Here is a 71,657-nt window from a genome sequence, read left to right on the forward strand (position 1 = left end):
TCTCTTGGAAATGAAAGTAGTATTTAAAACAGAATGAGACCAGAGAAAACTCTAATTCAAAGAGATGCACACATATCAGTGTTCATAGCAGCACTATTTACAATAGCTAAGATGTGGAAGCAACCTAAATGTCCACTGACAGATGATAAAGAACTTATGGTATAAATATATACTGGAATGCTACTCAACCATAAAAAAGAATAAAATAATGCCATAAACAACATGGGTAGACCTGGAGATTGTGTACTAAGTAAAGTAAGCCAGAAAAAGAAAAATATATGCTATCACTTGTATGTGGAACCTGAAAAAAAAAAGGTCACAAATGAACTTATTTACAAAACAGAGACAGACACAGAAAACAAACTTATGTTTACCAGGCGGGGAGGGGGTAGGGAGGGATAAAGTGGGAGTTTAGGATTTGCAGATACTAACTACTATATATAAAATAGATAAACAACAAGGTCCTACTATATAGCACAGGGAACTGTATTCAATACCTTGTAACAGCCTATACTGAAAAAGAATATGAAAAGTAATATATATGTATAAATGAATCACTATGCTGTACACCAGAAATTAACACAACATTGTAAATAGACTGCTTCAATAAAAAAAACAGGATGAGAAATAGTTTACAATTTTTTAAAAGGAACTAGGTATAACTCTAAAGATATCATTAGATTCTAAGTTTCAGTAGAAATGTTTTGTTGAAATATAATCTTTTTTCTCCCATGGTCATGGAACCAACATCATAGAACCTTTAAGAGCTAGCCACTATTCCTGAAGATATTGGAAAATTGTATACGACCTTAGAATTATCTTTCATTGAATGGGGTCAGGGTAACATTTGGTCTGCTGAAAATGAGTGGAAGTTACTAATATATGTATTTCCATTCAACAAAGATACTATGTAGTAGGAAGGGAGAGTAAAGAGAATGATCCTTGGGTCTTAATATTTCTAAACCTTAGCAGATCCAGGATTAAACGGATACAGTGATAAATATAGAACTTAATTGGAGCCACTTAATGATTTCCCATTAAGGTTACTTCAATTCAATTACTATGAAATTCAATTACTATTTATTGAGTGACTAGAAGAAACAAAGTTTTGATCATGGGTTTCTTGGTATTCCTTAATTGTTCTCAATTAAAAGCTCTGTTCCAGTTCTGAACATAATTCATTCTTATACTTCTAAACCCCTGATCTAATCATGGCTCCTCTATTCTTATAGTAAAATTATACTCCGTTCTCTTTCAAAATTCTGCTTAAGCTTTATCTCCTTTAAAAGGCTTCCCAGACTAATACCAATGGATGCCTCCTATATTTATCTCCACAGACTCTTTAACACAAGCAGAAATGTTGACTCTTAAGAAGAGAAAGTATTGAACTGGCCCCTGTCCAGCTTCCAATCCCCCAATTTCCCACAGACACCCCAAATCAGTAGCTCCCAGTCCCTAATGAACATTAGAATGACCCGGGGACCTTTAAAGAAGTTCTTTTTAAGAAGTTTAAGAAAAACTTAATTTGGGAGCTTAATGCCAAGCTACTTAAATCATAATCTCTGAGAGTGAGGCTCTCAGAGTTTATTTTATTTTACTTTTTAAAATTTCCAGGTCATTTTAATATTGTCTAAGGTTGAGACCATGTCTTGCACAAAGCAGGACACTCACATGTTCAAGTTTGTGTATATTTAAGAATTTTTTTTAACACTTTGCCTTTGTGTGTAATCTCATAGAATTACTAGTTTTAAAATTAAAACTTGTCTTATAGGTCATCTCTTCCAATTTATTTTTTATTTTCAGAAATCTCCTGTAAAGAACCTGGCTTACTCAGTCTATGAATGGAGAACCAGTTGAAAAAATACCAAGATTTACCATGCTAAGGCGGAGGGTAAATCTCAGTGGTAGAGTGCATGTCTGGAATGCACGAAGTCCTGGGTTCAATTCCTAGTACCCCCCATTAAATAAACAAACAAACAAACAAACCTAATTACGTCCCTCCGCCAAAAAAAAAAAAGAAAAGATTTACTAAGCTAAAGATGTTTGGAAGACAACTATTTAGAAAGCAAATGCAGAGGTCTCTTTTATTTGGAATAGCAGACCCAAGTGAGCCCACATATCAGTCGACCAGTGAGGCTCTTGTGGACATGCCTGGGCTCTGATGCCATGGAATGTCAAGTCTGGATCCTGGGATGTTGGGCCTGTCTCAGGGCTTCCTCCCTGAGCTTGTTTCCTTATTTGCAAACATGTTGTGAGTAATGCTTCCAGGCTTGTTTTGAGGACTCAGTTGGATAAATATTTATATAAGTAGATGGTATATTGTTAAATTTTTTAAACAGTTGTAAAATTGTTAAGAGTCTTTCACTGACCTTAAAAAGATAAGGAGAAAAAGAACTATTTTTCTTTTGAATGGGCATTTATTTTTTTCTGTCAATTCTAACTTTTTTAAATATCTGACTCCCAGCATGATCTGGCTTAAATAGGCCATTTGGTTGAAAAAATGTATCCATTTCTAGAAAGCACCCTTGCTTTCTAGAACTCAGTCGGCTATTTTCTTTGAAGCATGAGATAGAAATATGCTCCATTGTTGTTCAAAAGGAACTTAGCATATTAGTAACCTATGAGAGAACTAATCTATAGTGTGTAAAATATATCCCTTTCAAAATTTGTTTAGAGGAAGAAAAGAATTAATTACTTGAAGTGAACAAATCTTTTTTATGAAGGTATGGTTATAAAAATCCAAAGTGAATACAGGACATGGTGATTTATCCATTACAAACGAGGAAAGAGAGCTAGAAATGCAGTAGACTAATGCTGTGTGTGTGTGTGTGTGTGTGTGTGTGTGTGTGTCCCCTGATGATCTTCTTTCAATTTGAGCTCGGAGGAAAGCAAATATCAAAGTACTTTTCTATCGTGCCCAGGAGGAGAGGTACCAGGGCAGCCTGTCAGAGGAAGAAAAACAAGAGAAGATAAGATCTTAGCTAGAGTAATGAGGGCAAGCACTTGCTTTTAACCTCAGAAGCAGGGGAAGTGGTAGAGTTTCAGTGCGTTGTTTGCAAACTCTGAAGTTCTGCCTGAGGCTGCAGCAATGCAGATGTCTCCCAAGACGTCTCTAATTATTAGTGACAATTTCAGCATTCAATTTATTGGGCTAAAAATCAGATGAAAAGAAGTGCCATTCCCTAATATTTTTAGGGAAAGAAATTCTTGGAAAAATTATTTCCCTGTTTACTAGTCTGAAACGCTTTAACCTGCTTGATGGCAGGCTGGGTTGTTTACAAAAACTGGAATAACGTAAGAAATTGAGTGATGATAATTGAGTCTAGTTCGAGAAAGTATCACATTGTACTTGGGGGTGGCATACCTTTAAATCTTAACTGTATATACTATGTACCTTAAATGTAAAACAGAACAATGACTTATGCTATTTACTTTGATCCAAAAAGTTGGATATAAAAATATGCGTCTTTTTTCACCTTTCTTAATTCTCTACTGTTTGGACCTAGGATATCTTAAATTATCACTCTATCTACATAGGGGCTATCTTCCAGCATATTCCAGAGAGCAAAACTGTGATCAATGGAGAGGAATTATAAGGCTGCAAGATTCACCTCAACATACAAGGGAACTTTCTGGGAATCAAAGATGTTCAATAATGTAGTAGGCTGTCTTAGCTCACTATCAGAGGAAGACTTCAAGTTAAGGCTAAATAATCAAGCAAGTCTGGAGTCAGTCTAAGGTTAAATGATCATCTGCTTCAGGACGTAATAGAAGGAATTCCAGGGCTCAACAGGAGGTGGGATTGCAAGGTTTCTTCCAAATATAAGATTATATGACTTTGGATGAAATAAATCTGACACAGAACACTTTGGTTTCTACCACCTTTCTGATTTTAGATGATAATTCCGTTCATCAAGTGTTTCTAACTTCAAAGTGAGAGAATAAAGAACATGGCCTATCTGAGAGCTGGCACCCCTCATCCTTAAACGACTTTGTGAGTAGTTTTAAAACCTGAAATATCACCCATCTTTATTATCTTGCATTCCTTTTACATATATTCCTGTGGTCTTCTCACAACTTACCTGCCAACATGATCTTCTGTTTCATGTTTTACCTATTCATTATGTGCAATTACACCCGATCACAGGGTACTTTCATGGAGGATTGATTTCCATTGCGGACTCAAGTGAAATTACAATCATTCCACCAATAACTTTTGTGACCTGGGCTCTGTATCCACTTCAGACATTGTATTGGCCTAAAAGGGTCTATTACTGGTGCTTTGGATTGAAAATACAGTGCATAGAACATAATTGATTTCTTTTAACCCATTGGAATCTATTTCAAAATGGATAGCAAAGTTTATTCCCTACCGAAAAAGAGGAGGCTGCCAATAAAATAGAGTCCTCCTGCCCAGGGCCCGGTTGTTACACATGTCGGGAGAACAGCTGGCTGGGGTGGGGGTGGGGGATATTAATAGACAGCCATTGTCCTTGCACCTGGCTGGGGATCACAGTCTGAGACATTGACCAGTGCAGCTGCAGAGGTTCTTGTCAGATTTTTCTGAGCCACAGAAATGAGAACAATAATCATTTTGGAAATATATGATATACTGACCTTCAGGAAATGCCTCCGATACTCAGGAAGGATAAATGAAGTATACAGCAAAATAAAATTACTTTGAACAGTCTCCAAACTAGTATTTAGTCTACTTTTCTATTTTCTTAAGCATAAAAGACATTGACTGTAAAGAAAAACAGAATAGAAATGGTATTTGAGTAAGAGGGAAATGTGGGACTAAACACTGATATTTGAATTCGTATAAATCCTGCGTGATTCACCTATTTCAAATAAAATAAGGATGTGGTCATGAAAAAAGAAAAAGGGTGAAAAAAGCTTATTTTGAGAGGAAATAAAATTAAACTTGTACGGATGACCTATCATACACCCCACATAAAAAGAGGCTACTGAATTCCTTCCACTTCCTTCCTTGCCTTCCTTTTGTTCCATTCACTTCTACTTCCCTTTTCTTTCCCTTTTCCTTCTCTCTCTTTTGCTTTCACAAAGATTTCCTAAACTATTTGCCAAATCTATGCAGCTGAGAAGAAAGTAGCCCTCAGAGAGCTGCTGCTGCACTTAGGGAGTCAGTGTCTTCGCGAATAATTCAAATATAAGTTAGAACAGGTCCACGGGGTAAGTGAATTGCAGAAAAGTGTGGCGAGTACTGAGCGGTGGGGGAGATCGAGGCCTGCTGCAAGTCAGGGGAGGACGCGGGGAAGAGGCCGCGGGAGTAGAAAGGAAGGCGGTCTGCTTGTGAGCGACTGCAGAGGCAGAATCCACAGGCTCTGGGCAGTGGATGGATAAAGTGGGAAGAGAAAGGTGGAGTCAAAGAGGGCTGCTGCCTTTCCATGATTTTTACTGGTTGGTCACAGAGTTGGGCAAACAGAGCGGATGGATGTGCTTGTCCTCTCATGGCCGCCCCTGTTCTTGCTCCTCACCAGCTAAGACGTAGGATCAAACACAACTATTGGCTTCCCCAAAGAAAATCCACCCCAAGGAAGTGTTCAGAGGCTGGTATTTTACGCGAGGTTTTGTGTGTGATATGTGTGTATATGGAGATGGGGCGGATGGTTCCAGGGCAAGATGGTTCCTTACATGAGGCAAGTCTCCTCCCACAAATCTCTTTTCTCCCCCAGATCTCCCCTCCTCCTCCTCCCAACTGATGTGCCTCTTGCTCCCCATCTTTCCTCTTCCCTCCGTTCATACCACCTTCAGCTTCCTTTCCTTCTTGGTTTCCTCCCCACCCCCCTTTCCACTCTCTTCTGCTTGGAAATCTCATGCCAACGCCTCCGCACCCATCCTTTAACTGTCTCCAAGTGTCCGTAGTACGCAGGATGACTTCATTTGTGTTCAGCAAATAAAAGATCCTTAAACCGAAAGATCCACCTCTTTACAGGCTGGCAGATAGATTGGAAATACTCTGTTTTTATTTCTGTCACACATAAAATGTTGTCAACCTTAGTATCTAAGGCACTGCTGGATGAAGATCTTAAATACCGGTTTGTAAACTCAGCAGCAAATCACAGGTACAGAGGTACAATCACAGAGAGAAAATGGAGAAGTCGATGCAGTTGGTCCCCAATGCCCTCTGATTGGTTGTGGGCAAGTAGGAGCTCTCAGATTTCTCATCTGTGCCAGTCATTCTCCTTTTGCACATTTGTATCTGCGGAGATTTAACGTTATCCTTCCTCATCTGGTGTTAGGCCCAATCACGCTGTTACGGAAGCCCTGCTACTCACGTGCACGGCTCACCTACTGATGAGGAAGCTTGTCATGGTGGAAAGAGTTGGAAGGTAAACTGCTTTGCTTACCTTTCACACCTGTTTGACTCCTGAGAAAAGATACTATCTTCATAAAACCTACCATAGAAGCATGTTACATTCTTCTGCTTTTCTTTCCCTTCAAGACAAATCTTGTCACCCCTTTTCATTGAATAGATTATAAATGTATGTAAGACTCCTTGACATCAGATGTGTGGATTCTTTTATGTTGACAACTTCCTTTTCTGTTTGCTCTTTCTTTTTCTATTATAAGGTGGAAATATAACTCCTGTTCGTATAATTTTTTTTTAAATGCAGTTTAACATGGAATCAGAACTAACCTCCCAAGAACTCCTCTTGTTCTGTGGATACTGGGTTTCTGAGGGAGCCTACCATAAACTTGATGTAACGCTAACCTCTCATCAATTCTTTGGGCACCCACCCCTCAAGTTGGTAGACTATTTTTTCTCAATTTATTATTCATTATATTTAATATTAAAGGTGAGCCGAGATACATTAACTACAAAGAAAATGAGAATCTTTCAATGAATGGTGTGTTTTGATTTTTTAATGTGAGTTTTCCTATGATGAGAATACCCTTTTAAACAATATTCCATCCATAATAAAATTTTGAGTTTTAAGAAGGTCAGGTATTTGCAATAAAATTTGCATATTTCCTTTGGAAATGGAAGTTCCCAGAATCTCTCCTCATTGATGACGTCTGCTCCAACCTTGAATAATGAAATTGCACAGAATTGTGTCCCCTCTGTTCTCCCATGGTGCTTTATGCATATTTCTACATCTGTATTTACCTTATAATGAAGTTTTCTGCTGGAGCACACCCCTGGAGAATTGCTTTTACTGAGCTGGACTTTGGTGATGAGCCGTCTGCTCCCACTGAGATGCTCTGTAAGGAAGAGCCCCACCCTTTCCCTATAAGGATATTATTGAGGATGTTCCTTAGAATGTCAGTAGTATTACATTTGTAGGATCCTTGATGGTTTGTTTGTTTAGCCTTATATCAGCTGTATTTTTCTTGAGCAATTAGTCTGCTTTTATCAGGAAGAACCTGTGGATTGTGTAACTGACCATGTTTCTTCTTTGACAGAGATTGCTGAAAAGCTTAGAGCCCAATTCCTGGTGGATCCTGAGCAAATACATGCAGGCCTTCATTGTATTTATTTTGTGTATTAGTCCACCTCTATTGTACCATCCCATTATTGCTTTTTCTTTGCCTTATCTTTCTCATTTTCTTCTGATAAATTTCATTTTCTTATGTTGGCCATTTTTTTCTCTGTAAATCCTTTTGAAGAAAGGCATGAGAATAAAAACACACTGCATCTTTCTCTCACCAGGCTATGAGCCCCCTGAGAGTGCACTGGGTTTGTTTCTTCATCACTGCACTTGGACCTGGCACAAAGCTTCATCATATGCTCAGTAAGTATTTTGGAAAACAAACGAAATGAAGTTGCCATTATAAGATAGAAAAGAATCATCTGGTAATTTGAACGATGTGTTTTCTTTTCTGTTTTCTGTTCTTCCTCATCAGTAGGTAAGACAAAGGGAAAAGACTGTGAATCAAATTGTCACCTATAGACAAGAAGTCAGAAGATACTCCATATGTGAGTCAAAGATAAATAGATGGACTAAATCCAAAGTTCCTTCTTTTTAACCTGTTCATGCTATGATCATGACACTTCTGCAACTTATGAATGAAAGGTGCTTGCTATTCATCTATTACAGAGCTTTGCATAAAATTGGTACCAGAAAAATATATGTTGCATTAAATCTACTTCACTGAATACTAGATTGGGAAGTAGAGTCACCCAGAATGTTGGACAGGAAATGTCCAGCTCTTCTTTTATCTCAGACTGAACTTAAAAATGTCTTGAGAAACCACTGAACCCAGGATTGTTGACTTAATCCAGACTATACAAAAGTCATCTAGCTCACTGGTCAGCATCTTTTAATGACAAAATGTCCAATGTTACCTAGAATGTTCAAACTTGGATTAATAGTAAATTAGTACCGTTCTTTAAAGGAAACAACCCAACATCATAAATATTGGGTTCTTTTTACACTTATGGGTGTTCCCAGAATAGAATGTGCTACCAGGTTATTTGTGGGTGTTGAAATTCATGGTATCAATCTAAACCGAAAGAGAAATTGATGAGATTGCCTTTCTTTAAGATCAAAGATTTTTGTCTATAGGTCCTGTGATTTCTTCCTTCAAAATGTCTGTCATGTCCATCCTTTCCTCTGGGTTCCCCTGTTGACCTCCTAATCCCAAACGCTCATAATCTCGTCCCCAAAATGATACAATAGGTTTTCTGCTGGCTTCCGAGTCACCACTTTTTCTATCATATCAGTCCTGAATGTAACTGTCAGATTATTCTGCCAGAAATACTGCTTTCATCATATGATTTTTTAATCTAGTAATTTGCAATGACTTCTTATACCTACACAAATCGCCTTCAAACTCTTGGGCAGAGAAAACATTGCTTCTCATATTCTTCTCCCTTTCTGGCTTCCAGCTGTGTACACCAGAGTGCGCTCTGTTGCAACCTTAGCATCCTGCGCGGGTCCCTGGCTTTGACTGTCCCTTTAAGGTACCCATATTTGCACACAACAGGAAGTAGGGTGTGGTTTGTTCTTGGATGAGACTAAAGTTGTGTGCCGAAAACAGTTTATCCTTGACCTAGAACTAGCACTACTTTTAGAAAAAAAAATCTTGTTTACAGTTAAAAAGTAGAAAGTTGAATAGCATTTGCGGTTAAACAGACGGCGTTTAAATAGCAACAGTGAATATAAACTTTAAATATTCCTGCGAATACAAATAATAAGAGCTACTATTTATTGAGAGCTTACTACGTGCGAGGCAGTACACAGACATTATCTATCTTAACTCTGAAACAGATACCATCATTATCCCTGTTTCACAAAGACGTTGCCCAAGGTCACACAGCTAGGAAGCCAAGACCGGAACCCAGGAAGTTTGGCTCCATTCATTGTTTCCTAACCACAAAACTAGAATCACTCTTAATAGAACCTAAATCTAGTGTCCACCCTGAAACCTGAGAAATGGCTGCTCTAGGAAATAACAGAGAATGTTTCGGGCTTATGTGCTAGAAGATACTCCCTCTGTCTGGAAGGAAATAACCTTTTTCTGCACAAAAGCCAGCCTAGGTAGCCCTTTCCCCACCCCTGCTTCCACTTTCGCCTGGCTCCTCTGGTTACTCTTTAGAGGCTTCATTTCACAAAGGAAACCCACAGGTTAGTGAGAGCAATGTTTTATTCCAAATCAGACCATTTGCCTCAGGACTATGGATTTGAGAGGGCTGTGGGATTACTTTGGAGTGGAGTCCCTGCTGTGATCCTCTGTGGGAACCTCTTGACTAAACCCAATTTGGCATTTTTAATGTCGTAAAAAATAGTACAAGCAGGAAAGACTGTAGAAGCAATGTCTTGGCATTTAAAGGAGAAGCTTCCAGTAGAAATGTGATCACAGACAGTATCCAGGTAGAGAGCCCTGATTAGGTGGCCAGCAGAACCCGGGAAAGCCCATGCCTGGAATTCAGACATAAAAAGACATTGTAGTAGGCTGTTGCCTCAATTGCCTGTTACAGTGTAACCAAGTCCTCCTGGCTCTCAGAGCCGATTGTCATACACACCTCTTTCTAGCTTTGAGTTCAGTGGCTTATGTTGGTAGCCTAAACTAGGCATGGCTGGAGATTTATACCTTGGGCAAGTGCAAATGCTACACATCAGGGCTCCTTCCCTCCCCCTAATCAGTGGTTCAACAAGAGCACAGCATTGTAACTACCCCCAACAGTTGCTTAAAACAATTCTGTGGATTGGCTGGGTGCATCTGGGCAATGTGCTCTGTATGGTGAAGCTATGGTGACTCACATGGCTGCATTCATCTGAGCAGGATTTCTCAACCTTGGAGGCTGGATAATTCCTTGCTGTGGGGACTGTCCTATGCATTCCAGGACTTCAGCAGCATCCTTGGCCTCTGCCTGCTAGATGCTGGAAGTGGCATCCAAATATGCCCCCTGGGGGAAAAACTGCTCAGGCTGAGAGCCATTGAGCTAGGAGCCTGGCTGTGGCTGGAACATCAAACATGGCTTCTTATCTTCCAGCTTTCCAGGATCCTTTGTTAAAGAAAAATGTATCCATAAAACTTGTTAAAGATGGTAAGGCAGACTTTATTCAGGGAGACCACTACAGTGGGGTTTGTAGTAGGGGAGAGAGATTGGGTTTAACTCTGAATACAACAAGAAAAAATAGGAATTTATAGCCAAGGAGCAGGGTGGGGGTCAGTGAATGGAAAATTACTGAAAGGAAACATCAGGAGTAGGGAGATTCTGGCTAAACCAACTTGATAGGATTCTTGCTGAAGGCAGGCCAGGGTGATAAGATACCAAGAGGGGGATATTTTTGATAAACTGATCTAGCAGGATTCTTACTAAAACTGGACTAAGCAGACCAAGGACAGAGCCCAAGGCTAAGGCCTAATGGACAAGAGGACTCTCAGGGATCTGATTCAAGTTTGGTCAAGGAAAGAGTCTTTGTCACCTTCTCCATATGGGCTCTCACCATTCCACAGTCAAGCTCAAGCTCCTTCACAGCATGGTGTCTGGCTTTAAGAGAGTGAGAGCAAAGTTAAGATGGAAACTGGAGCAGCATCACTTTCGCTACATTTTTAGTTGGTCAAGGCAAGTCACAAGGCCAGGTCAGATTCAAGGGGAGGGGAAATAGATGTTACCCTTTTTTTTAATTTTAATTTTTTATTGAAGTGTAGTTGACTTATGATGTTAGTTTCAGGTGTACAGCAAAGCGATTCAACTACACACACACATACACATTTTGAGATTCTTTTTCATTATAGCCTAGTACAAGAAATTGAATGTAGTTCCCTGTGCTATAGAGTAGGTCCTTGTTGTTTATCTGTTTTATATATAGTAGTATATATCTGTTAATCCCAAACTCCTAATTTATCCTTCCCCCCAACTTTCCCCTTTGGTAACTAAGCATAGTTTGTTGTCTATGTCTGTGTAGACTCTACCTCTTGAAGAGAGGAGCAGCAAACTTGTGGCCATCTTTAATCCATGCAGTACCATATTGACATTCAAGTACTCAGAATGAATATTCTGCAGAAAGAAAGGAAATCTTGAGAGGGAATTCTATTAAAGATCAATAAAAATTAACTCCAGAAACATACATAACAGTCCTTGCAACTGAACTAAAGGTGAAACTGATTATTCATGTGATGGCAAAGAAAAGAACTATTAGCATATACAGAGGGTACAGGCAATATGTTTTCAGATTCTGTAGTATTTATTATATGGAAGGTTCTGAACAAAATTTGGATGTTGCTTTTGGTTATAATATTGGCAAATATGTCTTCCCATTGAAAAAAGTAGTCCATAATAGGTTGTTGACTCTAATTTTTTTGTTCTTCAGTGGAACATAATAGCATAAATGACATTTCTGAAAAGGAAGCAGTATGGTGGATGTTCAACTGTTTTACGTTACTTAGAATTAGTACTTAATGCATTTGTATCATTATAACAGCTGGAGTTTATAGAATTTTAAAGAAATTTCCCAAGATGTTTCCTAAAGAACTGGTTGTTTACAAGAGAGACTCAGTGTCTACCTTTTCACTTGAATTTTCACCTTTGCATCAACTCACTTGAATGCTGTTGCTGGAAGTAGTTATTTTTGCTCTAAGGCACTATTTCCCAAAAAAGTATTTAGCAGAACTCTAGTTTCACAGGATGTTAATTGGTACTATATGTAAAGGAATTTGTATGCTGTATAAACTTGGGAAATTCTAAGTTAAGAGTAAGCAGGTTTCTTTACTGCTGGACTTCTTAGGGTCTTTACTAGTGAATGTTATGACTCATAAAATATAGAGTGTTTCCTAGACTTATTTAACCATAGAAATAGAGGCACATCGTACGTAACTAGTATTCCCCAGGATATCCTTGGTAGAAATTGTTCTAGGTGGAAACAGAGAAGGAAGAGGAATCTTGAGAAATAATTCTATTTAAGATCAATCAAAATTAACTCCAGAGACGGGCATAGCAGTAGCCTTAGCACTTAAAAAAATAGGTGTCCTTGAAACAGGCACTTGGATCCAGTAATGTACAATATTGAGTGTTCTAAACACCAATAGTATTTTGAATACAGATGACTGAAACAGTTTTAAAAAAACATCATTTTGCAAAAGTTATTTTAAATTCCTGAAATTTAGTTATCAAAGATTGGTTGAATAGTAATTTTAAAAGAAACAACCAGAAGTTCATACCTTTTCTCACTTTTTTGTCTTATTGATAAATAAAAATTGTTCATGTTTAAGGTGTACAGAGACCGAAGTTTGGATATATGTGTACATTATGAAATGATTACCACAATCCACCCTTCCTGTCTTATAAACTAAACTCAAAGGCCTCCTGAATTACACTTTGGATTGCAAGAATATGTTTAACATACTTGTGGGCAACTTCTAAGATGGTTTGCAATGATCCCCATCCCCTGGTATTCCCGTCCTTGCATAATCCTCTCTCCTTGAGTGTGGGCTGAACCTAATGTCTTGCTTCTGAGGAACATAGTACAGCAAAAATGATGGATGTTACTTCTGAGATTAGGTTGCAAAAGACTGGCTTGCATCTTGCTTACCCTCTCCTGCTCTCTCACTCGCTCACTCGGTTGAAGCCAGCCATCCCAAGTGAAGGCTTACATGACAAGGAATTGCAGAGGCCTCAGGCCAGCAGCCCTGAGGGGCTGAATCCTGCCAACAACCTCAGGAGTGAGTTTGGAAACAGACCCTCCCCCAGCAGAGTTTTGACTGGCCAGGACTGCGTCCCTGCTCACACCTGGACTGCAGCCTTATGGGGGACCCTGAGCCTGATGACCCAGCCAAGCTGTGCCTAGATTCCTGACCTAGAAACTGGGAGATAATACTTGTTTGTTGTTCTGAGCTGCTAAATTGTGGAGTAATTTGGTGGGCAGCAATAGATAACTCGTGCAGTATTGAAAGAGGTATTTAGAGAAGATCAACACTGTATATTATCTAAGTCAAACCTTGCAGACAGCCGAAGGAAAGACTAAAGCAGTGTGTGGTGAAATCCTGCTTTAGAGCAGCAGCACTGAAAAATACTGACGTAATTGGGAAGACACATAGAGGATCCTGAAGACCAAATCTAGGTGATAAAAATCTTTGAATTTTCTGTGCTACTTCCAGGGGAGAAATACAAGGTGTAGAAACTGAGCATTGCATGGTCACTGCAATTGCTGAAGATATTGCTATTACATGACTCCTTGTTATACAAAGCTAGCCTCAAATAGAGCCACCCCTTTGGTTTAAACATGCTAGCTGCAGGGAAGGATGTTTTGTCTACCAAGAACACAATAATGTGGTTTTAGAAGGCTCTTCCCCCCGCCCCTCCCCTTGAGGTCTGGTTTGGACTATTCCTTTTAGGTGTTCTTCTATACGTTCTTTTATTCCACGAGTGTGTACTGAGCACTTACCATATGCTAGGTACTGTTTCAGGTATTGAGGATTCAACAGAGAAATCCTCACCCTCTTGAAATCTACGTTCTAGTGAGAAAAGACAGTAAACAAAGTAAATAAATGTTCAAATATAACATATAGTAATAAAAACTTAAAAATAATGTAGTTAGGAATTAAGTACTGTTGGGGAAAAGGAAAGCAAGGACAGGAGAGAGGGAGGGTGAGTTCTAGCTTTCTTGCCAGTCACCAGGGTCTGGACTATAACCAGCCGTGCGTCCACTGCTGTGCTGGGCCCATCGTGATCTGATTGCTTTCCATCTCTACCCAATAAACACCAGAGTCCACCGCTTTCCCTCTCCCCTTTGTATGCTCTACACGTGTCCTTGCTTTCCTGCCTCTTTAAGAGGCTGATCTTCACGGCTTTCCCATGGAGCCCTCTTTGACAATTCTAGCCTCTGCTAACCCCTCTATCTCCTGGGGACCTGAGGGGACCGCTGCCCCTCCAAAACAAAAGGTAGCAAAACAAAACAAAATACAACCTACGTATCTTTTTTGTTTCCTTTACGTTCAGGTTAGTAGCTGATAGATTTTTTTTGTTTTGTATGTGTTGGTTCTTGTGTCCCTCCCCCCCCCCCATTAGAATTTCAGGTCTTTGAGTCGGGTTTGCTCTGCATGTGTATGGGAACTCTTGATGGTAGGTTCGCTGAAAGAATTAGAAAGATGAAAGATATGGTGTCTGTCTTCCGAGAATGTAGAATAAACTTGGAGAGAGAAAATGCTCTCCCTGTGGTAAGCAGACCATGGAAAGACAGCCTATGTAAAATTAAATATTTCATGATATGGTAAAGCAAGTGGCTTTCAGAGGGGTTTTGTGTGTGCGTGTGTGTGTTTTGGTTTGGTTTGGTTTGCACTCACAATGAGAAATAGACTTTACATCATGACTCAGCATAAATATATATATATACATACACATATATGCACACTCATATATACATACATATATTTTACAAAATACTTAACTTCTGTATGCAGTGCATTCTGATATTGTCTATTCTGTCCCAGTTTTCAAAAAAATCCTGATAGAAACCCTCTGAATTAATTTCATAATCTGTCAAGGGAATATGACCCACAGTTTGCAAAACATTGGTGGAGCCAGGTGGTGAGCCCATGAAGGTGGAAAGTAAAAGAGAGAATATGGGGTGGTATGAGTCCAGGGAAGTCTGTCTTGGAAAAGATTAGACCTGATCTGTTTCTTAAAAGGAGCATCCTGTTTAGGTTATTGGGGTCCAGGACAGTGTTGATGCTGAGTTGGGACAATAGTACGAGCAAAGAAGGCACTGAAGTAAAGTAAGCAGCAAGTTCAGGGGTTGCTGGAAACAGAATTCTGATCTTTTATATGACTGCCTTTGTAAATTATGGAAGTAATATAAAAGTCAAATTAAAGGCCTGAAAAGAGATTTTGAGGGTATGTATTTGAAAAAAATACTAATATTGATACCTGGGAATGGTCTAATGGGAGAGCAGATCTGTGGTACTTAATAATCCATATTATTATTTGCATTAGTACTCCATTTTTGTCAAAGTTCTTTGTAATCACAGTTATCATTACTCCGCAAAGTAAACCTGTGGGCAGAGGAGAAGTTATTTCCAGAGGAAGAAACTGGTGCAGAGAGATAATATTCATTGTTCAAAGGCAATTTACTTGAGGTGACTTTAGCAGATCAGGCTAACTCTGGCTCAAATAAATTAGTTCACCCTAAGAATTCAGAAGACAGGCACAAATTTCAACAAAAAACCAAACAGAACACTGAAACAATGACCACTCATTCTGGTTTAGCCCTGAAGATTAGCTTGTCCCCTTTCTCAAGGGTATAAATTGTTGACTTTTGATGACCTTGATTTGTTGCTGTGTTTTATTTAATTTTGCAAAGACGTGGGTGATGGGGTGGGCGATGAAGTTTGAGGGAAAGGAACCTTGGGTAGAGGTAAGATTTTTTGAAGTTTATTTTGGAATACATGAGTTGGCAGGAAAATTAAAGAAAGAGAAGCCAAGTGTGGATACACAGTGACTGCCTCTGTGTCCTCAAACTCTTCATGTTTCTTCTGGAAGTATATGAGGGGAGGGCTCTGTGTCACCTCTGCCATCTTTTGCTCTTTAGGCTGGTTATCTCTTTCTCTCTTTTTTCTTTCTTTCTTCCTTCCTTCTTTCCCCCTCCCCCTTTCTCTCTCCTTCAGAAATGGTGGGAAAAAGGAAAAAGAGAAAAGGCCTAGAAAAGCAGGATTCCTGTGAAATTTCACATGTCGTATGGAAGTAGAAAATGGAATCCTTTAACCTTACCTAAATTTTGTTTTCAATATCTTGATTTTAGTACATTTTTTTTTTGGTAGCAATACTTTCAGAACCATTGCTTGTGTGTCAAATTTGACTAATGCTAAAAATAGACTAGCAAGGTTGTGCATGGAAGAAGTGGCCCAGCTTCTCCTTCCTCCTTTTCATTTTGTTTCAGTTTGAATGAGAAGGAGGCGGCTCACACAATGAGCAAGAACAGCAACTGGCTGGGTGTCTGTGCTTTGAGCCAATTATGATATTTTCGTGGGAAAGTTTCCAATTCTGAAGTCTCAGTTATGTAGAGGTGGGAGGCAGCTGGTGTGAATGTCTGTCTGCAGGGTACAGGCACGATTACTCTGATCCAATATGGCATGACGGCAATGCGCTTATTTCAGAAGATAATTATCTCAATTTTCCTGTACTTTAATCTAAAGCATCTCCATCCTCACCACTTAAAAAAAAAAACCCACCAAAATATTTAAAGAAAAAAAATAAGGCCAAAGTCAAAGTCACCAAAATATTTTGAGATCCCTCAGCCACCTCTAGTGAGGGATATCAGTAATGAAATTAATCTAAGTCCAGTGGCCCACATAAACTATCTTCCTCCTCAGCTCCACCGCCCTCCCCCTGAAGGCTCCATTAACTACCATTATCATTTCTTCCAGTTTTCAGAATTTCTTGACCTAACTTTCCTTCGTCCCTGACGTATAAGTGGTCACCAAATCCTGCTGCATCTACCTTCAAAGCATTTGTCCATTTATTTATGTATGTATTTTTTGTGCATTTATTAAATACTGACTGTGTACCATGGGCTGTGTTAGGCACCAAGGATATAATGACAACTAAGACAGACAGTTTCTGCCATCACAGAGCTTATAGTCTAGTAGGGGCTCAGAGAAGAGACAAGTAAACAGGCAATTTCAATACTGCGTGGCTAAGCTCTCGTGGTGGGCAGGGAACAGGGAGCACATGGAGATGAATCTAGCTTTGGCTTGTCAAAGACTTCCTGGAGAATTGATGATTTAGCTGAAACTTTAAAGTTCAGAAAAATGTAGCCAGAAGAAGAGTGCTTTAGGCATCCTCCATTGAATGAAATATTATTGAAGACTAATTGTGGGTCAGACTTTACGCTAGACTCTACAGAGTTAGTTAGAAAGACAGACGATCCTGGCATTCCCAAGTGCTTAGGGGAGTTGGGCTGGGGAAGAAATAGAAAAATATAGGCACAAAATATCTAGTATAACTATGAATACGACACTCTAAAGTGTCACTTTCCACTAATAAAAATTAAGGAATTAAAAGGTTCATCACTTTTCTACTGAAAAGTCCAACTAGCCATTGCTTCTGGGTATCTGGCGCTCTTCCCTGCAGCTCCAGGCTTTGCTATGGACTCTGCTACGAATGCCCAGACTCCTCAATCAGAATCTCCCCATTAGATGAGCACAGGGAGGGCACGTCCCTGTCTATCCCTTTATGCTTCAGAACACAGCCAAGGAGCCTTTCTGGTGAGCTGGATTAATTAAAGACCACACTGCATAGAAGAGGAGAATTGCAAATTGCTAACATAGTTTTCCCTCCATAGTTCACAGGAAAAAATGTATACGTTCAACAAATATATGCTAGCTGGTCCCTGAGGTGCCTAAGACAGATAAAGTCTCCTTCTTATGGCGCTTTCATATGAGTAGGAGAGAGACAGGACATAGGTAAACGTATACATTGACAGCATAATTAGAGATGGATGAGGAAAATAAACAGGGCTGATAGGTATCTTCTGATAGCTCTTCTGGGGAGTTGTTTTAGGTATATCACGCTGAAGGAAGTGATCTCTTTGAGCTGGGACCAGAGGGAGGGAAGGAGCTAGTGTTAAAAGAGGCAGAAAAAAGTTGCAGAAAAAGAGGCCATGTGAAACCCTTCCCAGGGTCCCCTGCCCCTCAAGTCATTGTCTTATCACAGGTGTCACTTTCTCTTCCTTTTTTAAAATAGGTTATTACAAGATATTGAATAGAGTCCCTAATACTATACAGTAGGACCTTGTTTTTCTGTTTTATATATATTAGTCTGTGTCTGTTAATCCTAAACTCCTAATTTATCCCTCCCTCCCATCCCATCTGGTAACCAAAAATTTTTTTTCTATGTCTGTGAGTCTGTTTCTGTTTTGTAAATAAATTCACTTGTCTCATTTTTTTAGATTCCACATATGAGTGATACCATATGATATTTGTCTTTCTTTGTCTGACTTAGTATGATAATCTCTAGGCCCATCTATGTTGCTGGCAAATGGTATTTTCATTTTTTTATGGCTGAGTAATATTCATACACACACACACACACACACACACACACACACACCCCACATCTTCTTTATCCAATCATCTGTTGATGGACATTTAGCTTGCTTCTTTGTCTTGGCTATTGTAAATAGTGCTGCTGTGAACACTGGGATGCATGTATCTTTTTGAATCAGTTTTCCTCTTTCCCGAATATATACCCAGGAGTGGGATTTCTGGATCATATGGTAACTCTACTTTTAGTTTTTTAAGGAACCTCCATACCCACAGGTATCACCTTCTAATCTCCATCTGCTCACAACAGTGGCCACCTGTCTTGCAGGAGAATTCAATCTTATCCACCGGGATTGGCTTCCCCCAACCCCCGCCTCCCCTCCAGGCAGGGCCTGCTTCTTGGTCACAGGTAACGTTTAGTTACATCCCTGGAAGATGGATCCTGTTGGAATGAGCAGTTTTGCCACTAGACAGGGACAGCCTTCCATTCAGGGACTCTGCTGTTCTTTCTCATCTAGAAACTCGACCCTATTTCTTTAATTACTGAATCTATGATTGTTCCTGAATGGCAAAACCTTTCAAAGGATGATTAATCCGAAATCCTTTGTTTTCCATTCCTGTTCTGGTCACCTGCCTATTTTTCCCGTACCGTACTGTTCTAAGGCTTAATTACATGGAGGTCAGGAGGCCACCCAGTAACTTCAGACGCCACAGGATTGGCCTTCTGGGCCATTTCAGGATGGGCGGTCCACAGACCCCGGGTACTACAGAGGTCCTGGATGACGTCACTCGAAGGCGGCCGCTCAGCACGGGGCGTGACGTCATGCGGGCGGGCCCAGCCACCGTGAGGTCACCTGGTGGGCGCGGCCAGGCCGAATCCCCAGTGTCGTCACGGGCGGGGGCGGGGCCAGAGCGTGTCAGCGAAGCCGAATCAAAACAAGCCGGAGACCCGCCTTTTCCCTCCGGCTCGGGAGCGTCTCGCTCGCGCCCCGAGCCCGCGGCGCCCGCGCGGCTGCGAGCCTCGGGTGGCCGCGCGCCGGCTCCAGGAAGCCGGGCAGGGCGCGGCGGCCGGGATGGCGCGGCGCGGGCCGCGCGGCTAGACGGGCGCCGGAGGAGCCGCCGGCTCGCGCCCTCCGTGCTCTGCCTCCCCGAGCCGGCGCCGCGCCGCGGGAAGCCGCCTTCGCCTACGCGGGGCACCTGGACGCTCGCGAGATGCCCAACCCCAAAAACAGTAAAGGCGGCCGCAAAAACAAGCGCGCCAACAGCAGCGGGGACGAGCAGGAAAATGGAGCCGGGGCCCTGGCAGCGGCGGGCGCGGCGGGCGCGGCGGCCGGGGGGGCCCTGGCGGCGGCGGTCGGCTGCGGAGCGGCGGCGGCTGGAGCACCGAGTACCGGGGGCGCGGCAGGCGCGGGAGGCGCGGGGCCCGGCGCTGCCAACGCCGCGGCCGCCGCGGGGGCTGCAGCCGCGGGCGACGCCAAGAACGGTAAGACGGGGCCGGCGGGGCGAGCGCCAACTTCCTCCCCGACGGGGACGGCGCGGTGGCGGGGCCCTGGGTGGCGCGGGCGATGCGTGGACAATGCGAGAGTCAGGAAGTGCTCACCCCGCCCCTCCGCCCCGCCGCGGCTGCCCCTTCCTGGTCCCCACGTCCGGCGGCGGCGGCGGCGATCGATCGGCGGCCCAGACTCGGTGTTCGCAAGGCTCAACGGTCGCGCGCCCCGGGCAGCCTGCGCCCCAGACTCCGAGGGGCGCCCGGGTGCCCGGCTGCGGCAGCGCTCCCCTCGGGCCCTGCCCGTCGTGCCCGCGCAGGCAATGCCGAGTGTGTGCCTCTGGCTGGAGGGAGGAAGGAAGGGAAGAAGGAAGGAAAGAGCTGCCCAAGTTGAGAAGAATGATCCGATTGAAAACTTAGGCACCAGTTCATGCTTCCTTGTGTTCCCCTTACCCACCCGCCTCCCCCTACCCCCCCGAGTGAAGAAAAGCCTCAAATCCCAGCAAATCGAGGCTTGTTGTGTGGATTACCACAGGTGAAGAGGCCCCGAGACATTTTTCTATCGTAGGGTGTGTGTGTGGGTGTGTGTGTGTGGGTGTGTGTCGCGGGGAGGCGGGTGCTCTTTAATTCTCTTGCTCGCTTGAGGAAGGAAGAGAATCTGAACTTGACTTCCGTTCTCAGCCTGGAGTTTAAAAAAAAAATCATCCTGTATTTAATTCTGCTTCACATTTTTAGAGGGAAGCCCAATAATCTTAGTTGGTGCCTGAATGCACCTTTTGAGGGGATACTTAGGGAATGCTGGAGATGTGACAGGATCGCCGTTGTCACTGCAGAGGCATGGTTTCAGTTATAGGGTGCTGGGCAAACACTTTTGTACTTGGACAGTTCTTTGAATTCCTCTGGTCAAGCAGTTTTTCTGGGCAGGGAATATAGGTATATGTTAACGAAGGGCGATTAGGTTCTTTATATCTGGCTTTTAACTTGAAGGTTTCAGCTTTTGAAGCCATTCTTTATGTAGATCGTTCACTTTTAAAACAGGTTGCCTCCATTTAGAAGAACCCCACAGTGCTCTGAACATAGGAGATTGAAGGGTAGCCTATTAGAAAAAGCACCTTAGACCCCATTAGCTGTGTCTCTGCAATTTTGAAATAGGAAGGCTTTTTTTAAAAAAAAAAATTCTTCCAGGATCAGACTTAACCCCGTTTGTGAATTCTTGAAAATACAACTTTTGGCCATACTGCCTTCTCCGTGTTCTGTTTTCCTCGCTCTAAACTTCATTTTGGTATTGATTTGGCAAAGGAGAAAGAAGACAGACTCCTGGCTCAGCCATCCAGAAACTTTGTCATCTTGGGAAGGATAGCTTTTCTTAGCCTCAGTTCCCTCACCTGTAAAATTGGAAAAAAGAATTATACTGATTGTATTGGCACTCTCATAGGGTTGTCCTGAGTCTGAGAGTGTCCCTTCCCTAACCCGTCCCCAGTCCTGGATGAAAATGTAACAAGCTTGTAAAGTTTCTCAAGGAAAGTAAGTCATCAGTGAATGCTAGCTATCATTCACTCATTCAAAAGATATTAGGTGTTTGCAGTGTTACAAGTACTGTGTTAAGTATTAAAGAATAAGGTGGCAATCAAGAGAGAGGATGTCCTGGTTCTCATGGAGCGTGCATCCCCGGTGGTGGTTTTGGCTTACCCTACTATTTTTGGTCTATGTGGACGCTTCAGGTAGCCTTTTCTTCTTTCTCCGAAAGATTGGACCACTTTAAGGTGGTGTGAGGAAATGTTTTTCTTAGGCTGGTCGTATTTCCTGGTTTGTAAACATTAAACTATGATTATGGTGTCACCTATTACTGCTCTCCTCTGAAGTGGCAAACTCAGGTATGTTTAACAGTTCTGTATATATCTGTGTGAAGCTATGTATTTCTAATTTGGAGCTTGTTTTATTAAATGAATGGTGGTGGAAGGGAGAGGAAGAAATAGGCCAAACATTGCCATAATCACAGTTAGAGAAGGTACAAACTTAACGTATTAGAGCAGTGAGCTGAATTTTATGATGCCAGATTCTTGGTTCTGACATGGTGTGAAGTCTCAGTGAATGATTCACTTTAACTTGAAGACTCTCTCACTTGCAGTTGATGATAATGTGAACATGGGCCTCCTGTGTGTGAAATTGGATAAATGAGGAAATAACAAATGCTTTTTTTTTTTCTGTTTAAAGCTGTGCTTTATAATGTAGGGTTGAGAGAGGTGGCATTGGTAAATTATTTTTTCCTGTTTTTTTGGTGGGGAGGAAGGTAATTGGACTTATTTATTTATTTGTTTTTTTTAATGTAGGTGCTGGGGATTGAACCCAGGCATACTTTACCACTGAGCTATACCCTCCACGTATTGGTGACTTTTTGAAGGAAGGGGCAACGGATATGTGCAAACTCTCAGACTCAACTGATAAGGCCCAATTATTTTTAAATTCATAAATGACATTTACTTAACTAGTATAGTATTCCTAAGTATATTTCAGTTTCTTATTTAGCTGTTACATTAGATTCTTAATGATGAAATTAAGAATCAAAAAGTTATTCCAAAGATACAATAAATCTACATTCTATTAAACTTTCAAATGGTTTGTTTTCACTATTCAAGTCAGTTGTGATTTGCATTTCTGAGCATGCAAACTTAATGACTTTACCTAAGTTAATAGTATTCGTTTGTAGTCATTCGGAGTTTATAGAATGATTTTACGTCTTGTGGTTCTTGGGCAGCATGGACACCAGGACAGGGTAATATTAGTTCCTAGTTGTTCACTATTAGTCAGTAGTTATAAATAACTACTGATTCTATAAAAAAAGATTGCCAGTTAGGGATAGCTTGGGGAAGCCATGGCATAGTAGTAGTTGAAGAAGTTGAACTGGTTGCAGTTGTGCGTCTTGGGTAAGTTGAATGTTATTTGTAAGGGCTTTGTACCCCCAATAAGAAATGTATTAATGCATTTTAAGATACCGGTTTATGAAGCTTTTTGCGGGGATTGGAGTGAGTAAAAGATGAAGTGCCGTCCTCTTCCTACGTAGTAAACATCTGTCTGCACATATTGCAACATTTTGATTGTAGATGAACGAGATCTGCCTGTCATTATTTTTAGGATCTAGTAATCGTGCAGTGGATTATAACTGTGTAGTTTATTCTGGAATCTTGGTTCCATTAGGCCACCACTTTTTTGCTTGAGTCCTAAAAATACATGACCCTTTGGTCATGGTATCTACTTTTTAATGGGCCTGGATCCCAAGTCCTTTTATAAATTCCTGATTTATGGATGACCATGGTTGATCACTCCACTCATTCCTGACTGCCACCAGGACCCTGGGGTGCTGAATTTACCTTCCTTCATTCAACAGTTCTTTGTAGCAGGTGTTATAAATCGCTGATTTACCTAGTGATTGGCCTTGCATTCGGGAGACCTGTCTCCTCAAGTTATTTGCCGTATGATCTTGGGCAAGTCATTTGGTTTCTCTGAGACTCAGTTTCTGCATATTTAAAATGGGGTTATAGTATCTATCCATCCATATATAGTAAGATACCTATCTGTCTATTTTGTATTATTTCAAATATATATATGTGATATATATATGTATATATATACATGTATGTGTGTATATATATAAATAGTGCCTGACTTATATGTGAGCTTAGTGTTAGCCACTTGTCTGAGATTCTGAAAATAGTCTTTGAGACAAAGATTTACGTGCCAGAGGTTTACTGGATGTGCTCTTGGCATCATTACTAGTAGGGAAGGGAGGGGAAGCAGGATTGGGCAGAGGGAGGAGTTAAATTGTGATGCGGTGATGAAGTACTCCAGAGCTGGGATGGTCCTGCAGAGTTACCTTACCTTGAGGTATGAGGGCAGGGCCTTTAACATCCCCTGCCCTATCCCCCCATTGACTGGTCATTTGGACATGGGCTGCCCCCAGGAAGATGGAATGACCTGGGGGTGGCATCTCTTAGCTGGAGAGTCTCTGTGAACAGGGACTCAGCAGAGAGCCTTCAGCTCTGAGAGAAGGAGAGCTGCCGGTCTTAGTCCCCTGACATGGTCAGACTCTTCACTTAGACCACTAGACCACTAGTGCTGTTCACCTAGAACGCAGGTGTGGGATGAATAGTTCTCACGGGCGACTAAATCTTCTTGGACCAGGCTGGGGGTTAATTATCATTATTCATTTTTTGATGGAAAATGTGTTCTGAATTTCATACTTCTGCTTACAGATAGATTTTTGGAGTGCTATCTCTTCCTCCATAAACACGGATTGTATTTTTCTCAAACTTAGACCACCAGACACACTTTTTATAAACCCAAGTTTGTAGGATATTTTAGAATAAAGATTTTTTTTGAGGGGGAGGGGAAGGTAATTAGGTTTATTTATTTTTTTAATGGAGGTACTGGGGATTGAACCCAGGACCTTATTCAGTGGTAGGCAGGTGGTCTACCACTGACCTATATCCTCCCCCAGTAGTATATTTTAAATAGTTTCTTTTTTTAGGTGTTTACTTGAATGCTTACTAGATTTAAATTATCTCTACCCATCAAAAGGAAAATGAAGAATGTTTACCTGCTGTTTATTTTCAAATCAAGAAATATGTACTGAGGGTCTAGGTACGTGGAGCAACATTGTCATTCTAGAATTTTCTCGCCTTATCTAGAAGTTGCTTTTGCCATGTCTTTAAAAATATCTGCCACTTTTGGACCTTGTCTTTTGAAATCCACCTTTGTAATGGGGATTGGTAGAAAATATTGCTGCATCCATCAATGACTCATCTTGTGTACTTTGTATATTATAGTAAGAACTATTCCATGCTCTGCTAATGGTGTTTTATGCACAGTCCTTACTCTTTTTATTTGTTACAGGACCTGAGGTTAAATTCTAGAAACCATACCTTCAAAAAAGTCAGCTTTCCTCTGAGTCCAAGAATATATATCATTTATAGAGAAATGAAAACAGAAGATACAGTGGGAAATATCTTGCCGCTGAATCCGCCTATGAATTTACTCCAGGCTTTTAGCTATGCACAATTTGAAGAGTTTGAAAGTATCAAAAGGAAGGCTTTCGGAAAAAGGATCTGTCCTGATTGACACCGGTTCTGTGACCTTTTTAAGGGATTGATTTAATTAAAAATAATTTGTTATTTCATTATTTTACCAGTGATGAAATGAGCATTTTGGAAAAAAATTAAAAAGAAAAAAAGAAGATAGGCAAAGTTCTCTTTGACTTTCTAATCAAGCACATAATTGTGCCACTTCGATTACCATTGTTAACATTTTGATACATATTCTTACAGACTTCTAAAAGTACATGTACAGTTTTTGGAAAAAACGGAAGTCAGATTATATATTTTATAATCTGCTTTTTACATGTACAGTATTTTGTGGCCATTTTAGCAGAGCAGTAAATACAGGTGCATCACTGTTTTTGATGATTGTATTATCTGCTGTCTTATGTCTGCATCTTGGGTAAGTTGATCATTCTGCTGTTGTTTAATCTTTAGTTCTTATTTACATGCCTCTGGGCACTATTCATTTATTTCCTTTGGATAAATTCTTATCTGTGGACTTGCTTCGTCTCAGGATATGCACATTTTTATGACTTAATACATGCTGACAGGTTGCCCTATGGGAAGATTGTACCCTGCTGTGGTCAGACCCCTTTCCCTGTGGCCTTGCCATTCCCTAGTTCTTGTTGTCCTGAAAACATGTTGGAGAATTTCTGATGCCCCTAAATGTGTCAACAGCCGGAGGCCCCCATTTGGATCAAGAGCCCGGAGCAGTTGCTGCCACAGTTGGGGGCACCTCCCAAGGCTGCATTGATTTCTCCTGGGGACTTCTGTGCTCTTTAGTGATTTGGTGGCTAACAAGGATTCAACAAAATACGTAATAACAGTGAACGCTATTTTAGCAGCTGGTGATGGTGAAGATGAAGGCACAGACTTTTGAAATTGTGTCTGCGCCATCATTCTAATCTTAAGAAGTAAGGCCTAGAATTTTTACAGTTTTGGTCAAGAAGCCTGCTGTTTGAACAGACTAGGTGTAAACCTCGGTACCATAACTTACTAGTAAAGTGACTTTGGGGCAAGTTATTTAACCTCTCTCAGCCTCCAGTATCTAAATGCAACCCTTTCGAGTGTTTCTGAAGATTAAAACAGTATATGTGAAAGATTTTGGTGTAGGGCCTGGCAGATATGGACACTGTCACCAGTAACTTTTACGAGTTTTGTGATTTGTTCAACCTTATCCAATTTCAAAACTTGTTAAACTATTCTGCTGTTGACAGCAGACACTGAGAGACAATGAGATGGTGGTGAAGGGTCTGTAAATATTAATACAGAAAAGTCTGTGGAATCATACAGGTTTTTATTCAAACATTGATTTGACTATATGTGATTTTCTATTCTTCCCTCATCATCTCTCGATCATAGTGTACCTGAAAAATCAGATGATTTAGCCAAAAGAAAAAAAGTAAAAACAAAGTGTGAAAATGGTCCCCTCTCTCTTCATTCAACCATTCTTTTATCCATCGTGTGCATTGAGTGCCTGCTGTTGGTCAGGTGCTGTGTTAGGCTCTGAGATCACGAGGACAGAAGAATTGGGCCCTGGGGACTTAAGGTCTAGTTGGGAGTCTTTCTAGAAGTAAGAGCGAGTAGGTTATGACATAGACTATGCAAGGGCAGCTATGGAATAAAGAGCAGGAGCCTGTGAGATGGTCAGATATAGGGGTAAAGGTTGTATCTGAAGCTGTCAAGAAGGGACGTGAGCACGTGGCAGTGAAGAGTAGCTGGAAGGAAGTGAAGTGCGTGGGATGGTCTTTGGGAATCAGCCAGGGCACAATATTACTGAGAATTAAACAGAAGACCTTCTCTTCTCTCCAGGCAACAACTAGAAAGACCATTCCTTAGCTCATGCATTCATGTGTTTACTCATTCACTGTTTTGTTCATCTGTGTACACATGCATTTACTAAACCTATGTGCCCACTGTCTTCTGATTGGAAGTGTAATGTTGAATTATACTTGGAGGCATCAGAATCTGCACCCCCCCTGGGCCCATGGTGGAGCTGGGACAGAGACATGTCAACATCGGGAACCATGACACTGTGCTGTGGGTGCCCGGTGGGAAAAACGATTTGTTTCCTGGAAGAGGGGTCATTTGAGCTGAGTCTTGCAGGAAGAGGAATAGTTAGCTCTGAAAGCAGAGGAAGGATGTTTCGAGCAGAAGGATGAGTCTTGGTTGCTACCAGGAGTTTGTAGCTGGTTTGAGGTATAGTGATAGGACACGGGACTGGAAAGGGAGTGAGGCCAGTCAGATTTGGATGTTTTATAGCCAGTGCAGAACCATCTCTGAGGTTTGCAAGCAAAGACATGGTCAGCTGAGCCTGCAAAGGAGGATAATCATAGGTTGTTGACAAGCTTGTAAAGTTTTTGTATATTTTAACAGAATAGGTATCTTTTGACAATCTTTCTTCAGATACAGCTAATCAAGGTTTGGCGATCCCACCTGCATGGACCGTGGATTGTGATTTTTCAGTAAAGTAGTGGGCACACTGCACGCACTGCCTTTCTGCACAGCGAGATGAATGTCACAGCACCCAAGGCTGCTATGTGGAAGGTCTGTCTTAATTGTGGGCTACCAGCATTCCAGTGCTTTGCAAGCCTTGGGAAGTTAGCTAATTGAGGTGAACTTCAGAGGACCCAGTGGCAAGGGAGAGCTTGGGGCCACTGAGCAGAAGAGCTCTCTCTGGAGGGAGAGGTTGTGCCTATGGTTTAGTTCCCGTATCTTGACAGAGAGTATATAACTCTGTACTAGGTAAGACTAATTATCTTGTTGTGTCATTTTATTTTTCTCATCATCAGATCAGTTTTAAAACAATAAACTCTGGTGGGGAAGGAGGATGTCATTGTTTTATACAAAGTGACTGTGTGTGTTTTAATTCTGTGTATTTCAGAAAGGTTCCAGTTCTCTGGTTACTGAAATCATAGGTTGCTTTAGCTAGATTGTACTTGAGAGGTTTTTTTAGAAACTGGCAGAAAATGAGTAGCATTTCTAATACTTAATTATATGTTCTGATTTACCAGAAGTAGTAAGGTAAAACAAATTATTTTTGCTAAATTATACTTAGGATGATCATACTTTAAAACAGTCTAAGAGTAGAAACAAGAAAGATTTTAAGAGGAAGTTTAAAGAAAAGTGAGGGAAGAAGAAAAGTTAAAAAGGAATTGTTAAATGTTAATTGTGTAATTGTTTAGACTGCAGTTAAGAACATTAGCATTGTTCCCATAAATGCTCATAATTCGTTGTATTTCATTGATTTAAATTATGAGGGAGCAAAACCTTTTTCTGCCCTCTTAGGTTCATGAATTTGGAGCCTGCAAAGTAAACTGACAAAAGACAGATTAGCAAGAGAAAAGACAGGTTTACTGACGGAAAAAATGTGACTTAAAGGGGTGGTTAGAATTTGTGGCTTATATACCATCTTAATAGGAGAAGGGGAGGGGAAACTTATAGGAAAACAAGTGCCTCCTTGTAAGAGTAGGGGATGGGGGAGCGGGCACCTATAGGACTATGAATAACTTTTTGAAAAGATAAATGGGCCCTTAGAGAATAGGTGGGTGACATGATAGTTCTGTGACAATGTTTAGGTATGATGTGGAGACTTATCTCTGGGGGTAAAAGTCAGTCTTCCTTGCTTACTTTTCGGGAGGGGATTTATGACAATTGAGCTCTTTTGAGGGGAGCTGCTTTTGGGCAGATAAGATTTCAGGAACTCAGATGCCTTCAGCTCAAAATAATTTTTAGGCTACAGTGGCATATTCCGGACCCCTTCGGAATATATTGCAGCTCAACATCACCCTGGTAATTGCAATTAGATAGACAGCTAGCAAAAAACTGTTATAATTCAGGATTTCTGTTTTTCATTTTATTGGATATTTATTAGAAATAGATGGCCTTAAGGCATGAAACTGATAGGATGAATTTAGGCAAAAGTTAGCAGGGTATCGAGGGTATCAAATTGTTTCTATAAGTAAGGGAGATATTTATCAAATTTAAAATGTATGTTTTTCCCAAGGGTAAGCATAGATTTGATACCTTTGGTGATACCCCTTCAAGTTGTAAAAGCATCTCAGGAGAGACTTGACACTAAAGCTGAAACTGAATCACAAACTCTATTTTAGATTTCTAAATGTGATACCTGAATGTGATGATTACTGCAGTATAATTAGGAGAGCTGTATTATAACATAACTTCTTATTAAAGTGACACATTACTTGTTACACTCGACAAACCTCAGTGTCTGGGCAGAAATGGAAACTGGGGAATGTACAGAATCAAGGTCTGGCTATTTTTGATTGGCAGCAGGTGCAGTCTGTAATCCGAGAGGCTGAGCCTGGGATGCTTGGTGATGGTTGTTAACGAACAGACACGGTACTGCCAGCAGCCATGGAGAGAGCTTGGCAATGAGAAACAGGAAGTGTCTTTCAGTGGGAGAGGCAGAAGCGTGCACATCTAATTCACAGGGAGGCTCCAAGAATTCTTCCAAATGGCTTCCAACTCCTCAGATCTGTTCTTATTGGGCAGCGCTTACAAGTTGGAGAAACGTTAGCCCTGTTATGACATGGTTCCACTGTATTAGGCATTTAGTTTTAGAAATGTCGATGATGTGCTGCAGTTCAGTAGCGAATTACGTAAGATTCCTGGATGGTGGGTGTGTTGGGACTGCAGGACCTATGCGATCCACAGAAAGGAGAAGCAGCCATTGCCAGCGACAGGAACATTGGTGATATCACAGCTCCTTTTACTGGGAGCCAGGTGTGACACCCAGCAGTCTGCAGTCTGCGTTTGACGCGGACGCTAAGCTCCAGAGACGACCTTCATCCCTTTTTGTGGAAGAGGCACACTTGTGTTGGAGAGATGTGCCCGACCCTAATGCCACAGTTGGATCCTCCATGATATTGGGTCCATCTGGACTGATACACAGACATGTGCATGAGTAATGAGCAAGTTTTTAAGTAGAGGGCTTACATTTAGTGTAAAAACATCAAGGAAGCAAGAGGGCTTTTTTAAAAGGCCTCATGCTTATCATTCTGGTACTTGAACTGAAATTAAACTTGTGAAACAAGAAAGCACTTGACCAAGGAAGCACTTGGCTCGCACATTGTACACTCATGTTGATCTGATCCTCCTCCTTATGACAGAAGGACTTCCTGGTCTTGGGATTGTGGAGGTGGTGAACGTTTGAAGTGACACTTCCTGTTCTTAGTGGATCACAGTTCACAGCTGGGATGCAATTATCTTCTTTAGGCTGAAGTCCTAGAAGTGGGCTCACTAGTCATCGGGCATGTGATTTTTAAGGCTTTGATATGTATTGCCAAATTGCTTTCCAGAAAGGGTTTACCTGCTTCCACTAACACTGGCCCTGCTTGGAGTGTTCCTTTCTTCACCCCGCCTCTACATGGATTTTGATAACCATTTTCATCTTCGCCAGTCAGGTAGATGAAAAATCATATCTTGCTGCAGTTTTTATTTGCATTTGTTTAATGGCCAGCCAAGTGAATGTCTTTTTATCTACATACTTGGTCATTTGTATTTTTCTCTATTTGTGCTTTCTGTCCATTTTGCTAATAGGATATTTGTGTTCACATTGATTTGCACAAGGTCTTTGTATAGTCAGGATACTTTCTGATGTTTCCCCTGGTTGATTGTTTATCTTTTTGCCTTATTTAAGGTGTTCTCGCTGGTTAGAAATGTTAAAGTTTTGTTTGATCACAGAACATCCACGTAGAGGTAGAACCTCAAGAAAAAGATAAGGGAGCTTGGGGAAAGTTGCTTGTGAAATTTCTTATAGGAAACTCAGTTTGGACCTGGTGTCAGGGAAGTGACCGAGTTCAACTGGATATCAGTGCACAATAATACTGTTGTATTTGGGAGGTTCTGTTTCCGTTTTGTATTTAATTGGTGGGGCTCTGTTGCGCAGAACTGGTTACAGCTCTTGCCGCCCTTCCTGACCTCTCCCCTGACCACTCCTGTCTGGTTGACAGCTGAGCACCAGTGCTCAACACCTGTCATTTCTTGCACATTCCTAAAATCCCCTGCAGTTTTTATTCCAGTCAGTTCCAGGGACTTTGAAACTTGTAAATAAAAGCCTTATTATTTACTTATTGTCTCTTCTCAAGAAGCACGCTACAAACTGAGGCCTCTTAAGGCTCAATTGCCCATAACTTCCTGTGATAATAAACTTAAACACTGAATCATAAGAAAGCTCTCATTTTTTGCATTCTGGCACTTGCACTGAAATTACATTTCTGTGTTAATAAAGTGAGAGCAGAGCACTCAACCCAGAGTTTATTTGCACTCAGTCAACCCTGTGCCTCTCAAATGTCTGTGACTTGGAAGAGGTTCCCAGACGCATCGCTTATTTAAAATAGTGTGGGATTTGAGAGGCACAGGTCATAGCTTGGGGTCTGCCATTTTGTCAGGCCCGTGAACCTTTCTGGGCCAAATGCTCTTACCTGTGGAAAGCGAGGATAACTAACTCTTTACAAACTGTGGAGCTGTTTGAAAAAGCAAATGGTTGTGTCATGATTTAGGGTTTTTAGTGTTTTCTAGTTGGGTTTTGTGTTCTTTGTCATGTGGTAGTGTGGCTGCTTCCTCTAGTGATGAAGGCGTGCTCCCATTGGTGGGAAGGACCTAGGGCCAATCTGGGCTTTGCCCCACAGAGTTTGCAGCAAATGTTACTCTTCCAAAATCCTTATTCTCCTTCCTTGGGGAGGCCTTTAGTTTCTCTACAAGTTCATGTCTGGGAGCTCTGGCTGTGCGGGCTTTCCCGGAGACTCTGCAGTGCTGGCCTGCTGGTCTCAGGGCAAGCCCAGCGCCTAGCGTGAGCGCTTCTAGAGTTTCTGACCTCACAGCGGGGAAGGACGGTAGAGGCTGGAGCCTTGGGGAGGATTCTTTCACCAGCCTGAGTGTAGCTGACTTGTGGATTGTTTTGTTGTGATCTGTGAGTCATCCTGTCCCCAGGTTTTGTTATAACTGCAGACTGTACTGTGATTTTAACCATTTGATTAATAGAGCCTTGCATTTGGCCTCTTATGCTGCATGATTGACACCTGTGTGCCTATATTTGTAATCACACCTTCCTTAGTCTGTATCTTGGTTCACTTCAGGCCTTTCTGGTTTCTGCTCTTTACCTGCCTCTAAGGGCCTATGGAGTGGGAGTTTGTGTTGTAAAAGCAATTGAAATGTTACATATGACTTTCAGTTGTTGCCTTATGTCACTTTCAGATTTTGCATTTTGAATCAGAATTGTGAATATACCAAACTGTAATATGGATTTTATTGAAGTAACTTCTTTAGGCCTGTGATCCTTGGTATGTAATGGATTTATGTAAGTATGTGGATATGTTTATTAAATCATTGTTTTTCTTGAGATTTGGTTGATTAAAAACAAGCCTCCTCTTTGAGATATTCAGACTTGAAATTTTTGACTTGGGAATAAATCAGTTTTTCTCAAAATTTATTTTTTAATGTTCCATGAGCTATATGGTCTAAAGATGACTCAGAGGAATTTTTAAAGAATTAATTTGAAATGTTTTTCTTTTAACAGAGAAAAACAGGTTTAGAATTACTGTTTAGAATTCATTTGGAAGATAATCATATGTACATTTGTATATATATGCTTTAATAGAATTATGTTTAACTTGACATACTCTCTTACGGCAAAAGAGAAATTTCTAGGTATTTTTGGTAACTCTTTTATAAATGGTATGTTTTTCCTCTGGTTTAGAAGTGAATAGTTTTGGGTTAGTAACTAGAAAAGTTAGTAATTGGAAAAGGAATGCATGTTTAGTTGTAATGACATCACTGGCTTAATATATCGGTGAGGTCTAAACTTTGAGCTCCTTTTGCACTGGGCAGTTGTATGGAGTACTCTCCTGAAAGCAAGTCATGTTATAGCAGCTGTGTTGAGTGTGTACGTGTGGTGAGCTACTAGGCCAGCGTGTAGGCATGATTCATTTTTGAGCGTAGTTTTCATTTTCACTAAGGTATGTGTAAGACATAGACACTCCCTCTCCTCTGACAAGTCTTTCCTTGTTACAACAGATTCTGTATCTTGCCTGTTGCTTGCTGATGCAGCATTTCAGAAATAGGCTGAGTGGTGTGGCCCCAAGGCAAAAGCTCTGTCTTTTCTTCCTAGATCGCAGCAGAGTGACTGCCAGGGTGAGAGGAAGAGCTATAAAGATTTTTCCCAGGTTTATTTTGAAGGAGAGGCAGGAAAGCTTGAAGGACTGTGTTTTTTAGGAACTTCAGCAGGACAGAAAAGGCACATGGAAAACAAAGGAGTGTCAGGATCTAGTTTAGTTTGGGGTATGGATAGAGTAGGAAGAGGAATTTAGCCACATTGTGCTGGGATTTTATTGATTTAAATACGGTAGTAGCCTTAGAATCATCGTGGAAATTGTCTGTTGGCCCAGACAGGGTTCAGGCAAGGCAGGCGGAGTTTCTGTTTCTCAGTGTCAGTGCTTTTTCTGCTGCCCAGTTCAGTAGTCTCTGTGGTGATGAAATGCTGGTTCTTTATATTCTTTCTAAGGAAAGTTGCTTTGTTCTCATTAAATGACAAGTAAGACTTTGCTCATGGCGTTTTTTGGTTTTTGTTTTTGAGATTAGCAATCCTGTTAGCTAGAGTAGATTTACCTCATTGTCTATCTTTGTTTTTAAGGAATGCAAAGTTTGAGGTCAGGAAATCTTTATATTGTAATTGGGTTTAAGCACTTGCTTCTTTAACGTGGCTTTCTGTAAACCTAGTTTTTAAGCAATTCTAAGAATTAATGTGGTCAATTAATGTGGTCAGTTAATCAATAACATCGACCATTTTGAATAATATTTTGTATAACCAGATCATAGTAAGTAGTTCTATAATTTTGAATGAGACACTATTCCTGATTATAGAACTGCTTACTCTGATCTTGTTACACAAAGCTGTTGGTCACTACCTGTCCTCCTAAGCTGGCTCTGTGCAGGTTACGGATCTCTGTGCAGTATGGATGGGAATGGAAGAGGGAAGGCCCCTTACCAGCGGAGTGGCCTTGGGTGCTAGATCACTAAAGGATCCTCTTTTGGGCTCAGGAGGTGTTTGCAGAAACTGAACCAGCGGATTGTCTTGTTTTTATTCCGTGAAACTGGGGAAACTATGAAACCATTATCTTCATACTGATATTTAGCTTAAACCAGGCATATTTTGGGTCTGTGTCCTTTTAGATCCTGACATGGCCTCTATTAGACAAGGAAAATATGAATTCTCTACAGTCATTATTGATACAGGTTTCTTACTGATATCAGAGTGTTGGAGCCAGAATGGAAATAAAAAATAGGTAGAATAGAATAGTAGCTCTCCTTTTCAGTTTGGACTTTAGGCTGGGTAAGCTTGTGGGTTTTAATTGAACGTAAGAAAAGAGTGAGTCTAGGAGAATAAATTGAATATATTGAGAGAATGTTAAAAACCCTAGTTGTTAGATATAGTTGAAGAGCACATTGTTTTTGTTTTTGTTTTCTTTTTTGGTTGGAGGGAATGTGAGTCTTCCATGTTTATTTGGATAGAGTGGTTTGTCTGAGTAAAAGTCTTGTGTTTAAACCCTGCTCAAAGCATAAAAACATGTTTAACTGAATGTAATCTCCATGCACTCAACTTGCTACCCTGTTTAGAACCATCTCACACACTAAAATAACATAAGAGAGGATAAACTCAATCAGAGGTTAAGACAGATGGGCTTAAGTGAGCTTTACTACAGCTCCTATGCTAATTAAAACAAGTTGACAAAATATTTTTAAAGTACTAGCTTCCCTTTACCTACAGGACTTAGTAGAGAAAGGTTTCAAAATATTTGAGAAAATTTATTTTAAAGCTTTTCCAGTTTTCTCTTTAAAAAATACTCACCAGTTAATCAAGTAATGCTTTTAAAACACCTAGTGAATTTGAGTAGTGGTGTGGGGCGCCCGTGGTCCATGGTCCACCCGTTCCCCTTCTGTGTTGCAGCCACAGGGAGGCAGCGGCTTGACGTGTGGGCCAGGTGGGCGATCAGGCGGAGGGCCCGACTGGGATCTAATTGTGGAGCTCCCTGAACGTATCCAGGGGGGCTTGAGGTTTCAGTCTGGGAGTTTCTGAGGTTCTTGACTGCATGGATGATGGCATCGTGGTGTAATTTTCAGAAGGCTGATTTGAAGGTGGTGATAAAACTTTTTTGCTGGTGTGTCCCCTAAAAGAATTTGAAAAAAACAAAGTTCCTCTTGCGTATTAATGTTGTCACACCCAATTTTTTTTAAAGATTTAAATAAATGCAGAGGATACAGTTTCCAGTTTATTGTAAAAATTGTCATTTAAATGTATTTAAACAATTCAAATACTCCCCCAAAGCCCTAGCCCCAGAGAACTGCCACTCTGACCTGTCGGGAAGCTCCCTGTTAGAGCCCCTTTCACAGGGCTGGTCTTTTTTGACCTGGCTCAAAGATCACCCAGGTTAACAGCCCTGTTGTTAGGATGTCTGTTTGAAACACTCAGCAGCAGTTGTTTATCATTGCAACTGCCTGCAGCAGTGATACCAGTTGGAGCACAAAGGAAATGGGCCAAAAAACTTGAAAAGACTGTCTTGGAAGTGAGATGTCCATAAGGGGCTTTGGGAAGCTCTGATGTGTTCCTGCTGCTCTAGAAGACCATGCTCCTGGGCAGGGCTCTGAGCAGCCCAGAACGGACCTGAGGGGCCCTCATTCTCACTCTGGCTGACCTTGAGGCTCCGCACACGGTAAAGGCTAAGTGAAGTTGTAAACTGTTGAAGACTTGCCCAACACACACGCACAGCCCCTTGGGTAATAGTAGGACACTTACTGGTTCAGGGCATTTAAGGAAGTCTCTGTCCAGTTACTAGCTGACCACTGAGCTAACTGCAGAAACTTCGGTGGCTACACATGATGAAAAAAGAGAAACTTTACAGAATTAGTCCAGGAAAGTCACTAAACAAACATACAACAGTAACAACAACAGCTGCATATCCTGCAAGGAGAGAGGGTCTGATTTTCAAGAGTTGCCGCTTTATTAATTAAAGTGACCAATTTTCAACAAAAAAAGTACAAGATACTCAAAGAAATAGGAAAGTATGGCTTACAATCTTATTCATCATTTGCAACCCCTGTTTAAGCTCTGCACTGGGCACATAACAGGTGTTCAAAAACATTTGAACTGACTTGTAATTGGCTGATTTTCAGAGACCCCACGTATTTTCTTTCTTCCATAGTAAGTGTTTAACCCTTAAGACAAACCCTAGTGTTTTTCTTATGTCTCCTAGAACAGAGTCTCTATTAAATGATGGCTGTTAAAACATACATTTACCCAAATGAGTGTTTATTAGTGTCCTGGAAAATTTGAAGACTTTTTTTAAAGGGAATTATGTATAATACACCTGCTAAGAAAACTGCCTTATTCAGAGACCAGATCACTCTGAAATATTTCCTATATGAAGTTTATCTGCATAGTTTGTTTCTAAAGCATTTTGAGAATGTAACTATTGTACTGTTTTGCAGATGTCCTGATCTCTAGTAACCTCTAGTCAAGTACTTACACTATCCTGTGTTTGACTTTATTGTAAAGATTTAGAAGATTTTAGTGTGTCAGACCTAGTGAACTGGTGTTAAGCCTGCTTATCAGCACATGCTGATTCAAAAAAATCTGGCCTCAAATCCATAATATTTGCAGATAACAAACTTTTACCATTTTCATGATCAGTTGTGATGGTGGAAGAAATTCGGGGTTGTCATGTACTGTACTGATGTTCTCCGCTTCATTCCAGGGGCAGAGAGGAGGAAACTGGGGGTACTGATGGCATCACATCTGTGCACAGAGTGTTATCAATATATCCTGGTTCCAGATACTTACGCGTTTATGTTTTTCTATTTTTTCATCATTCTTTTTCACTCCGGTGTCTGAAAAAATGATGAAGCAAGCCTGCTAGACTGGCAAGCTTTAAAACCCTTGGTCACTGCAAGGAGAAGATGCTCACTGCATCTGCATTGATGCCAAGCAGGGAGGCAAGCGCTGATTTCTGTCTTAGAAAATGTGGTGAGAATTCCAAAAGGTGATGACAGATTCCTACAGTGCTTAACACCAAGCTGGCCAATATTCAAAGAATGATACAAGAAAGGGCAACCCATAAAGCAAACAGTTGTTTATTGGCAATTGTAATTGCCAAAATGATTGGGGCTCACAATGGATCTTGAAGTTAAAGTTTAACTGTTAAAGAACTTGGTTAGCAAAAGTGTAACTCCCCTTTAAAAAATTTTAATGATTTCTAAGGGTTATTTTCCATTTACAGTTATTACAAAATATTGGCTATGTTCCCTGTGTTATACAATACATCCTTGTAGCCTATCTTACACCCAGTAGTTTGTACCTTCCACTCCCCTACCCCTATGTTGCCCCACCACCACCACTGGTAACCACTAGTTTATTCTCTGTATCTGTGAGTCTGCTGCTTTTTTATTATTCTCTACAGTGTCCGTCAGATTAAAAACAAAACAAAATCAGACACTTAGCTACTTATAAGACATTATAAAATGCTGAGCAATGTGCATGACGATATTCTTTCCTAAATAAAACAAATTTATTAGGCCTGCTCATGCCATTAAAATCAGTCCAACCAAGGAATAAAACAATATAGTCCAGGTAGCCAGTTCTTGACGCCTGGCTTAACTGAGAGATAGCTCTTATCCAGCACAGGGGTCACACACCCAAATGCCTTCAGGGTCCTGGCACCTGAGTAAGTATATGCATGGGGCTGGGGTGGAGGTCCGGATGATCCAGGGAGGGCACAATGCACCTGAAAGGCATTTACATTTCATAACAAAAGTCCTTGTACTGGCTTAGTAAGATTTACACAGGCCAGACCACCCCACTGGAGCTAGAGGAGTGTGTGGCCATTATCTGTGAAATCTTTCTTAAAAATTGTTTCTCTTAGTTGAGCTTTTGGAAGATATTAAACAGCAGTGAGTTCTGGATTGTATTCTCTGACAGTTGCCTGGTCTGCAGATGACCCTTGTTGCCAGTCATGCAGTATGTTTTTACCTGTTGGACAGACTAGAGGGCAGATGAAGCCATTTTTCTTTCAGCTGAGACCATTGGGAATCCAGAGGCAAAGGGAGGGGCCAGCTCCACTACGGCCTTTGCTCTCCAGGCACCATTCTGGGTGCACCAGTAGAGAAGTAGGCTGACATTTTGGGGATACCGTGCTTATAACTTAGGTGGTAAATGGGAATTACATATAAAAACATGATTTAGGAGTTTTGATTATGGCCATATTTTGTATATTTGTGCAGGCAAAGGGGTGGACATTGACAAGCATAATCAAAGTCAAGCTCTCTTGTGTCTCACAGGAGGGAAAATGCTTTAAAATTGAATTATAGTACTGGAGGATGAAGTCTTTTCTGGAGTCTTTAAAAATGGGCTAGTTTAACACTGGGTAGTTTCTCTGCAGTTATATATATATATGCACACATACGGGCACATTGCACACACTGGTGCACATACGCGTGTACTTAGTCTGCAGTTCTGTTCCCATCCTGTGGTATTGTGGTTTGGTTCAGACAGCTCCTGGACCTACCGTTCCTTCACGATGAGTATGTGAAATGCTGGGGTGCCGTGTAGTTCTCCATGATCCAACACCCTCAAGATCTAAATCTCTTAGCTGGAGAAAAGACAACCTGCTAATTTATTTCCTAGTACAGTGTGATCCCATTATATGCAAATTGAATTATGCAAATTTCAAGTAATGACACATAAATAATAATAAAAGCGTCATGTTATGTGCAGAATTTCAACAGACACATTCCCCCAAATTATGCATCAAGCCATCTCATATTTTCAAAGCCAGCAGGTCAACTGAATTATAAAAATGTTTTGTTACCCAGTGTCATTACCTTTTCTTATAAAGAGATACACATACTAACCCTTGGCAATATTATGTGAACTCTTGTTTGTAGAATATCTTCATGGATTTTGGTGACATTTGTGTTATTATTTTTAAATTAACTTATAGTTTAAATCTTTATTATAGCTTTCAAAATATCCAAATGTGCTAATACTGGTGCTGAAAAACATCCTGACAATCTATAAATTTGGAACCGAAATGTGATAAAACACTATGATATGCCATGCTGTCAATTTATGAGGTACAACTGAGAGATATTAGAGATAATGCTGATATTAAAAAGCACCAGTAAAGCAAAAATACAACCCTGTGACTACAGATTTATGTGTTCTGAGGATGCATTCCCCATACATACCCCCAGACTGTGGGATAATCAGTCTTGAATTATGTAGGTCTTTCAGAAACACATCCCATGAATCAAATGCAGCCATGCTTTATGAATCTGTTACCTAGGCTTAGAAGAGATCGTGTAGGTTGAAAAATACATACAGAGAGGTGCTTATTTGTCTGACACCAAGTAGAACAGCTTTAGGGGTTAGAAGGACTGAATTTTCCTTCTGCTTCTTTAAAACTTGTCAGTAAATATTTAGTGAGTTATTTTGGGCATGCACCCTGCTTGGTTTGCTGTGGGCACGCAGTACATTTCTTGCACTTACTTCTGTGTAGAGGAACGAGGATGGTCACTTCTGGTTGTAGCTTTGCTCTAAACACATTCAAAGTCCTTTGGCTTTTACATCAAACAGTATGAAGTGCTAAGGCTTCTAATGATAATTGCTTATATTTATGGTACTCATTATGTGCCAGGCCTTGTTCAAACTGCCTTAGTAACTCCTTTAATTCTCATGGCAGCCCTTTGAGGTAGGTACTCTTATCTTTGCCGTTTTGCAGGTGAAAAATACAGAAGTACAGGGAGGTTAAGTGACAAGTCAAAGGTCTTAAAACTAACAAGTTTTAGTCTGAGAGTCAAATCTGGGCTGGCTGGCTGGATGGCTGGCTCGCTCGCTCGCTCGCTCCAGAGCGATTTATGTGATTTATTGAATGCCACCAGTGCTGTTTCTTAGAGTTAAAAAACCGTTTCCTATATGTTTTAGTTAATTGTAAGACTTTAGAAACTGAAAAAGAGGTAATGGACGTCATTAATTTCTTTACTTTCTAAACACCTACTGGGTGTCAAAAACATTAGATAGGAAAAGTAGGAAAAACAGAAATAAAGTTATGGTGGAGGCAGCATAGAAGAGTTTTTATGGAACTTTACAAAGTGTTTCCACATGTATTTGAGGTTAGTAAATGCAAGCATTTTTATCCTCACTTACGGATGAGGAAACTACTCCATGTCGAACAACTAGTCAGTAGCGGAACCGGCACCCAGACTCCTCACATCAGTCCCAGCTGCCTTTCCAACCAAGCCTTCGTTAAAAGCCTGTGTTGATGTAAAAGCCTTGTTGGAAGCCCTCGCACTGGTCCCAAGGCTCGGTTGTTACTCGCCCTGTTCCTCTGGAGTCTGTAGCAGGGTGAGCTGTCTGTTGCACACAATGTTTGGTGTTAAATAGCCCTGGGCTTTGTATTTGTTTTTGAGGACTAGCCACAAGGCCACATCAAAGTGGCTGATGTGTAAGCTAGCAGAGCTGGCAAGTTGGAGTAAGTCTCTTCACTGCAGAGTCCTGGAGGGTAGAAAGCAGGTGAGAACGGCTTTGATGATGACAGACTTGGAGGGGCAGGGACTCGGAGCTGTGCTGCCTCTGTGATCTGGGCATGTACTTTGTTAGGGCTCTTGGCATGATTTGCCAGTTTTTCTAGCTCCAAAGACCTGGTCCATAGACGTGCTCAGGACTGGTTAAATGATGTGTTTGCAGCTTTTTTGAAAGAATTTAAGTAGAATTTTTCCCTTCTTAGTCTACTTTTCTTTAATGTGAAAATATTCTTAAAAGAAAAATCAAGTCAATCTCAGCATTTAAAATTTCAAAGTTTGGATATTGTACTATTAGGTCATTCTTTAAATTTGATTTCCTTAGTCCTGGGTTAATATAACCTTGGTTATTGTCATTACATTTCAGAGACACTCCCTTTAAGGCTGTTCTCTGAACGATTGAAGATAAAAGCAACTGAACTTCATTTAACTGACCAGTTAACGTTTTAAGACACTGAAGGTCTCACAGCCCAGGTGACTGTAGTCAATTTACTCAGTGTACACAGTACCCTTCTACTTCTCTTCAGTGTGCTTCCCTACGTTTAGGTCTTTCTGCCTAAGATTACAGATTCCTTCTGCTCTGCTTGCCATGTATGGGTTTCATGCACCCGGTGTCTTTTTTAATGCAACTTTATTCAGCACTAGATGTATGCAAGGCCTGAGCGCAGTGGTACAAGGGACACAGAGATGAGTAATAGGCATCCTCTGCTGAGTCATCACCCGCTAGGGATCACAGTGGGGACTATAGTAAGGTTCAGACCCAGAACTTTGCTGGGGGTGGGGAGGTCAGGATGCAGGAGAAGAGGGGAGACCTGGTGAAACTGGCATCTAGAGGCGGGCTTTGAGGAATGGGAGGAAGGCGAGGAGGTTTGCTCTGAGCCAGGCCGTGCTCTCAGCCCCGCCCCTGGATCAGTATGTTTCATCCTTGTAAGAACCATACATTCTGTGGTTACCTGCATTTTACGTAGGGGGAGCTGACACAGAGAAGTGAAGTAACTTGTCCAAGAGTGCACAGCTCTTCAGTGATACTGCTGGAATTCGAACTGGGGCAGTCTGGTTACAGAGTCCATGCTGTGAATTGCTACACTAGGGGGCTGGGGTTTGAACAAGTGAAGATTAAGGGTTGTGGGCTCCCAAGAGTTAGAAGGGGAAGCTACGGGTGTAGACAGGTTGGGCAGGGCCATTTTGCTGAGGCCCTGGAACCCCACATTGAAGGGAAACCGTAACATGCAGAGTTATAGGCTCTGTGGGTCCCATCAGCCATGCCGCTTCATTTTGGTGGCATGTTGTGTTTGTCATCAGTGGCCAGTGGGGAGGCTGTGAGGGCTCGGGGGACTTGCATAGCTTGTTCCCTGTCCTGCATCTTCAGGCTGTCCTGACTTTTTGGCACTCAGTCCCCCAGTTGATGAACATGCTTGTAGGTATTAGCCTTTGCTGTCCTCTGCCCACTCTTTCCTTCCTTCTACAGTTATTCCTCTGGAAGGAGTTTTCTAGAAGGTCACCAGTACTGCTTCTGCTTTGTTTACTTCACCATCCGCTCCTTACCATCCTCCTCTGACCTGTCCCCCGTCACCCCCGTGGGACTGTCCTTACTGAATGTCAGTGATCGGCTCACTGCTCATGCTGGTGAGGACTTTTCAGTCTTTATCTTACCCAGTAGTTCTCAGTTAGGGGCCATGTTGACCCCAGGGGTGACTGGCGATGCCTGGAGACATTTAGAGTGTCACAGTCAAGGAGGGTGATGTCACTGGCATCTAGCGGAGATGTGCTAAACCTCTTACAGTGCACAGGACAACTCCCACAGCCAAGAATATCCAGCCCCAAATATCAGCAGTGCAGAGGTTGAGAAGCACCTATCTTCCTGTCGCTCTGGGGCATTTCACAGTCCTTTATTCTTACAGCTTTACCAGTGGCCTTATAATTTTCTCCTGACTTGTCTTCCAGTGAATTCTCAGTTCCTCTTTTGCCAGTCTCTGTGGAGGACTCTTCTCCAGCCTTTCAGTCTTGCTTCCCAGGATTCTTTTCCACTCTTCACACTCCTCTTGGGCAGGCCCCTCTGTCCAGGGATTTGCTCTCTTCTCCAAATCTTGAGCTGCAGTTGTGTCTTTCTCTACCTCCGTGGTGCACAGACACAGTAAGTTCAGCAGGTCCGAAACAGGGTGGCCCACCCTGCCCTCCCATGTTCGCTGCCCGCCAGCATCTGCCCACCAACTCTGCGCTCATCTAGGCTCATCTGTCCCCTGGATCACTGCAGCCTCCCCTTTGCACCCCTACCCCAGCCTAGTCTTCCTGCCTGTAGCCTTGCCTGCCACACTGCCACTAGGGGGAGCTTCTAAACAGAACTCCACTCAAGGTCCTCATCTAGCTTCTCAGCTAGGACAGTTAAAGTCTAACATGAGCTTGGCACGGGGAACCTTTGTGATCAAGCCCAGCAGCTCCCACTGGGCGTAGTGCTGCCCTCCAGAGAGGCCTTCTGAAGATGTTATGGATGTTGAAGTAACAGGAATCCAGTGGAATTCCAAATCGTTATAAATACTATCCACTTCTCAAGAAATGAGTTCTACTCTGTGTTACCAGGTTTTACCTCCTTTCTGGGAACCTGCTTAGCCTTCTGGGTGCCCTGTGGGGCATGTGGTTAACTAGGGTAGAGATATCTTGGTATTCCTGCTTTCTGTCCTGATAGATTAAGAAGGATTGTTTTTTCCCTTCATGACCTGGCAGTGGAATTCTGTGTGCACCTGTTCTTTTTTTTTCTTTTCTTTTCTTTTCTTTCTTTCTTTCTTTTTTTTTTTTTTTGTGAGAGCCCTTTGGGAGCTATCACCTTGGTTAAGTAGCTCCATCATATTTCCTAGTTCACTGGAGTGATTCATTTTTAAAGAACCCTGAAACTGCCGGTCATCACATCCACGTCTCGGGAAGACCTATTACACTGTTGCAAGTACTGATGTACAGCTAATTGTCCCGTGAAAGATTTGGACTTTTTGAAGCTTATTGGTATGTTTTTCAGCAGATAACAAATACCAGAAAATGAATTCCCTTGGCACAACATCACACCAGAAGAAAACAGTGTTTTCTAATCCTGCCTGGTGTTATTCCAGTAGTGGAAATCTTGACCCCAGGAAAATCATACCTTTGGCGTGAATGGGCCCAGGCGGGATGGTAGCTTTGATCTGTGACGCGGTGTCGGCTGGAATCCCTCCTCCTGCGCGCTGATTCTCTCTCTGTGCTTCTCCCCAGAAGCGCCTTGTGCGACGCCCCTGATCTGCAGCTTCGGGAGGCCAGTGGACCTGGAGAAGGACGACTACCAGAAGGTGGTGTGCAACAACGAGCACTGCCCCTACAGCACCTGGATGCACCTGCAGTGCTTCTACGAGTGGGAGAGCAGCATCCTGGTCCAGTTCAACTGCATCGGCCGGGCCCGCAGCTGGAACGAGAAGCAGTGCCGCCAGAACATGTGGACTAAGAAGGGCTACGACCTGGCCTTCCGCTTCTGCTCCTGCCGCTGCGGCCAGGGCCACCTGAAGAAGGACACAGACTGGTACCAGGTGAAGCGGATGCAGGATGAGAAGAAGAAGAAGTCGGGGTCGGAGAAGAACACGGGGAGGCCCCCCGGCGAGGCGGTAGAGGAGGCAAAAAAGTGCCGGCCGCCCACCAAGCCTCAGAAAGGCCTGGCCCACGACCTCCCCCGCCGGCATTCCATGGACCGGCAGAACTCCCAGGAGAAAGCCGTGGGGGCTGCCGCGTACGGCGCCCGGTCCCCCTGCGGCTCCCCGGGCCAGTCCCCGCCCACTGGCTACTCCATCCTCTCCCCTGCCCACTTCAGCGGCCCCCGCTCCTCCAGGTACCTCGGGGAGTTCTTAAAGAACGCCATCCACCTGGAGCCTCACAAAAAGGCCCTGGCCGGGGGCCATGTGTTCCGAAACGCCCACTTTGACTACAGCCCGGCGGGGTTGTCGGTTCACAGGGGGGGCCACTTTGACACCCCCGTGCAGTTCCTGCGGCGCCTTGACCTCTCGGAGCTGCTCGCTCACATCCCCCGGCATAAGCTGAACACTTTCCACGTGCGGATGGAGGACGATGCCCAGATGGGCCAGGGCGAGGATCTGCGGAAGTTCATCCTCGCGGCCCTCAGCGCCAGCCACAGAAACGTGGTGAACTGCGCCCTGTGCCACCGGGCGCTGCCGGTGTTCGAGCAGTTCCCACTGGTGGACGGGACTCTGTTCTTAAGCCCTTCGAGACACGATGAGATCGAGTACGATGTTCCCTGTCACCTTCAAGGTACAGGTGTTCATTCACCTTGCCTGTTTTCTGTTTGTGAGGAGTGGAAAGCGAACAAGAAGGGATTGCTCTGTTTTGGCTTAATTTGAACCGACGGTGTTTTTTGTCCTAGTCAGGAGCTAGCTAACATTTGAATGTTTCACCTCTGCCGGTTGAGGTGGTGGAGGTGGTGTCCTTTACTCTGATGTCCCTGTACCAAGTACAATTGTCCTGGTGGGTAATCTGATGTTTTTGTTTTGCTGTAATTTCGAGAGAGGATTCCTGGTGTATAGTTTTTCATAATTGGAGGGAAATTTAGAGAAGGAACTGCATAAATGTTTTACTTGCTGTCAAATAGTTGCCTTTGAAACCTGTGTTAATGTGCCCAGCAAGGTGTGTATTCTCTTTGATCCTTGTGAACACAACGCAGTGAGGGAAAGGCGGGGTCAGAGAGGGCGGGGCCAGAGAGGGCCAACGTTTTAGATTAGTTGAATTACTCTTGAAAGTTATGAAAGATGAGATTTACCTGATAGCTGCAGAAGGAAAATGGAGGGCTATTGAAAGCTCAGATATTACCCTGGTGGTGAGGGGTAGGGAGATGATTGGTGCTGTGGATAACACACAAAGACCGGGACATTTCAGCCATAAATTGATGACAGGGGGTTGGTCAGTTGACAGAGGACTCTGTCAATTCATATAAAACTATTGAATTTAAACAAAGATGGGATGCATGACATATAACCTGTTTCTGACTTTGAAAGTGTGCTAAAAAAGCCCGTAGTAAAAATGATACATCTTCCCCCCAACCCCTGCTGTCTCACTTCCCAGAGACACTTTCAGATCTTAACTGGTTCTTCGGGTTTTTACCATCATAGTTTTAAAATTATCTTTATTCTTCAATTTTAGATATTACCTGTTGATTTACTTTTAAGGTGGTTGACTATGCTTTCTTGCATCTTACCCTTTCTCTCAGGATAATACATCACAATTCTTAGTTAAGTCCTTAATACTTTCGCTACTATGAGTATGTAAATATTTAGTGATGAGCCAAGAACTGTAGATGTATTTTGTATATAGAATACCATATGTTCTAGGACACCTTTTGTTTTTATCAAAGTTATTAATTGCTTCATGTTTTCATTTGCTTAGCCTTTTTTGAAGCTTTGGCTGGTGGTTCTAACTCTTCAGTAGCTTTTCACATCGCCTTTCAAAAACATTTCCACATGCCTATCAGACATTTTATGATTTTTTCCCTAGAAATTTCCCTCATGGAACCTTTCATTTTCCTGCACCTGGTGCACTTAATACCTGCTGTACATAGATGTCCTTCCAGGATTCCTTCATCTTTTTCCTATTTTTTTTTTTATCTTTGTTTCCTAGATCTTTCTTTTTTCTCAGTTAATTTCCTCAGTTTGTTAAGAAGTATCCCCTAGGAGCTTTCTGAGAGAGAGAGCATGGAAATAGATGTTTTGAGATTTTGAAAGGCTGATAATATCTTGATTCTATTTTCACACTTGATTGCTGGTTGACTGGGTATAGTCTTCCAAGTTATAAATATTTTCCCCTTGGAATTTTGAAGGCGTTTCTTCCCTGTCTCCTGTCTTCCAATGCTGCAATTGAGAAATCTAATATTATTCTTATTCCTGTTCTTTATTTCCCTTTCTTATCCTCCAGAGGTTTTTAGATTTTCTGTATCTAGTATTCTAAAGTTTCACCATGATGTCTCTCTCTCTCTCGCTCTCTCACTCTCACTCTCTGTCTTTTTTTTTTTTTTTTCCCATTCATTGTGCAGGATGCTTTCTTGGCTTTTTGATTTTGTAAACTTGTAGTCTTCAGATTGGGGAAATTTTCTTTTGATTTATTTCTTTGATGATTTCTTCCCTTTTTTTTTTTTAATTCTGTAGAACAATTAATCAGATGTTGGATCTCTTAGACTGCTTCCCCCTACCCCCCTGCTTTTTTAGAGGTGGGGGAAATCCTTTATTACATATGTTTTTGGCCCTGTTGTTCATCTTTTTATTCTTAATTCTGTTTTCTGGAAGGTTTCCTTGACTTTATAGTCCAGTATTTTTACTGAGTTTAAGATTTTCTGTTCTCATATTTGTCATTTCCAAAAGTTCTTTTTAATAGCATCCTGTCCTTGTTTCATGGATACTATTTTCTGTTTTATCTTTCTCAGCAGGGAAAGGGAGATGAATTTGTGGGAAGTGGTCTCATTCATTCATTTGCTAGAGTTTCATCTACTCCCCTATGTCTTTTAGCCTTTTTTATAGGGCAAACCACTTTGAAACTTAGTGGTTTAAAACTGTGATGATTTATAACTTCTCACAGTTCTGTGGGCTGGTTGGTTGGGATGGCCTCTCACACGCGTCTAGCAGCTGGCAGACCTTGGCTAGAATGGCTTATCCCTGCTTGTATATTCTTTCACCTCCCACTAGACTAGCCTGGGCGTTCTCAGGGTAGCGTTAAAGACCGTGAGGATGGGAGCTGCGTGACCCCTCTCTCTCTCGGCTTGAGACAGGCCCAAGAACTCTGTGCGTGTGCGTGTGCGTGTGTGTATGTGTGTGTATGTGTGTACACACCTAAGTACATACACATCCACAAATAGATAGTGGATACACTAGGCACGCACTACAAAGATCTTGTGAAGTTTAACTGTCGATGGTACAATATGAAGATCGGGGTGTTTTATCTGCTCCAGACAAGCCAGTGCCACAGGTGGGGCCTTGACCGGTGTCAGTACTTTTGTTGCCTCATCTTGGAGAAGTCTGTGCAGTCTTTCCTACAGCAAGCCAGCATCAGTCATTTCTTCTGTCAGAGTTTCAACCATGCATTTCTTAAAGCACTTGCAACTCCAGTAGAAAGGCCGCGTTCCAGGCCACAGGATTCCAGGCTGCAGCTGATTATACGTGTTATTTCCAGTGGTGGACCATGTGGATTGTCACTCCCTTCCCCCGCCCTTGCCCCCTCACTGCCCTCCCCAGCCTCCAGCGCCAGCCTGACTTTTCCAGAAGATGTTTTTGTTTGGTATTAATAGTGTATTAAGATTTATCTAGTTTGAAATTTCTTTTGGTGCTTCTTTACCACTTGGAACCACAGGTGACTGTTCTCTCAGGAATCTACTTTTTGTTTGAACTCACAACACTAGAATTTAGAAATTTTAAATTCTCCGTATTTAGGACAACATATAATAGTAACTGAAAGAAATCTAGAGACTCAGTCCAGGCCGGGAATTCCCATGAGGTAGTCTGGAGGTTAAGAGTCAGATATGAATTCAAGTCTGGACTTTGCTACTTACTATCTTCGTGAACTTGGGCCAGCTCCTCCAGCTCTCTGAGCTTCAGTTCCTCCTCTCTGACGTGGGAATAAGAATAATGCCTACCTTATAGGGTGGTTGTGAGGGTTAAATGAACTAATTTGTGCAGCCTCCTAGCACAGTGCCAGGCCCTTGGTGAGCACTCAGTACAGGTTCTCTGTCAACTCCATCATCACAGTCATTGCTACCAATATGTGACTTCTCTGTCCCTGCCCTCACCTTTCCTAGTAGCCACCTGGGTGTCCTTGAGTGTTTGAGAATTGCAGTAAGTCTAGGAGGGAAATTGGAAATGAAGCGTTTTCCATTGGCTCCTAGGTACTGAACTGACAGCCTGAAATGCCTGAGGCGCCTCTGAGTGGTCATGGCATGTGAGACCCTTTTACTTTCAGTGCCCTGCAGCAGAAATGGGCAGTATTGCAAGAAGTTCTTGTGACCTGTCCCACTTTTGGCATAGAGGCCCCAAGGTTTTAATGTCTTTGGCTGTTAGCATTATCCTATCCGTTCACACAACATACAATTATGGAGTGCTTTCGACATTCCAGATATTGTGCTAGACGCTGAGCTTTCAAGGATGAGTAGACATAGTTCTTGCCCTCACGGAGGGAGAGAGAGTCTTGTAAGCAAATGAAATGCAAGGTTTCCTTTAAGTACCATACAGACCTTTCCAATGGATAAGGAGCAGGCTGGTCCTTAACCACTGAAAAGATGAAGAGCATGGTCTGGGTGATGGAGCGAGCAGTGCTTTCTGAATAAGAATCATTTAAGAGGATGTGCTCTCCTGATGGTAGTTTTTAAGCACAGAGGAGCCCCGGTCCCCACACAGAGAGCAGCACCATTGCTGTCATGTACAGCCCAGGCAGGTTCTGGGCATTCCAGCTCTTTCCTAATTTGACCCTGAACCCTTCAACGTGAACTGGAGTGACATCTTTCCTTTATAAGCATTAGATATTGATAAATAATGGAGGAATAGGCTTGTGACTTTCAGAATCCCAGTAAACAATAAGACATTGAACTCCTTTGGGGAAAAAAACACAAGATATAATTCTGGTTCCTAAATTGGATGTGGTGATGACTGAGCAATTTTGGAGACAAGAGCAGTTTAACATAGTAATTTTGGCTGTGGTATAATTCTGGGCTACCAAAACCAAGACAGATTTTGGACTTTCTTATGGTGGGACTTGTTAATGGACAAGAGCTCATGAGTACAGACCAGCATTGCTGGTTCAGCCTCTGTATGTCCCACTAGACCTCTGAGGAGAAAGTCCTGTGTGATCATAGGCCGGTTTTGAGCACATGTGGCTTGGTTATTTGAGTTTGGATGTCTGCATTGTAAACCTGCCAGCACTTTTCTGAAAAGTGAATTGAAGCAAGTATTTCATGAGATTGAACTTAAAGCCTGTGCCCCATTGACAGTAGTAATCCATCATTATTCTAAAAGGCCAATTTAGGGATATATGATAAATGTCATCTATTTTGCTTTTTATGTTTATTCAAATGATAAAATGTTCACTTATAACTGATAGAGGAGCCACTTTTTAAATCCCCTTTGGAGACAAAAGGTGATTTCTTTGACAGCCACTCTCAGCATCGTGTCTTCTGTGCACAGGGAGGCTCATGCACCTGTACGCGGTGTGCGTGGACTGCCTGGAAGGGGTTCACAAGATCATCTGCATCAAGTGTAAGTCGCGGTGGGACGGCAGCTGGCACCAGCTGGGCACCATGTACACCTATGACATCCTGGCCGCCTCTCCGTGCTGTCAGGTTGGTATGGACCCCACAGAGTGAGCAGTGGGTGATATCAGGGTTCTCTCCCCAAGAAAATGTAGAGAAGCTAGAGGCAGCACTGCAGGCACACTGGAGGAGGTGTGAGGGCTTGGAGAGCATGCTCAGCAGTGAGCAGTCGGGAAACTCCCCAGAGTGCCCAGTGATGGCGGATTTCCTAGAGCGTGGTGCAGCTGTCACTGAAATACTATGCAGTCACTAAAAGGAGTATTACAGAATAATGTGTAATTATGTGGGAAATATTTTCATTATTTTAAGTCAAAAAGGCAGGTTTTAAATGGCATAATAGTATGCTTCCCATTTGTAAAAAGTGAACTTGAAAAGGAATCTGCTAACCTGTTACCAGAGTTTGTCTCTGGATGGTGGACTGAGTTGGGTTGTTCCTTTGGTTTTCTTTTTGCTTACTTATATTTTTTTAATGTTTTGTATGATTAACATATAATAAATTTCTAGTGAGAAGAAGTTGTTATTTAAAAGGAGAGAATAAAGTTTCACTTTCTTTAATAGATAGAACTTTCTTTTGGTTTTGTTCTGTGGGACAGTGCAATTACTCAGAAACTGCCTGCCTTGTAAGGTGTTTGAGGTTAACATGAAAGATTTGTAATCCATAAAACTCTGCTAAGGAGAGGCATTTGCTGATGCTGAGAGCATCCAGAATTTAGCTGTCATGAGGAAAAGAGAGAGGTGTTAATAGGTGAAAACTCAAGTCCATAGAAACACAGGAGACAGAATCCTTGGAAGTATCTTGGTTTGCTTCTAAGTGCTTGAGACAAGAAGACGCTTGTTATGTAATTCCTCGATATTCATAGGTAGGAGAGAGATTTTTCTTCCTTCTTCAGTGGCTAAGCCTTTAATATAAATACCTGTTAAACACTTAATTAGTTTACTACATAGTTTTATATCTTTAGCATTATGGTTTGATTTTTGTAGAGAAATTCTGACTGTTAGCAGTTTATTCAGAAGAGAAGCTGTGTTGGTTGAATTAAAAGGCCGGCCGAGTCGGTATTTCAGCTATGCTGTGTCTGCACTAGTGACCTGAGATGAGAAATATGGTCATGGGAGATCTAAATGGCCATTCATAGCCTGTCGTTTGATTTCAGATAAGATTGACTCTTTTTGCTCCATTCTAATACATGGACCACATTTCCATTTTGAAACTTAGCCTTGGAAATGAGGTATTGTCTTTTAGTTATTCACTGTAGCATTTTATAACGCCCACTGTGCCTTGATGCCAGCTCTTGAGAGAAACAGAAAGAAGGGGCTTCTCTCTCCCACACACACCGGGGAGGGTTATCTTTTAAAGAAATAAGGAAGTGAAAGAATGTTTGGGCCTCATAGAACATTAGCTCGAGAAAGGCCTGGGGTGGGGGAAGATGTCTAGCCCCGTCCTCTTACTTTCCGCATACGGTGGAGGCCTGAGCAGTTAGAGTATTTTAGCCGGGTCTGCCTGCATGTGTCACAGCCGTGGCTACAGCCTGGTAGCTCCCAGCCCTGTGCTCTTCCTGCTCCACCCCTGGAAGGCAGTGGGGTTGCTTCCTCGTCTTCAGAGGGAAAAGCAGAAGAGCAGACTGCCACACCCGGCCTGTGCTGCTGACTGTGTATTTCTTTTAAGCCCAGACATTTCTTTTCTGGCCCTCTTACTGAAATGAAAAACATACTTGATTACTTTTGGCTTTTAAAAAAAATCAGCTCTATTTATTGAAAATGTACAAGTGTTAGATGCTACCAAAGCATCAAGGAGTGTCTTCCAATAAGACTTTGAGCCAAACATAAGCAAGAATTAGTAATTAGGAAGGAATAACAGGTTAAAGAGAGAGGTTTGCTTAGAATCTCACTTTTAATATTCTTTAGAGAAATTAGTCAGTTAAAAGGGTGTTTCTCTCAGTTTATAGAAAGGTGGTCCATGTGGCAGCTCAGAGGGCCGGCTCTGGGGTGAGCGCCTGTGGTTCAGACCCAGCCCTTCTGCCTCCTAACTGCGTGGTCTTGCACACGTTGCTTTATCACCATGTGCCTTAGTTTCATCATCTGAAATTCATGTACTACTCCCTATCTTGCAGGAGGGTTTTGAGGGCAAAGCGAGATTATACTTTTCTGTTACCTTTTTAGAAAAAATCTAAATGAGAGTCTGTTGTATTTATAATTTCTGGTTATTTGCTGAATTCCTTAGACCTGTTGCTGAAAGCCTCTGGTCTTGCGCTGTCAGAGGGAGGCCCAGGCATGAGTGAAGATCCAGTTGCTAGTGGGTTCCAGAAGCCTCAGGATGAACAGAGCCCTTCTTCCTGGATGGTTAATTTTACTTGAGTGTTTTAGGGAATTTTTATTTTTACCTCAAAGAAAACAGAAATGTAGTAAGGAGTAGAGTAAAAAATATATATGAATTTTGAAAATAAACTCAAAAAAATCTTCAGAGAAATTTCATGCAGGTCTGGATGAGAGAAGTTAGCCTCAGCCACTTCATAAAATCCAGGGGGAAGGGATTTCTGATTGTTAGGGGAACGTTAGTTGAGGCAGTACCAGTTGAGAATTTCCTTCCCACCAGCAGGTGTGGCTACAGGCGGCGCTGCACATCGGGAGGGAGATGCAGAGTCACTAACCTTTCAGACCAATGGTGAATATTTGAGTGTGTGCCTTATGCTTATCTGATGCTCTGCGTACCCTGTTTTGGGTAATAAAAGGGATGCATCTCTAGACTCTTGATTGGTTTCCCAGGTCGGGCAGTCTCGCATTTTGGCTGGGATGACCTTGGCAGTGTCGTGGGACAGGGGGTGTTGTGACTCACGGCGTCTTGTGTTCCCCCAGGCCCGCCTGAACTGTAAGCACTGCGGGAAGCCTGTGATCGACGTGCGGATTGGCATGCAGTACTTCTCCGAGTACAGCAACGTCCAGCAGTGTCCACACTGTGGCAACCTGGACTACCATTTCGTGAAGCCATTTTCCTCCTTCAAAGTTCTCGAAGCGTATTGATGAAAGCTTTGCTTTAGTCATAGCTATTTTATTGATATTATTACTTTATTACATATCTTTTCTAGGGAAGCAGACTGCGACATTAATTTCTTCTCTAATTCAGAGGAGAGCTCCTTTGTGTATGTGTGCCACTGCAAGGGCGCTGCCCCTGCCCTCTCTAACTCCTGAGTGTTGGTCTGTGGTCGTGACCAGAGCCCACCTGGGGCCTCCTGTGAGTCTGGGGGAGTGGTTCACTATCACTAAGAGTCTCTCATGCAGCTTTTAAGGTGGTGGGGAGGATGGGGTGAATTTGGGAAAGGGATTATGTGGTGGGAAACTAAGGGCATGGTAGGTGCTGGGAAGAAACTCTTACTAAAGCGTTAACTGTCTGCAGACCCGCTTTTAGATCTTCGCTGGGCCTTGGAAAGAACACGAGACAAGTGAATGTAAGTCTGTGCCTGGAGAGCTGGTGGTGGGTTAGTCCACCTTGGTGCAGTGCTCTGCAGCGCACCTGACCTGCAGGTGACCCTCACTGACAGATTATTTGAAAGTGAACGTGAGCCCTGACCCTATCCCTGTTGCAATTTAGCAGCCAGTTTTCATACTGAAAATAATATCCAAATTATAAGACATATGCAAACTGTTGGTGTTGCACTGATTTTTAAGGTAAGCGGACCTGTAACAGAGAATATGCCAAATAAATTTGGAAATGATGCACACCGACTCAAGAGGGCAAAAAGGCAGAACCTTGTTATTTGAATTGTGTCTCTGAAGTTGGTCAAACGCTTAAGGAGAATCCGTGAGTAATGTGATTTGGGCAGTACTGATTTATGTAGGTCGTGCACTGTCCAAGTGCCATTTGATGTCAGATCCTTCTCACAGGATAAATCTCACAGCCGCAGACCCCAACTGCTAAGTTTCAGAACCAGTCCTTGCTCTACTTATCTTCCCCCCAGATTGCTGTGGCTGCATTTTACCCATTTAATGCTGAGTTTCCAAAATCAAAGATTTGACCCTAAGAAGGAAAGGAGAAACTTATCTGTGGGGCTATGAGAAAAAAAAATAATGTTAATATTTCTTTTTAAAGTGTGTTTCATTTTGGAAAGTCACTGATTGTAATGCATAACAATATGTTTGAAAATAGATTTTTCAAAGATCTCCATGACACCTTTCCTTTGGTGAAAAAGATGATAATTTATAGAATATGATTAAGTCAGAGTATTGAGCTTACCGAAATACAGCCTTCTGTTCACTAGAGTGTGATAATTTAAATAACTGGCACCCCATACCTTACAGAACTGCAACTGGAATATGATTTCTCAAAAATGAATTTGATAATTTCAAGTAAAATACGCATATATGCTAAAAGGATGCTGAGAATACGATCCTTCTATGGGTGGCTAAATTTGGGGTTATGTGAACATTTTCTAATACTTACTTCATTTATACCATTTTTTCCTCAGAAAAACAGTTGTTTTTCCTCTCAGAAGTGCTTAGGCATTATTGCAAGTGAGTTTCAGTTCTGCTGCCTGAAATATTTGATGTTTTGTTTGAAAGAACACAGCATTAAAGAACCCATAGATTGACTAATATTCTTCATCTTTCAGTTTGGATGATTGTAATTCAGCTGATCGTGTCTAGTTTGATGTTTGAGGATCTGAAAAATATTTCACAGTAGGGGGAAATGCTCAATGTCTGAAAGAAGCAGAAAATTGTTGTTGGTCTGACAGCATTTGATGCAATGAAAAGAGGTCTGTAAGACATAGCCCTTGCAAATCTGTCTTCAATACACAAAACTGTGACTGAATTAGCTGTTTCCCTGTTGATTCTTTCATGTACCCAGGTATAAAAATTGGTGAGTTTCTCTTGTCTTCAGAGTGCCATTGGATTTTATTTCTGAATTTAAAATGAATAGTAAAATATTTGTAATGCTGTTCTTTAACCCACCTAAATCTTTAAAGAGAAACCTGCTTATATTGTTGTTCTGAAGCTTAAAGTTTACATCTAGATCACACTCAGCAAGGTCCTCAGCCTAAACCTGCCACACATGTAGTGTCTGATGCATTCAGTGTTTTGTCCTTATATTGTTTTCTACTGTCTGAAAAATAAGTCTGATGAGCTTTCACTGTAATTGAGTAAAATTTGTTTTTGGCCTTTATTTTGATGATTAAGTTAGGATTCTAGGATGCTGAAGTTACATAAAAGGAGAGGCATAGATATTATTTTTGAGAATGTCTTTTGCCTTTGAAGCATTGCATTCTTGTCTAAATTTGCAAAAGTTTAGCTGATTTTGTATGTAATTGAGTATGCAACCATGTGAAGAATAAATCTTATTTTGGAAATCTGCTGACCTTAATATTTTTTCTCTACACTTTCTCCAAATACTTTGCTCTGAATACCTTGATGGGAATTGGAATATATCAAAAAAGATGATTATTTTTGTTGTGGCTTGGATATTAAAGGGTATTAGTTACCCAAGAGATACATTTTCTGTTTTTCTGACAACGTTCAGTGACATGAACCCACTCATAAGTGACTAATAAGTGATTTTTACCTACTTTTTTATCTAGTGTTTATTTTGAAGAGTTACATTACCCTGAACAAATGAAATTACCTGCTTTAGTTTTAGTGGGAAGACTCATTCTGATCATCTCATCCTTTGCTCTTCAGGCCATCTCAGTCCTTCACTCTCCTCTGGCTGCCTCTGCAACAGTTGATAAATGGGGATGACAGCTCAAAAGATAGACAGCCGTGAAGTTGGGGAGTGGGGTGAATTAACCCATTGCAATAAGAAAGAACATTCCCCAAACAGTCTTTAATTTCCAATTTTGTAAAAGAAGCTCGCTCATTTTTGGAGTAAAAAGTATTTTCATATCTGTTTAGGGGGGAATTAACTCATCAGGAAAGAATATTGTTAGGTGTTTAAATCCTAAAACTAACAGATGTACTGACACGTAACTTATTAGATCACCCAGACTAACTTGGTGAAATCTTTTGTTTTGTCTTGTAAGACCCCTGCTTACCACGCTGCCTCTTCTCCTGTGCCCAGATCAGTTTGCTTTTCTCTTAACTCCAGTTTGCTTTTCTCTTTAGTCTCATGATAGCAGCTGTTGGGTAATTTTAGTTGGAGGTTGGAGAGGAGGTAAGGAGAAAGTGCTCTTGTTCAGTGTTTTGGTTCCTATAAAAAGGATGCTGCCTGACCCAGTTCATCTCTATGTCCTGTTGACTTTGTTATCATTCCAGGTAATTTGAAGAAAATATAATAGATGTGCATCATTAACACCAGCTCAAAAATATATTCTTGTCAGTAAAGATTTCTTGTCAAGATGTCTTGGATTGCACTTTTGTTACGGGAAGACAGTGTAAATAGTTAAAGAATGTTGATAAAATTGAAACATTTGGCTATGGAATTGTGTGGTGTTAGAAGGTTTCTGTTTGTGAACTGTATGTATTAAAAAATAAAATTTCAGAAACTAACATTGTATTCTCTTTTTAGTGTGTCACTTTATTTTTTGTTGGGATTCTGGGTTTTTGAGTTTGGGATTGTTTGATCAGAAAAGATAGTAGAGAAGACTTTCTGAAGGTTTGATCACTATTCAGATAGCGATTTCAAAGTCACTACTGCATCTAATAAAAACTGAAAACTTTTTATGCTGTTTGAAAATGGTATGTCACATGTAAATTCCTTTTGCAACAAAATAAACATTCTCTGTAACAAATTTGGTTCCATATGGATAATCCACAATTACTGTTCTGGTTACAGGGAACTCTATTGAATAGGTAGATAATCCTATTCTTCAGTTTTTGTTGTTGTTGGTCTGTAGCAATTTTCATAATGAAAAGCCTGGATTACATGCTTCTTTATTATAAGAAAACGAGAACTGAGTTGTACTTAAACTTTTTGCTGACTTGATGCACTGTGATCAACTAAAGCTTATCTTTCAAATCTCCTTGTCCTGTTCATTTCAGATATTATTTTCAGCCAATGGATTGAAATCCACAAAATTGTTAGAACACAAAATAAGATGTGGGAATGTGGCTTGAGGAAAGAGTCTCCAGTTGACTCAAAGCCTGTCTAGTGACTTATTTACTACAGACATCTGAGGCGTAAATTTTATTTAAAAGCCTTAAGGACTTGGGAAATTGTGATTTCTACTAGTGATTTTATGTCAACAAAATTCCTTTGCAATTGTAAGGAAAATACAGTTCTTACTATAATAGAAAGAAAAAAACCAAAGTTAAACAGTTATTAAGAATTAAGTTTAATGAAAGAAAAATCTTATTTGCTCTTAGTGGTTTCAGTTTCTTTAAATCTTGCTTATATTTTGACTTAAGCCACAGTTAGACTGCTAATTATTATATAGGCTGTTTCTCTAGTAAAGAGTTAAATTTTGGAAGAAAAAAAGCTTTTCTTGAGCTTTTTGCTCTTTTCACGTTCTTTCTGCTCTCTACACCTGGGGTAAACCTTATCTAATGAATGTGAAATATCTTTGAAGACAGTAAAGTGTTGTACAGATGTACTAGAAGTAATGTGTTGAAAAAAATTTTTTTTTCTTCTAATGGCAAGCTTTAGCACTGTGATAATTACCTTATATAAGCTTGATTTGGTATTGCTAATCCTCAGGGACAGCAAAAGTAAAAATAAACAAAGCATTTTGTCTTCTAGAGTTCAGTAAAAACACTGATTATTACATTTGTCAGTGTCCAAATGGAACTGTCACCATAGCACCATTTACTGGTGATGGACGCCATGCCAGTGGTTCTAATATGCTTGTTTGAAAATTTAGATTAGACTTTAAAGTTTGAAAATTTAGATCAGACTTTAAAATCAAGTTTGGAGCTCTCTAATTACCTAAAGTTAATTACCTAAGTGCCTAAAGTAGAAAACTTAATAGCCATAACAGTCACAGAATTTAGAGATAGATCAGAATTTAGAGCAAGGACTGTGTATTCTGTTGTATTCACATAGTATATGTAGATATATATATATTTAAATTGAAGTATAGTTGATTTACAACATTCTATTAGTTTCAGGTGTACAACATAATGATTCTATATTTTCATAGTTTATAATCCATTTAAAATTATTGTAAAACATTGGCTATATTCCCTGTGCCGTACAATATATCCTTATAGTTAATTTATTTTATGCGTATAGTTTGTATCTCTTAATCCCATAGCCTCCTCTGACCCCTGTCCCCTCCCCCTCCTCATTGGCAACCACTAGTTTGTTCTCTGTTTTGTTATATTTGTTATATTCATCCCTTGTTTAAGCCTCATTTTAGAGATAAACTGAGGCCCAGAGGACTTAAACTTAGATAAGTTCTCATAGATAACAGCTAACTGGGAATGAAGTCTGGATTCCCTCTCCTGGTCCTCGAAACGGCATCAGCTGAGAGAGAACTTGGGGTTTGTTTGACAAGGAGGTGGACTCACAAGGTACAGTAGCCCTGGCTTCAGCAGCGCGTGCTGACATGGGAATCATTCTGAGAGGCCTTGCTGAACCCCCTGCATAAGGGCGACAGGCAAATTTGAAAGCACCCCCTATTTTTAGAAAGAGGAAAGCAAATGGGAACACTTATAACTTAACACAGGGAGAAATAATATTTGAAATCAATAATAGTGTATTTTACCTCATTTTTGGTGCATTCATTTGTTGACATCTGTTCCCTTTTGTTAAGATCAATCATTGCTTGAGAAGAACTGTGTCTGAGTGTAAGGTGGCATTTTTACAGTTTACACTAAGAATCCATCATTTCATTGACTTTGGGATCTTGGAGATGATCCAGACATGTCAGGCTGTCGAATTTGGTAGCTTTGGTCTGTCCAGTTGGGGCAGTTTCCCTCTTTGACTAACTTTTTAAACAGTTGCACTTGGTCTGTTTCATTTTCAGTTCCTCACTATTTTGTCTGATACTCTGGTATTTCAGACTTTTTTGAGTTGCTAAACCTGATGACTGTACTCCACACAACCATAGGGGGAAAAGTGCTGGTTGCATATTTGAGAGAATTAAAAATTTTCATGGTGAAGAGGTTATCTCCTGAGCTAATAATTAGTGATATTCCTAGTTATTGCAAAACTGTGGGTTGGCAATCAGTGCCTTACACTTTCTTGCTATTTCCATCACATTAACAGATCACATATTTTTTTGAAGCCCTGATGACACAGCAAGTGGCTGATGAGGAAAGGAAGCCAGGTGAAGTCCCGAGGCTAGGGTTTGTCTGAAGCTCCAGGACCCAGTGGCTCTAAGAAGAGAGTGGTTTGGGCCTAGAGAGAGATGGTGGCAGTCCGGGGGCTCTTGTGAATATTTCAAAAAGCTTAATGGAGATCATAACGTTGCCTACCACAAGACTGCACAGGATATCTGAAAGGTCAGTTTATTTTTGGCACGAGTTATAACAACCTTGGTTGTCTCAAGCTGCTCAGAAACTCTGGCAGTAGCATATGCCTTTGATGAATAATATATGAGAATATAAATGAATTAACACCTCATAAATGCTGTTTATTTTACAGATGTATCCTTTCAAAACAAGATAGATCATACTAGATGAGGGGTGGTCTTTGGTCATGGAAGAGTTTGGAAGATGTCAATTTTTTAGTGTCTGCTTTTCCTAATCCTTTTCCTTTTACCTGTTGTGATGTGATATGTTGACCTTTGCTTTCTTTTTTTCGTACCTGCCCATCTCTTTTTCTTCCCTTGTCCTTTCTCTTGCCTTTCCAGGTGCATCAACAGGAAAGCCTACTGGCAAACCTAGAGACGAGTTGGTCAGTAAATCAAGAAAGTTAAAAAAAAAATTCCTGCAGTTGGCACAAAGACAAGTTGATCAATGGAAAGACAGAGTCCAGAAGGAAACCATACTTAACATATATAGACGACTAATTCTTGACAAAAGTGTCAAAAGGGCTCAATGAAGAGAGGATAATGTAACAAATGGAGCTGGGGTATTTGATATCCATATGCAAAAACCAAACAACCAATCAAACCTGAATCCATACTCATACCTTATTTAAAAAATTAATTCAAAGTGGAATGTAGATCTAAATGTAAAATCTAACAATGGATAATAGGATTTTATTAAAATTAAGAACTTCTCAAAAGACATTGTTAAGAAAATAAAAAGACAAGCCACAGACTGGAAGACAAGGACCTGTATCCGGAAAATAACGAAGAACTCCTAAAATACAGTAATAAGAACACTTTAAAAAGTGCAAAATATTTGAACAGACACTTTGTCAAAAAGAAAAAAGTAACAAACACATGATAAGATATGCAATGTCATTAGTCATTAGGGAAATGCAAGTTAAAACCATAATGAAATGCCACTACACACCCATTGGAATCACTGAAAAAAAAAATGAATGTCAGTTGCTGGCAAAGCTGTGAAGTAAGAAACATATGCTGCTGATGGAAAAAAGTTTGGCAGTTTCTTAAAAGTTAAACATACACCTTATTCTGTGTCCCAGCCACTCCACTTCTGTATGTTTACTTGACAAAAGAAAGCACGTTCACCCAAAGACGTGTTACAGGGGGTTATAGCGGTTTTACTTGTAATAGCCCCAAAGAGAAACAACACAAACGCCCATTAACAGGAGAATGGATGAACAAAATGTAGAATACTTCTCAGCAATAAAAAGTGACAAACTATTGATACATGCAACCCGGATGAGTCTCTGATCAACACTGAAGAGAAAGAGGCCAGAGGTAAGGAAAAGTACACACTGTATGATTCCATTTATGTGAAACTTCAGAAAACGCAAATGAACCTATATTGACAGATCAGTGTTTGCCTGGGGATGGGCAGAGGAATATTACTGTGGGGGAGACAAAACTGATTACAAAGGGGCCTGAGGAAACTTTTGGGGTGACAGATGTGTCCATAATCTTTATTATGAAGATGGTTTCATATATATGTCAAAACTTACATTATACTTTAAATATGTGTAGTTTATTATGTTAATTATACCTCCCTCCATAAAGCAGTGAATTCCCTGCTCATGACTTACATACCATAAACATTTTAATTAAATTTAAATCAGGAATATAGTCATTGGACAGATTGGGTTGTTTGTCTTAATGTGTGATTCCTGCAGTTGTAGGACCATGCTGACTTTCTTGCAAAACCTCCTTTTGTGATGCATTCTGTAAGGAAACTTCCCATTTGGTTCTCTTCAGAAAGGAATGAGAACTTAGACATACGAGAAACAATATAATTATACCAACTCTCTAGACTTTTGGGATTTCTGTCCCCTCATCTTTTACTGTATTATCGCCTGTGTTTAACTTAATATTTTTGTGTGTATATGATTGTCCTATCATTCCAAAATATCCTGCCGAGTTAGCAAAATATTTTCCTTATATAATTATATGTCTTTGATTTGTGTACTATTTTTGTCAAACTACGTTATTGCAGTGACAAGTATAACTGCCATAAACCAGTTTGGGAACGAACACGACTAGCTTTTGGTAAGGACATAGCTTTACTGGGGGAAACCGTATGCAGACCCTGACTAATAGAAGCTACCAGCCACTGGCATCCATCGACCTGAGGTCATTCATCACAGTGCAGTTTTACAAAATGAATTGGAGTCAGTGCAGTTGCTGGACTGGCTAAAGAAACATCAATTGAGGGAGATTGTACTGCTCAAGCTCTCTGATGCCAGCTTTCCTCAGCTGTAATATTAAGTCTCTGCCTTGAGGTAGGGGCATTACAAAGTGCTTAGTGCGATAAAGTGCTTTAGCATTACCCTGGCATGTAGTAAGTGCTAAAAATGTGCCTCATTACGATCATGTGTGTGATTTCCGAGAGCATTGTCATCATATTCGGGCAGGAAGGGCCTTAGAGATTGACTCCACTCAACTATTTTACAGTGAGGAAAGTGGCTCCACACACACACTCAATCAGCAAGTGGAGCTGAAGGCTGTGCGTCTCCCTGGCGAGCTGGCAATGCTAAGGCCGCTTCCCAGGAGGCTTCTTCCGCAGGGGCTCCTGACAGGCTGGAGAGTCTCTAATACTAGGGGAGGAACTGCAGGCCGTATGTCAGGCTCATAAAGGAGCTGCTTCGGAGGGCAGCCGTACTTTGTCAGAGGCTGACCATCTTCAATAGCTGTGAACATCTTTAAAAGACATTTGCTGAATTCTGCTTCTGAAGTTTTGGTGTTCCTCCGCACAGCGGAAATCAGGGGGTGTAGGAAGCGAGGTAAAACCAGGCCTCAGGCAATGAGGTAAGAAGGGCTGAGAAGGTTGTTGGACTAGTAACGAGATGAAATCTGATTTGGTGAGGAGGGTTAGAAATTTTGTGAAATTCAAAATACTGGATTTTTCCCAGTTGGGTTTAGCTTTAAACTGAGACGTATGCTCAGAAACCTGCTTCTTCTTAGGCTGGAAAGTGATCCATTTCTTCCCCTTCCTGGTGAAAACAAACAGTGGCTCAACAATTGTGTTACAGCGGCTGTGCTTTTCATCTGAAGGAGCCCATGGGGGCGGGATCCACACGCCTGACCTCGTGCAGTGAAGGCCACTTGCAAATGATAACATGTGGACTCTGATGAAAACAGATTACAGCCACTCTGTGCTGGCCAGGTCCACGTGCTTCCATGTGGGTGTTTTCTTTTACTGGTCTGATCCAGCCTTGAGGGATCAAGGTTGTCAGATGCACCTGCTGACCTGCCGCAAGGTCGTTAACTCCTCCCAGGCATCTGCACTTGCTCAGCCACCCAGGGCCAGTGCCCTGGTCTCGGAGGCAGGGAGCCTGGGCTTAAATTGTGTCCCCTCCAAATTCAGGCTCAGCACTTAATGTTTCGGATCATGCTTTCTGTTAAAGCAAGAGAACACAAACACCAACTTTCTAATATGCTTGGAGTGAGGTTTAATGAACTAATAGCTTAATGAATTTATAAACTCTTCAATGAGAAATAGACATGAGGGGTTATTAAAGTGAGCATGTCAGTAATGACTATATTTGCTTCTACTTAAAAAAAAAAATCTATCCCAGATGCCTTTGATTTTTGGTGTTAAACAGCTGTGACTGCCTGACTAAAATTAGTCTTCCACACGTCATGCTTCACATGCTAAATGCTAGTCCAGCATTTACTGAGCACATACTATGTGCGGGGATAGGTGCCAAAAGGAGTCATGATTATTTGTTCAGAAGACTGATCACTTTCAATAGCTATGAACATCTTTTAAAAACTCTGCTGAATTCTACTTTTGAAGTGGTGGCATTCTGTGAGAGGTGACAAGACTCCCTGAGGTATGTACCCTTACAGTACTTCTTGCTGAGGATTACAGTGTTCATCTGCGATCTTCTACCCTAATACTGGAATAAAATTGTAAATGGAGATCCTTTTTAAAGTAACGAATTGAAATTGTAACAAAGCATTTGACTTATAAGGTTTGCATTTTTAGATTAAGAAGAATTTTATTAGATTGAAAAAATTCCGAAAAAGAAGTTTCCCTCCTGGCACGTCTCATTTACATTTTTGCCAGATTTATTAAAGCATATGTAGCACTTTTGTGCAGGGAAGCAAGAGCTTTTTGAAGAATTGTGTTGCAATCTCAGTAATTTTCCAGATGTCTTTAATCTGGTGTCTATGTAGGCGAGATATGGGCTATAGTTCTTATTCTTTTGAAACTGGGATTTTAACATTACACTAAGGATGCTTAGTATAAGAAGTACGAATGTTTTATTATAGCTTTCGGGGTAAAAACATTGCAAAAGAGGTGACAGGCATATTCTGTTTCTGTTGCTTGAAGTTTATGGTTTTTCTTAAAGCTGATGTGCATATTTGGATTTGCATTAGTTGAAAGTTTTAAGAAAACATCTCTAGTGAATCATCTAAGCTATGGAAGCAAATGTATTCAAAATTCGCTAAGTTTTAAAATTCAAAAGAGATGATCTTATCTAAGAAGAATAATGTTTAAGATAGTCAAGTTGAAGTTTTTTCTTTTAGAACTGCCTATTTTGAGATTGGAGCAAGTACATTGGCACTTTTAGTTTTCTTGACTTATATATAATTTTAATTAATAGGATACTAACTATGAGTGTAAGGATTTCAAAATTTATAATTAAACCCGAAAGAAAGAAAATCAGAAAGGTCTTGAAGTAAATGGTCTGCTTGTGGAGATGTGCTCATTTTGAAAGTATACACTTCCAGGTCTGATGTCTAATATGGGCCAAGGAAGTAAGCTTTCAGCTCTTCAAAAACAAGACTGCCTCTGCGGCCATCAGGGGGTGTGGGAGCGAGGAGGGCGGAGCCAGAGGAAAACAGCTTCTTAGGATCGCAGTGTCAGCATTCAGCCAGGATGCTCTCATCATGAAGCTGCTCAGATGCGGGGCACAGAGAAGATGCTAAACTGGAAGCCACGTGATGGGATTCCATGTAGATGCCGCTCTGAGTGTGCTGTCCTCGAGGGCAGGGCCAGTGCTTTCAACATCTTGTATTCACAACGCCTGGTACAGAGCCTTGCCCACTAGCTAAATGAACAATTGAATACTCTGACAGCTCTGCATACCAGACACACACATGAGCTAGTTGTGGGAAAACTCAGAGTTTTTCTTTTCACCTGGTATGCCATATCCTGGTTTTGTGTTTTTGATGCCTGCTCCTTTGGGATTCCTTTCAGAAAATCAAATATCAAAATCTTAAAAGAATCAATACCTAGGTCATGAGGACTGACTTCTATTCTGGGCTGTAGGTAAAAATTGCTTCATCTCTCACAGGTTTAGAATAAAGGTGATCGTATCTATGACAACTTATGTAGTTAAGATGAAAAAAAATTAGAATTAGAGAATGTCAGAAGTAGAAGGCACCTTAAAAATCCTTTTTCTCAATTTGCTTACGGTATAGAAAGGGAAACAGATAGATACAAGGGTTGCTTAGAATCGAGGCCTTCACAGCTGTGCCATCCAGTCCGGTAGCCACTAGCCACATGTGGCCATTCAAATTACATTTTAAAACATTTAAATTAAAAATCCACTTCCTAAGTGGCACTCACCATATTTTAAGTTCTCAGTAGCCATGGTGGCTGGTGGCTGGTGGCTATCATACTGGGCAGGGCCAACTGTAAAACATTTGCCTCCTTGGAGAAAGTTCTATTGGACCATTTTGGACTAGACTTTTTCATCACAACTCTTTCCTCTCCACCGTGAAAACCTTAATGAATGGGTTCCTGATGATCGGCCCCAGCACTGTGTCATATTATTTCAAGAAAGAATTTAAAATTGGAAACAATGAATGAAATAATTTTGTTTTTTACTATGCCTTTTTGGTTCCCTTGGGAGGGAAGTGTACTCAGGAGCCTCGTGGAGTGTGTGTGGTTCAGATAGCAACAGTCTAAAGTGAGCAATCACAGGGCTGTGTTCCCAAGATGGAGCGGAGTCGAGCATTAGGCCTTCGCCTGCCTCTTGTGAAATACCAAGGTTAGTTTCAGGTCTGTGTCATGTGATAGTAACTTCCTACTGCTGGCGTTCTTAGCAGCTTTGCTTAATTTAGCGTCCTCTATGAGTAGCTAAATGTATACTTAATTCAGTTTTTAATAATCTAATATTAATGGCTTTTTTTGGGTTGTTAATGCCTTGTAAACCTTCATCAGACTTAACCCCAGATGATTTTTCTTTGTTGACTGGTTCTGATAGAGCACAGTACTAATTGAATTATTCCAAGAGTAACAGTGAAATAAGTAGAGACTGAGTCTTGGTTTTTACTCCTGGGTTATTATTTATCCAAGTAATTAACATTTGTGGAATCCTCTAAAGTCACAGGCTTTGTAGACATACTTGATTGTTTAATGTCAGCTGAGGGCTGTAAACTAAGGGCATTGAGGGAAATAAAATCCTGAAGTACAGTCTTAGATCAGAAAGTCAGCTTTTTAAAGCTTTTAATCAAATGTCACCTTCTTTATGCAGCCTACCCTGACCAACCTACAACCCTTCTGGGATCCATGATTTCCTTTTTCCTACACTATTTTTTAATAGCAGTCATCACCTTCTGTCTCATTTATTATTCTTACTGTTTATTGTGTGTCTCTCTCTACTAAAATCTAAGCCCCTTAGGGCATTTTTTTCTGGAGGGGGCATATGTCTATTGCATATACCACACATCTAGAATAGTGCTTTTTCACAGAATAGATGCTCAAAGTAGTTACTGAATGAATGAATGAATGAATAGGTGACCGTGATAACCAAGAGTGATGTTTTCATGTAATGACTCCATTAAAACTATTGTTCTTAAATTATGAGCATTCAATCCAGTGATCACTCCCTCTCCCAGGACACCACGCCACAGGTACCATTTTTTCTTCCTACCTTGCTGGCTAGCTCCTTCTCAATCCCTCCCTAACTGTCTCTACTTCTTCTGCCCAGTCTCTTAAACATGGAGTGGCCAGTGCTCAGTCTTCACTCATTGTCTTGGTGGTCTCATCCTGTGTCCTCACATTAAATGTTAATCATGTAGTGTGAACACCTACATTTACATATCTAGCCCTGACTTCTTTCTTAAACTCTAGGCTGTATTAGTTCAAAAACAAATGACCCCCACATTTCAGTGGCTTACACTGCCAAATATTATTTCCTGCTCATGGATTTGCAGTTCAGCCTCATCTCAGCTTCAGGCTACAGGTTGGGTTCAGATGTCCCCCTTTTCCCATAGATTGAACTTCTCTGCCTTTCTTCTCATTCTAGGGCCCCAGGCTGAATGTACCACCTCTGTCTGGTCTGGGTTATTCTCTTGTAGCAGAGAGCAGGAACAAAAGGGCAGGTGAAGATTTTTGATGTCTTTAAAGATGGCGTTTATCCCATCTGCTCTCATACTCTTGACCAAAGACCAAGATCTGCACCCAAGACCAAAGTCAAAACAGGGAAGTACACACCACTGACTGAAAGGGAGGGAATGATGCTGAACAATACAGTCTAGCAGACTGTCTCTTAGGCATTTCAGGCTCCACATGTCCAACACTGAGTTCCTGATCTTTCCCTCCAAATCTGCTCCATTCTGCATCATTATGGTTATTGGTAACTTCAGTTGCTTAGACCCAAATCCTTGGGATCATGCTGGACTCTTCTCTTTCATATTTTATATCCAGTGTTTGAGAAAGTCCTGTCAACTCAGCCATCAAAATATGTTTAGAATCCAAACATGTCGCAGAGCCCAGTGCTGCTGCTTGGTACACGTCACCGTCTCTGCTCAGCTCCCTGAAACAGCCTTCCAGTCCCTCTCACTGCTTCTGCCTTGCCCTCTCAGTGCATTTGCAGCACAACAGCCCTGCTTGAAACTGTATAATGTTTCCCCTTTTCTCTTAGAATAAAAGTCAGATCAGTTTCCTTGCCCTTCCAGCAACTAGGGACCATCCTCATTCCTTAGCTCAGGGCCCCCTTCCTCCGTTCTCCCCTTCCTCCGTTTTCAAAGTCAGCAATGGCGAGTTGAGTCCTTCTGACACGGCATCACTCTGACATCATTTTCTACCTCCCTCTTCCTTTTAAGGACCTTTGTGAGTATATTGGGCCCACTCAACAATTCAGAATAATTTCCCTATTTTAGTGTCAGCTGATTAGCAGCCTTGATTCCATCTATACCCTTAATTCCCCTTTACCATATAACATATTCACAGGCTCAGGGGATTAGGACATAGACATCTCTGTGTGTGGGGGTGGGGTGGGTGGAGGGTTGTTACTTCTGCCTCCCACACCCCTCAGGGGACTACCTCTTCTACCTGTTCCTGTTCTCTTTTCCCTGGGGAACCTGCAGACCGTGCCCTCCTGTGGGATTTTACACGTGTCTTCTTCTTAGTTAGGTCTCTTCTGACTTGAAAATTGCAGCTTGTACCTAACACTTTCTTTCCCCTTTCTAGCTTTATTTTCCTTTAAGGCACTTACAACAGACATACTATATGTTGTATTTATGTACCTGTTTTCATTTAGTGTCTGTTTTCCCCACTAAAGTTAAGCTCCATGAAGAGAGATCTTTGTCTGTTTTGTTTACGACTGTATCTCAGCTTCTGAAACGGTAGCTGGTACAAGGCAAGCGCTCAGTGAGTATCTGTTGAGCGAATGAAGGAAGAGTTTTCATCTTTCATCAGTTGGAAGGATGGTTCATTACAATCAACTAAGGAAATCAATTAATCATTAACTGACAAGCATTCCTTGAGAATTATGTGACTAAGAAGATGTAAAGCAAATGGTCTGTGAAGCCTAGGAAGGTTCTGAGCCACAGGAACCTGTGGAAACTGAACAGGTGTCAGGTTACAAGTCAGTTTTTGAGGTAGGAAAACGCGTCCCTCTCCCATAAGTCCCTCTCTGGCAAGGTTTCCTCGGCCATTGTGTCGGGAGGGCCTTTCTTTACTAAAAACCCATGATTTCATTCTGGGAAGCGATGTGTCCAACCCAGATACAAGATACGTTCTCCAGCCTCCCTTGTAGCTTTGGGCGGCTGATGAGATTTATGCGGAAGTCCTGGTGGGGCTCCTGGGGAATCCTCAGAGGGGCCTACTCAGTTGGAAGTTGCCCTTTTGTCTGTCTCCTGTTTGTCCTTCTTCCTCCCTGGAGTAAGAATGGAATGTCAGGAGCTCCAGAAGCCATCATGGGCCATGGTGTGGCTGGAAGGAAGGAAGCCAAGTGTTAAGGATGGTAGATCAGAAAAATAGAAGGAGGCTGGGTTCCTGAGGACCGTGGAGCTGGGATCTCAGTCCTGGGTCACCCACATCAGAACTTGCTATAATGTGAGTTAAATAAGCCGTTGTGTGTTATTTCCCTTTTGCAGCCTCTCCCCCAGATCCGTCCCCCACTGTCTGGTCCATGATCTGTGCCCTGAGAGGCTCCCTTGCCCTCTGGCTTCCGGTTGGGGTTGGCCAGGCGAGGCACTGGGCAGGAGGTCAGTGTGGGAGAAGAGTAGGATGGTTCTTTCTGTTCCCTCCCTGCTTGCGTCATCTTGGTTCTGGCAGAGGTGGTTCCTCTGTGGCCGCAACTCCTGTTCAGTGGCCTCCTCTGTGGCCACTCTTGCTGACCAGCTCCAGTGATACCATCTCTCCAACTGTCCCTTCACCCTGGGGGGGTAATGGCTTCCCTCTGTTGCTAACCCCAGGGGGCTCCACCTCCCCTTGCAGGTTTCCTTAACCCTGTCCACACCTCTGTGATAGTGCCTCCCTTAAAGTGTGTTCCAGTTAAACCCTTTTGAATGTACCATCTGTTTCACGCTGGGATCCCGCCTGACGGAGTTTGATATTTATTTCCCTGCTATATGCAGCTAAATTTAATCCTGACGGATACAGCTGACATGTTGTTTGAGAAATATCTACAAAGTTGTCCCTCTGTACCCACATCTATGGATTCAGCCAACCACAGATCAAAAATATTCAGGAAAAAAATCCAGGAAAATTTCCCCAAAGCAAAACTTGAATTTGCCTGGACAGTTGACCCTTGAACAACGTAGGGGTAAAGGACTTGACACCCTTCCACAGTCAAAGGTCCCTGCCTAACTTTACTGTGGATCAGGCAGTGCTGTGGTACATATTTAGGGGGAAAATCTGTGTATAAGTGGATCCAGGCAGTTCAAACTCATATTGGTCAAGGGTCAGCTGTGCATTGTGTTTGGTATCATAAGTAAGCTGGAGATGGTTTAAAGCACACAGGAGGATGTGCATAGGTTATAGGCAAATATTATGTCATTTTATATAAGGGACTTGGGCATCTGTAGATTTCGGTATCTGTGGGGGTCCTGGAACCAGCCTCCTGCAGATACTGAGGGAGGACCCTATTTAGATCCTAGATTCAGTCTGTTTAACAAAATGATCCTACTGTTAGTATGATCTATTCTTTGATTTTTCTTTGTAAAATAAACGATTTTGTTTGACTTTCTGTTCTAATCCTCTTGTCTTAGTTCACCCACTAAATTTTTTCTCCGAAAGCTCGACCTTAACTACCACTCGAGGCCCACAGTTGCCCTGACTTCTTGCTGGCAGCCTCCTTCTGCTTGATCTCCTCTGACTAGTCAGTCAGGATGGCTTCTTGAGCATCTCTTGAGCATCTCCCTGTGTTAGCAAGACAGATGGGCCCTGCTGTCTTGAAGCAGCAAAGTCAGATGCTGGACAGATGCTTCCTTGTCTGACCCATCCACATGGGAGAGGAATGACCCCTCCAGGAACACAGAACAGGGGATACAACCCAGTCTGAGGGACGTCCACAGGGGAGGTGGGGAGATGGCATTTAAGCAAAGACATGAGGAAAGGCTGAGTGAAAATACTAGCTAGGCAAGGGTGCAGACTGGATCAGGGCAGGCGTTCCTGGTGGGGCACACAGATGTGTAAAGGCCTTGATGGGACAAGTGAGGGGGTGTGCTCCTAGAATTGGAAGCAGCCTGTTGGAGCTGGAGAGGCCAAAACAAGGTAAGGTGGGGCTGGAGTGGAGGCTGAAGGGCAGAGTTTGTAGGATCAGTGGAGCTTCGGTAAGGACTTGAGACTTTAGCCAAAGGGTCATGGGAAGCCGTTTATGGTGGTCGTGAGAATGCGCCTCCCGGACTTGCAGCAACAGGGAGGGAAATCCTCCAGGGGTCCAGCTGCCCTGTGTTGAAACCCGTCACTGTGTCTGCTCCGCTGCCGAGCTTGTGCAGGTTGCTCCCAGACGTCATAGGCTGGAAGGCTATCTGTAGCTGGGGGCTGCCCGCAGATGCCAGGCTTTCCGGAAGACGGCACAGCGGTCCCGGCGCTTCTGCCCTGCGTCCTCCCCTCCGTCCGCCCCTGGGGTCGGAGGGCGTGGTGCTCTCCCAGCCTCCCCGCCCTCCGCCTCTGTCTTCCCTCACCGGCATCTCCCCTAGATCGCCCTCACCTGTGCAGTCCTGTCTCGGAGTCTCGGAGTCCTGTCTGGGCCGCACGCTTTGAGAGGGTTGTTTACTACCTGGCCGGCCGGGTTAGAGGGCTCACCAGGTGAGAGAGCTAGAAAGCGGTGTCCAGTGCGGGTGGCTGATGTAGCTGGGCGTTTAGCTAAGGTCCTGACTAACACCACCCTGAAGGATTCCGAGCAGGAAAAACCAGGGTAAGTGAGGCCTTTTTTTCCTAGTCCGGAAGTCTTTTATGTTTTTACACCTGTCATGCCATGAATTCACAGGGACCCGTCCCAGCGGCCCAGGCCCCTTTCCCCTGGTCCCCACAGCACTGCTCTGCCGGGAGCAGGCTGGCGCTTCAGTTCAGACCAAGTGCCACTCTCTTTGGCTTCCTCCTTTGTCTGGTCATTTTCCTTCACACGTGTCAGGAAACTCTCTTGGCTCTTGTGCTGAATATGCTCAACACGTATGTTAATTCTCTGGGCGAGAATCTTGCCCTTAACTGTTTGTTGGCGGCAATGCCAGCAGCACGCCGGGCACTCTGTAGACCCCCTGGGTTTTGTCTTGGGAATGCAGATGGGGTGTTCCTGTTTGAACAGTGCTGGTTCCCTGATGTCTGCAGTATCACCTTGCTTGTAAGTTCGCACGTCTGCGGTGGAAGGAACAACTTCATGTTTTCTGAAAGGCCCGGCGAACATACAGCCATGCCTCTGCTCTTCCCGTTGCGTTAGTCATTTTGGTGAATTACTGGAAGGTGGTGATTCCAGCTGAAAGGCAAGTTTAGGTATTTAAGAAAAGATTTCTGGTTGCCATGATGGGTGGTGGACATGTGTGATGCTTAGGAGATAAGGGGTGCTGGTCACGTGTGGTGAGAGTAGAAGAGGAGAGATGGAGAGAGTTAGGATGTGAAGTCAGGGCATGGTGAGTAG

The 71,657-nt window shown here is 41.8% G+C and overlaps 2 protein-coding genes and 1 long non-coding RNA gene across 4 annotated transcripts; 2 read left to right on the forward strand and 1 right to left on the reverse strand.

Moving 5' to 3' along the window:
- The first annotated feature begins 19,379 nt into the window (after positions 1-19,379).
- Positions 19,380-56,395, forward strand: HECA (hdc homolog, cell cycle regulator). Of its 2 annotated transcripts, none has more exons than XM_072965929.1 (4): positions 19,380-19,933; positions 43,861-44,898; positions 49,800-49,954; positions 52,775-56,395. In XM_072965929.1, the coding sequence occupies exons 1-4, from the start codon at positions 19,663-19,665 to the stop codon at positions 52,937-52,939; spliced, it is 1,629 nt and encodes a 542-aa protein (XP_072822030.1). In that variant the 5' UTR covers positions 19,380-19,662; the 3' UTR covers positions 52,940-56,395. The 2 variants fall into 2 exon arrangements, with proteins under 2 accessions (XP_072822030.1, XP_072822029.1); XM_072965928.1 differs by having other exon boundaries at positions 19,381-19,933; positions 43,858-44,898.
- LOC140697883 (uncharacterized) lies at positions 22,800-25,170 on the forward strand. The gene is made up of 2 exons (XR_012075266.1): positions 22,800-22,860; positions 24,827-25,170. It is a non-coding gene; the product is annotated as an uncharacterized lncRNA (long non-coding RNA).
- Positions 56,396-71,006: 14,611 nt separating the features above from the next.
- LOC107034383 (large ribosomal subunit protein eL21-like) lies at positions 71,007-71,426 on the reverse strand. The gene has a single exon (XM_072965938.1). The coding sequence runs from the start codon at positions 71,424-71,426 to the stop codon at positions 71,007-71,009; it is 420 nt and encodes a 139-aa protein (XP_072822039.1).
- Between the last annotated feature and the right edge of the window lie 231 nt (positions 71,427-71,657).

Source organism: Vicugna pacos, chromosome 8 (genome assembly GCF_048564905.1).
Source record: "Vicugna pacos chromosome 8, VicPac4, whole genome shotgun sequence".
NCBI classification, from domain to species: domain Eukaryota; kingdom Metazoa; phylum Chordata; class Mammalia; order Artiodactyla; family Camelidae; genus Vicugna; species Vicugna pacos.

Bases quoted from the DNA above. Each gene is read 5' to 3' on its own strand.
- HECA (XM_072965928.1), top strand. From the start codon at position 19,663: ATGCCCAACCCCAAAAACAGTAAAGGCGGCCGCAAAAACAAGCGCGCC. The intron at 19,934-43,857 runs GTAAGACGGGGC...GCTTCTCCCCAG, and splicing joins CGCGGGCGACGCCAAGAACG to AAGCGCCTTGTGCGACGCCC. The intron at 49,955-52,774 runs GTTGGTATGGAC...GTGTTCCCCCAG, and splicing joins CCGCCTCTCCGTGCTGTCAG to GCCCGCCTGAACTGTAAGCA.
- LOC107034383 (XM_072965938.1), bottom strand. From the start codon at position 71,426: ATGTTCGCCGGGCCTTTCAGAAAACATGAAGTTGTTCCTTCCACCGCA.